This window comes from Neophocaena asiaeorientalis, unplaced genomic scaffold (assembly GCF_003031525.2).
Source record: "Neophocaena asiaeorientalis asiaeorientalis breed wild unplaced genomic scaffold, Neophocaena_asiaeorientalis_V1.1 scaffold92, whole genome shotgun sequence".
Lineage (NCBI taxonomy): Eukaryota > Metazoa > Chordata > Mammalia > Artiodactyla > Phocoenidae > Neophocaena > Neophocaena asiaeorientalis.
Genome location: NW_020174057.1, coordinates 5485147 through 5557235, shown reverse-complemented (window position 1 = coordinate 5557235; position 72089 = coordinate 5485147). Strand labels below are relative to the sequence as shown.

The window sequence follows — 72089 nt, the reverse complement described above, 5'->3', positions numbered from 1 at the left end:
CTCTGGGGTTTTAAAATATAAGTTGTAGTTGACTTATTCATAAACCACAAAGTTTTTTAGGATAATTACTTCAATATTGAAAACTCTAGTGTACTTCTAAGCTTCCCATCTGCAGAATATATATTTTTAGACACTCATCCAAATCTATTATATTCCAACCGATGCCCAATTTCTTCCTTTGCACAACAATGAAATTACCATGTTAATAAAAGTCTTTCTAAAGTTTCCAAGAAGAAAATGGGGCAGATCCATTACAGTAATCTTGGCAATGATTTGTTGATTTAAATATTTCTGTATTAAAAAAAATCATGTTTTTTGCCTTCTCTAGTTAGATTTGTCCATAACTCAAATTTTGAAATAAATTAATGATTTCCAAAGTTGGTTGTTGATTGAAATCATTCAAGGAACTTTAAAAAAAAATACAGATTCCCAAGAAATGTCTCTTGGAGATCCTAATTGAATGTGTGTACTATGACATTTACATTTTTAACAAACATCGAAAGTAATTACGATAATCAGATGAAAGTAAGTTATGTTCTATTCATTCCTCTATTTTTGCTTCTCTATATAGTAGGCTATCCAAGGTTTGGATTCCCCTCATTTCTCTATGTTTGCTTCTCTGTATAGTGGAAGATACCATCACCCTAAGTTTGGAGGCCTTAGGCTAATATCAGGCATTTGTACTATTTTGTGCTATTGTACAATAAGTGTAAGACAGTTATAAATATTCTGATTGTATTATTTGTACTTTGTACCATTGAAATGATCTTCTCCTCAGGACCTTAGATTCCAAAAGCCTGATTTCTTATAGTCCCCTGTGCTAATTAAACAGCCCCTTCGAAATTCCTGTGCCTTATCAGTTGTCTTAGGGAGAGAATGTCTCTGCCTTTTTTTTTTTTTTAAGTGAAAAACGTGTGACTCCAATGGAGGAAGTTCAGGATTAGTTAATCAGAAAGACCCATAGAGGAAGCGAAGACTTCATCATAGCTTTCTTCATGACTATCTATTCAGTCTATTAATAATGCAAATTTGAGGAGAGAAGATGTTAAAAGACTCAGGGTCTTCAGGAATATTCCTATTGGTCCAGACATAGGCCCTGGCAAATCTAGAAGCTAGTTAGTCATGGAATATTTATTCATTTTGTGTTGATTGAAAATTGATGCATGGAATTCAGATGGACAAAGAAAATTACAGTACTTATTTTTTAAATTTTTTGTTTAATCTCCCTTCCACCAACACTAGATGGTAGGACATCTGAGCTTAGTAGTTGACATTTTGTTAGTCTCTATCTATTTAAATAGTCTCTTTCAATTTAGATTGTCTCTTTAGCTTTCCAGAGTTTAACTCCCTCAACATTATCTTCTACAGGATGGAATCTGGGTGTGGAACTTAATATATCTTCCTGGTTACAGGGGCTGATGAAGGGAAGGAGCAGCTACTAGGATTGGTATGGTGGTTCTTTTGTTCCTTGGTATCTTCACTGATGAACTCCTGCACTGGAGATTGTGGCTCCTGAGTTTGTGGCCTCTTATCTCTGGGGTGGATTGTGTGCCCATCAATCCTCTATGATGCTCATCTCTTACCATCTCTGGCTGGCTTTGAGTAACTTCCTGATGTTTGGCTATGACTCCCAAACAAATCCCTGCTTGGGTGGTTGTCTCTGCAATCACTGCAGTAATAGAACCAAGGCCAGAGAAGAGTGAGGGCGGTCAAGAAGGGACTTAGATGAGTTTCAGAATCCGTTTTCCTGTTGCTGCTGTAATAAATGATCACACACTCTGTGCCTTAAAACAGCACAAATATATTATCTTTCAGTTCTGAAGCTCAGAAATCCAAAATGAGTTTCACTGGGTTAAAATCAAGGTGTCAGCAAGACTACATTTTGGGGGGGCTCTAAGAGAGAATTCATTTCCTTGCCTTTTCCAGCTTCTGGAGACATCACTTTTTTTGGTCTCTTAAGTCCACCATCTTCAAAGCCGGCAGTGGTCAGTTTTGTCTTTCTCACATCACATCACAGTCACATCATGTTACATCACTCTGACATTAACTTTTCTGACTCCTTCTTCCACTTTTAAGGACCCTGTGATTCCATGAGGCCCACCCAGATAAACAAGGGCAATCTTCTATTTTAAGGTCAACTGAGTAGTGTTCTTAATTCTGTCAACTACCTTAAATCCTCATTGCCATTCCATGGAAAGGAATATGTTCACAGTTTCTGGGAATGAGGATGTCTACATCCTTGAGAAACCACTATTTTGCCTACAACAGCTTCTAAAACATTTTGGGGAACTATGGGTTCATTTAAATTAAATCTCCAAGGATGTTTGATTAGAAGAAATTTGTGCTCTTTAGATCCATGACTTCTAATATGTTTGATCATAATTTTTAAAAAATCAATTATAGCCACATCACATAGTATCTCCTAATTTATACTCTAACATTAGACAATTAGACTTTTTATTTTTTAGCTTTTATTATCCAGCTAGGAAGGTGAGTTGAGATATGACTTTTAGTAGCATGATTCAGCTGTTATACATTGCCAAATTGTGTATTTAATACTCCCTTGGAATCAGGGAAAATAAAATTATAATAAATTTATTCCTGGTCTGCTTAATGTCCTTTCTGGGAATAGACTTGGGAGTAACTTAAAAAGTACACTGAGACATTTCCTTGTGGGCATGTGGGTTGTTCTTCCCAGAAGTGTTGTTGTATACTAGTCTGGGCGACCAGTCTCAGAAAGGAGGGTGTGAGGACTCACAAGTCTGCATTTATTTCTGTGATCACCACAGTCATGACTCAGAGTAGAGTCCCTAAATGAGTCATATCTCACTTTGCCACTTTGGAAAAAAAAAGATGAATATCTAAGAGAAAAACAGTTATGTGGTTGTGCTGGATCATGGATCACAACCGCTGAAAATACTAATCCCAATATGAGTACCAAATTTCTAATATCATTTTGTCCATGAATTTTATCAGAATCCTTCCTAACACCGACTCCTTCCTTCCCCATTTTCCTGCCTACTTCCCAGTTATATTTCCCTTTACTTCTCCTATGATTACTTTGTGATAAACGCAACACCTGCTGTTGTTTTATATATAACGTAAATATATACATAATGTGAATATATATTAATATATATTTACATATTTTATAATTATGTTATTTTACATATATAAATATAAATAATGTAAAGTAAATGTGTATATGTATATATGTAATGTATGTATATATAAAAACATGTTCAGTAATTCCCCTACATACGGACCTTCAAGTTGTGAACTTTCAAAGATGTCCCTGTATGCCCCTGTATGCCAGCTGTTGTGCTGTACTACTGTACTTTTCAAGGTACTGTACTGTAAGATTAAAAATGTTTTCTTTATTTTTTGTTTGTTTTTTATGTATTATTTGTGTGAAAAATATTATAATATTACAGTATAGTACTGTATAGCCAATTGTGTTAGTTGGGTATCTAGGCTAACTTTGTTGGACTTACAAATAAATTGGACTTACAAACGAGTTCTCAGAATGGAACTCATTGGCATGTAGGGGACTTACTGTATATACATTTAATTAATATGGTTTCCACACAGAAGAAGACTAAATAGAACAAGAAAGTAAACAAAGGAAGGGAGTGTACCATTACTTTTAGATTCACTACTTCAATTTTATTAGCTTTTATATATGATACTTCTTAAGGAATACCATTATAGTATATATTTGGAGAACATTCCTTAGAAAAAGAAAAGAAAGGCAAAGTAAGCATTTTTCAAATAGGGCTAACATGTGGTTGAATTTGAGCCCTCTGCTTCCCTTCCTCAATTCCAAATGTTACTTTCTTCCTAAATGAAATTCCAAGGTCTCCCTCTTCCACTAATATAGGAATCTTTACAACTGAAGTGGTGAAATATGTCTAAGACATTATTATGTGTTTGAAGACAGTCACTCTAAAACACCAGATCTAATCAGGTCTCTCTAAATACATCTCGTTGTATATGCAGAGCTCCATAAGCAGTTTGTTTTAATTCCTTATTTCTTAAAAGAGTCTTTCATGGTAGTGGTATCTAGAGAAATTCACCATTTACCATTCTTGACAAAGGTAATAAAGATCATTAACGTTTTAGTTATTTACAATATAGAGAGCCCTTTCATGTATATTATTTGAACTGATCCTTGTTAAAACTCAGTGAAATACAAATTATTAAGTCTGTGTTAAAGATGAAGAAAATCAGGCCTCAGAAACAGGACATCTGCCTCTAAATTCCTTGACTTTTCAGCTCCACCATCCCTGAAAGAGGAGATACTGTCTCATGTTTTCCATTTCCCTTTGGATACTCATTCTCTCACCACCCCTCACGACCACCCCCAACTCAATTTGGATTCTTCCACTGTACATGGTACATGTAAGCCCTAGGGCTTTTCTCTCAGCAGGCTGTCTGTCTCAGTTACTCTTTTGTTTCTGTCATAATGTTATTGAAAGTGGGATTTGGCTGCTCATTGTTCTAAAGCCAATACAGCGGCAAAGTTGGTCAAAAGGAAAGTTTGCTTTACTTTGGAGGCCAGCAACCAGGAGGGAGGGCAGACTCCTGTCCAAAGGCCAACTCCCCCAATGACAATCAGTGGGCAAGAGGTTTTGTAGGCAGAGGCAGTGTCTACATGCAGAAACGGCACAGTCAGCTCTGACAGTCCTCTTGATGTTGGTCATGCAGTGTTCAGATCAGTGTCATCTTGATTGTTTTAAGTACAGTTAATCTTCAGTTCCAGGATCTATTTGTTCCCATTTCTTTGAGGCCAGCTCTCGGAATTGTGGCAGCTTATGTCATGGCTATAGTCTGGTCATCATGTAGTTAACTTCCTCCTCGTGGGGGTTTTAGTATCTATAAGACAGCTCACAGGACATGGCTCAGAATATTATCTATAGCCCTTGAGGAGGAACTAAAAGTCTTTGACTATGCTTAATGACTAAACTATTAATATTTGGTCTTCTTTGACTGCTTTCCTTTGCTTCTGTTCTGCATTTTCTCATTTTTCTGATTAAACTTATTAAAGTTTTTCTGCAGACAAAGACCATAGTGTCCTGCTCTGCTTCAATAGCACCTATTACAATTTGCCTTTTATTTATTTTTCTGCTTACTCTGTGTGTGTGTGTGAGTGTGTGTGTGTGTGTGTGTGTGTGTGTGTGTGTGTGTGTATTCCTCAATGGAGTGAGATCATACTTGCTTTTTATGTTGTTTTTTTCACCGTAAAATCTCCAGCATCTATCACAAAGTTCTGCACAGAGTAGGAGTTTAAATATTTGTTGAATGAATGAACAAATACATGAAGATCATGGTTTAATCTACTCACAGCTAAAATATTATATATGCCAAAGGATTCTGAATTCGATTTGGAGTCTGATGAATATCGTTTAAGAATTAAACCATAATGGAGGTAGTTCCGGGATTATGTGAGGTCTTCCAAAAGTCTGGGAGATATCCGAATCTCCCCACACTTCTTAGGCTGTGTCATGAAAGCATTTAAGTTTGTTCCTTTTGCCTCACAGTAGAGTCTTTAAACTTTCACTTCTCAATCAATTTGTGCTTCAGAAATATTCATACTATGAGTCTCACAGATTTAACAGTCTCTCACTGCCAATTTAAAACATGCCATCAACACTAAGTTGGCGTGCAAATGATAAAGAATACAGAACTTGTGGACAGGTGGTGGGATTAGTTCTTTCACTGATTTGCTGTTTTTTTTTCTCCCTGGGGCAGTTTTTTAACTTCTTTGGACTTTACAATCTTTATCATTATAATGAAGTCAGTAAAGTATAACTAGGTAAAAAAACAACAACAAAAGTAATAGTAAGCAGAGAAAATCAGTTACCATTTTAGACCTATGAAATAACATTAAGAAAATTTTTTTCATTGGCAAATGTAATGAAATGTTCAAAGCCATTGATCCAGTAATCCCCATATCTAGATATCAAAATATTAAGTGATTTATAATCAGAACAATAAGTTTTTCAACCCTACATAATTTTTTCAATGTTATGTATTATTTTAGAGTCATAGAAAGTTGGACAAAATTCTAAATTAGAGGAGCAAAAAGCATGTGTAAGTGATTATATGGTAAACTCATGTAATGAAATATAATACATTACTAAAATTATACCAATATTATGTAATAAAGAGGAAACACTTTTATTCAGATAAATCAGTAAAAGTGCAATATGTAATTTCCTAATCTCTCTTTGAAGTGATACAGAGCTGTATGGCCTTGCATCAGCATACATACCTAACAATGAAATATTAAAGTGAAATCACTGACACAATTATCTCCTTGAACAAAGATATCTTTATCTCTAGTCTCATAATTTTACACAACTTAGTATCAAAATAATCATCTTACTAAGAAGCAATTCCTAATAATGAATAATTCCTAAATGCAGATGCAGAATTCATTATTTTATGGGTATTTTTTGTAATTATGATCTTATTTATGTATTCTTATCCCAACCAGAAATAAAGTGAAGAGTTTGACTGTCAAACATATGTGGGCATTTTGGATAAAAGCTTGAAAACTTTTCGTTTAATTTTTATACTTTGACAATTATAATAGCTTTTTGAAATGAAATTTGTATTTCAAATTTGAGAAAAGATAAAATAAAAATTTAAATTATATATGTTATGAATTTATTCACATTTTTATTATAAATAATGTGAAAAATATTATGATACATTTTGTCAAGAACATCTTCCCTCATTTTATGCCCGTATTTGGTTTTTTTTTTTTTTTTTGGCGGTACGCGGGCCTCTCACTGTTGTGGCCTCTCCCACCGTGGAGCACAGGCTCCGGACGCGCAGGCCCAGAGGCCATGGCTCACGGGCCCAGCCGCTCCGCGGCATGCGGGATCCTCCCGGACCGGGGCACGAACCCATGTCCCCTGCATCGGCAGGCGGACTCTCAACCACTGCACCACCAGGGAAGCCCCCCGTATTTGTTTTGAAGAAAGTACTCTGGGTACTCAGAAAGCATTGCCTCACCTCAAAAATATAGTTTTAAATAAATGTACCGTCTGATGACCAAAGGAGGCTTTTCAGACATTATGCTTCATGTAAACACAAGCCAACCTCAAAAAAACCCTGGCTCAGTTTGCAAAAAGGAATCTTTTAGGTGACTGTTCTTAAACTTCATTAACTCTAATTTTCTGTTTCATCAGTAACGATCAGAATTCCTGAGGCCTGTCCCCTAAGGTATAGGTCTAACTCACCAACATCTATAGAACCCAGTACAACAGATGTGATTTTCCCTCATTTTGCTTGCTGAAAATAATGTGGTGTTTTACCACAACTGCAGTTTTCTGGTTTCAGAACCCAACCCATAGAATTTCATTTGGTTTTCTAATTTGATCCAGCTGTTGAAATAGAACTTTTCTTTTCTCTTTTCTCCTTCTCTTCTCTTCTCACCTCCCTTCTTTCCTTCCTTCCTTCCTTTCCTTTCTTCTTCTACTTCTCCTCTCCTCTTTCTTCCTCTCTCTCTCTCTCTCCAGTCAATTATTCTTTGGAAACTTATGGCTAAATGGAAGTAACATTGTTAAAAAGAAGTGAATTTTCAGCATCACAAATGCTACCAGCACACACCTGTTTCATAAGGCAGATACGAGAAGTAATGAAGACTTTACTAAATGTGCTCATCTTGTGTCACCTTGAACCTATCCCCTGCCTCCGCCTTCTAGAATCCAAGTTACTCCTTCAGGTTCTTCTGGCAGAACCCCTGTTATAAAATATCTCTATACCCTGAACACTAAAAATTAAGAAAAAGAAGGTAAATAAAAGAAGCTAGTTTGCATTTTTGAATAATACTTTCAAACCTTCTGAGTAGCTGGCTGTGAGTATGAGTATAGAGTCTAACCAAATGGTCTCCTTTGCTCTGACATTCGTTCATTCATTTAGTCCTTCATTCATTCACTCAAGATATATGGAATGTCCAACTGTGTGTTTAGAATTAGCCTTTGTTCTTGACAGATAGCAGTGGATAAGATGGACAAGGCCCCTGCTCTCAAGGAGTTTTTTTGGGGGAAAGATAATAAACAAGACACTGTCCAAAAATAGTTTAAGTACTATGAAAAATAAAATAAGGTAAAGGGATGGAAAGTGATGGGAATATATGCTGTTTTATAAATGGTGGTCATGGAAATGGAATTTGAGCATAGATCAAAGTGTCCCAGACAGAGGAAAGAGCAAATGTAAATGTCCTGAGGTAGGACCAAATTAGCATGTTACAGGTGAGAGTTAAGTGCAGAGGTATGGACAAGGAAGTGTTTGTGTAAAGCCTTATAGATTGTGATGTGGGGTTGTGTAGGAGTGGGGTAAAGAGAGAGGGTGAGTGGAAGCAGGAAAATCACTCAGAATATGTCACATCCCAGGTGAGAGATGATGGTGTTGAATTGGTTGATAGCAGAGTTGATGAAAAGGGAACTTATTGAGGATATACTTTGGATGTTATGTTAGTAGTATTTAACTGATGGGTTATCAAAAAACTTCCCAGATTTTGGGTGAACTAATCAATGACTGTAGCATACTGACAAGAAACAACGTTTGATTATTTCAATAACATGAATGGAATGAAAATCATATTACATTCTTTTGGACAACAAAAAGCTAAGAATATTAATAACGATTAGTTGAAAAACAGGTGCACTAATTACTACCTAATAAGTAAAACTCATATTTCTTGTTTAAAATTCAGTGGGTTTACAGTACACTAGTGATTTGAAAAGGCTTTCTCTACTATTCCTTCTTTCTTTTTTGGCTTTCTAAAGCTTATAGATTTTTTTTTAACATCTTTATTGCAGTATAATTGCTTTACAATGGTGGGTTAGTTTCTGCTTTATAAAAAAGTGAATCAGTTATACATATACATATATCCCCATATCTCTTCCCTCTTGCATCTCCCTCCCTCCCACCCTCCCTATCCCACCTCTCTAGGTGGTCACAAAGCACCAAGCTGATCTCCTTGTGCTATGCGGCTGCTTCCCACTAGCTATCTATTTTACATTTGGTAGTGTATATATGTCCATGCCACTCTCTCTCTTTGTCCCAGCTTCCCCTTCCCCCTCCCTGTATCCTCAAGTCCTTATCTGGTAGGTCTGCATCTTTATTTCCACCTTGCCCCTAGGTTCTTCATGACCATTTTTTTTTTTTTTTAGATTCCATATATATGTGTTAGCATGCAGTATTTGTTTTTCTCTTTCTGACTTACTTCACTCTGTTTGACAGACTATAGGTCCACCCACCTCACTACAAATAACTCAATTTCATTTCTTTTTATGGCTCAATAATACTCCATTGTATATATGTGCCACACCTTCTTTATCCATTCATCTGTTGATGGACACTTAGGTTGCTTCCATGTCCTGGCTATGGTAAATAGAGCTGCAATGAACATTGGGGTGCATGTGTCTTTTTGAATTATGGTTTTCTCAGGGTATATGCCCAGTAGTAGGATTGCTGGGTTGTATGGTAGTTCTATTTTTAGTGTTTTAAGGAACCTCCATAATGTTCTCCATAGTGGCTGTGTCAATTTACATTCCCACCAACAGTGCAAGAGGGTACCCTTTTCTCCATACCCTCTCCAGCATTTATTGTTTGTAGATTTTTTGATGATGGCCATTCTGACCGGTGTAAAATGATATCTCATTGTAGTTTTGATTTGAGTTTCTCTAATGGTTAATGATGTTGAGCATTCTTTCATGTGTTTGTTGGCAATCTGTATATCTTCTTCGGAGAAATGTCTATTTAGGTCTTCTACCCATTTTTGGATTGGGTTGTTTGTTTTTCTGATATTGCCTCTTAATTCAATTAACAAATATTTATTAATTGCTTACTATAAGCCAGGTCTTAGGGAAATAACACAAAAGAGTGCATGGACATAGTCACAAAACTTTCTGTCAAAATACTGAAAAGTTTGCTCCATGTTCTTCTGGAGTTTAGTGCTGTAGAGAAGTCCAAGGCAGGTGTAATTATTTTCCTCCTGTGGATAGACTCTTTTATTTATTATTGTTTGTCCCACATTATACCTGTGTGATGTTTTTGTGGTTGGTGTTATGTTCATTTTTGATATCCAAGTACATTACCAGGTTTCATTAAGACTGTTTTCTTTCCATTAATACTTCATGAGCCCCCTTGTAAGCTGCAGATTCCAGTCTTCAACTCAGAATGTTTCTCCAATTTTGCCTTTGATTATTTGTTTTGCACAATTTGAATTAGTTTCTTTTTAAAGAACACCAATTACCCATGGGATGGTTTTCTCCTTCTGTTTTTATTTGTCATCACATTGAAGTATTCACACCTTTGTCTTTTTCCTTTGCCTTCTCTCTGCAGTGTTGATTTACCTCTTTACTGTTTCTGAAACGACCTTATTTTTCTCATAATGTATTTTCATTTCTTTAAACTCTGCCTATCACCCAGATCTCTCTTTCCCTCTATCTCAGTATCTCTTGTGTCATAAATGCTACTTTTTCAATATGTATTTAGAACTTTTCAAAATTTCTGTTTTCTAGATAAATGATTTTCAAAGCAGTGATTTCGCGCCCCCCCCAATGCCAGTTCAGTTCTCCTTTTTATTGTATGTTGCAGAATATTTTCCTAAAGTTCTAGCTGTTTTAACAACGTTTTCTCATCCTTGAGCGAGCTCTACTCAGGCTGGCATTTTGCCCATCAACAAACACTTCAGATTCTTCTTGTCTTTTTCTCTCTTTCGATTTTTAAAAAATAATCCTTTTATATATTAAGCAAGGAAACTAAGTGGTGTGCAGCATTCTGGTCTTCCACAATGATTTTTAGACTGTGAATTTGCTGAGCTAAGGAGGAAATTCCTGGTTCTATCACCTGGTCATCTTATCTTTCCAGATACAATGAAAAGAGGAAAGTTTCAAAAATAGCATAGAAAAGCAAAAGTGCATCATTTCTGTGGCTCTGCCAAGAAACATAAAAACAAAAAGCCTGTATAAGATGTTATAAAAATGAATTGCCTATTTCCAAACTTACGCTGTTGCACATGGAATACCATTTTATTTTTTTTGGAATACCATTTGTGTCCATTTTGCATGTAACTTATTGAAACTCCAATCCCAAAATTAGTGCAAAAAATATTAATTAAGGCATAAGATTAAAGAATATAAAAGCTCTTGTTCTTTCAGAAATTGACTCTAGATAAATAGTAGTGTTGGCTCTTTGACAATGGTCTCAGCAATATTTTTTTTAGATCTGTCTCCTCAGGCAAAGGAAACAAGAGCAAAAATAAAGAAATGAGATCTGATCACACTTAAAAGCTTTTGCACAGTGAAGGAAACTGTCAACAAAATTAAAAGGTTACCTACGGAATGGGAAGAAATATTTGCAGATGATATGTCTGATAAGGGGTTAATATCCAAGATATATAAATAACTCATACCACTCATATAAAAAAAAAACACAGCCCAATTAAAAAATGAGCAAAGGATCTGAAAAGACATTTTTCCAGAGACATAGAGATGGCCATCAGACACCTGAAAAGATGCTCAACATCACTAATCATCAGGCAAATACAAATCAAAACCACGATAAGATATCACTTCACACCTATCAGAATGGCTATCATCAAAACGATAACAAATAAGAAGCGTTGGCAAGGATGTGAAGAAATGGGAAACTTGTACACTGTTGGTGGGAAGTAAATTGGTATAGCAACTATGGAAAACAGTATGGAGGGTCCTCATAAAATTAAAAATAAAACTACCATATGATCTAGCAATTCTACTCCTGCATATATATTCAAAGAAAATGAAAACACTAATTTGAAAAGATATATGCACCTCAGTGTTCATAGTGCCATTATTTACAATAGCTAAGATATGGAAGAAATCTAAGTGTCTATCAACAAATGAATAAATAAAGAAGACGTGTGTGTGTGCATGTGTGTGTGTGTGTGTGTGTGTGTGTGTGTGTGTGTGTGTGATGGAATATTAGCCATAAAAAAGAATTAAAAATTGCCACTTGCAACAACCTGGATGGACCTGGAGGATATTATGCTTAGTGAAATAAGGCCAACAGAGAAAGACAAATACCGTACGTTAACACTTATATGTGGAAACTAAAAGATAAGACAAATGAATGAATATTAAAAAAAAAAAAGAAACAGATTCACAGATACAGTGAACAAACTAGTGGTTACCAGTAGTAAGAGGAATGGGGGAAGGGCAAGATAGGTGAAGGGGATTAAGAGGTATAAACTACTAGGTATAAAATAAAAAAGACACAAGGATGTAATATACAGCACAGGGAATATAACCAATATTTTATAGTAACTTTATGTGGAGTATAATCTGTAAAAGTATCAAATTGCTATGTTGTAACCTGATACCTACATGTACTGTAAGTCAACTATACTTCAGTTAAAGAACTACCAAACCAATACATTGTACACCTTAAACTTAAACAATGTTATATATCAATTATGTCTTAATAAGAACAACCCGCCCCCCCAAAAATAGTAGTGTTGGTTTCCTTACTCTGACCAACAAAGAACCAGTATTTTTTGGTAGGATAATTATACCTTGCCACCAACCAAATATGACCATTCCATATTTGAAGAGTTTGTATTAGAAGTCTTTTTACTTTTAGCCATTGTCATAGGTATAGGGTAGCATCTTATTGTGTTTTGTTTGTTTTGTTTTGTTTGTTTGTTTTGTTTTGCTTTCTGTTCTTTAAATAAAAATTATATATATATATATATATATTAAAAGTGTACAACATGATGATTAGATAGACATGTAAATAGTCAAATGATTACTACAGTCAAGCTAACTAATGTATCTTCTCACAGAGTCACCATTTTCTTTCCTTTGTGGTAAAAGCATCTGAAATCTACTCTCTTAGCAAATTTCCAGTATTCAAAACAGTATTATTAACAATAGTCATCATGAGCTTTTAAACAGCATTTCCATGAGGACTACGTGATCTGTACATGTTGTACATCGTTGATCTTACCATACATTTTTTGGGTTATTTACATATTTTCTTTCATGAAATGTCTGTTCAAAAGTTTGTCCATTTTTTGAAGGTTGTTTGGTCTTACTGAAGTTAAGTTTATGTGTGTATACACACACAAACACACACACACACTCTAGATAGAAGTTCTTTGTTAAATATATGTATTGGAAATGTTATCTCTCAGTCTGTAGCATTCTTTATTTTTCTTAAAATGTCTTTTGAAGAGTAAAAATTTTAATTTTATTAAAGTCCAACTTATAAACTTTTTTATTACGGTTCATGTTTTATGTATCATATCTAGGAAATTTTTGCTTACCTCAAGTTCACAAAGACTTTCTCCTATGTTTTCTTCTAGAAATTTTATAGTTTTAATTTTTACATTATATTTATGATCCCTTTTGAATTAATTTAATTTTTATGTAGAGTATAAGGTAATGGTCAATTTGAATTGTTTTTCATACCAATATCTAGTTGTTCCAGGACCATTTGTTAAAGTGCCTTTCTGTCCCGTTTCAATTGCCTTGTCACTGTCATTGAAAATCACTTGACTGTATATGTATGGGCTCATTTCTGGGCTCATCTCTCTTTTGTTCAATTGATTTTTATATCTATCCCTTGACTAATGCCACACTATCTTCACAGAACTTTTTTAAAAGTGTAAATGATCAATTTTTTTCTTGGAAAAAGAGCTTTGTATCTACTCAGTTGTTTGCATTTTCATGTAAAATTTAGAATCAGCTTGTCAATTTCTATATAAAGTCTTATTAGAAATATGATTGAAATTGTGATGAATCTATAGGTCAATTATCTTACAATAATGAATTGTCAAATGATGAGCACTGTATATGTCTCCACTGTTAAGGTCTCCTTTGACTTCTTTTTTTTTTAATATCTTTATTGGAGTATAATTGCTTTACAATGGTGTGTTAGTTTCTGCTTTATAACAAAGTGAATCAGCTATACATATACATATATCCCCATATCTCCTCCCTTTTGCATCTCCCTCCCACCCTCCCTATCCCACCCCTCTAGGTGGTCACAAAGCACCGAGCTGATCTCCCTGTGCTATGTGGCTGCTTCCCACTAGCTATCCTTTGATTTCTATAAGGGATATTTTATAGTTTTTTATGTATATGTCTTACATGTCTCCTGTTAAATTTATTCATAAGTTTTCAAACATGCATTTTATAATTCTAAGATAAACGGAATAAAAATAAATTCAGGTTTTTGCTACTGGTAAGCAAAAACAAACCTGATTCTTGTATATTAACCTTGCATTCTGTGGTCTTGCTAAACTGACTTATTAATTTTAGTAGGTATCTTTTATTGTTATCTTGGTATTTTTATGACTATATCCATGTCATTTTCAAATGAAGATGGTTTTACATCTTCTAATCTTCATTCTTTTCATTTATGTTTCCTGTCTACTGCATTATCTAGCACTTTCTGTACAATGTTTAATAGAAGTGGTAAGATTAGTCATTTTTGTTTTTTCCTGATCTTAGGGAAAAATGCCCCACTTTCTAATACCGTCATATTGAGGGATAGGGTTTCAACAGATGAATTTTGGAATGTCACAGACATCCAGGCCATAACAGAAAGGGAATGGATAAATGAGAGAATGAGGAAGTAAGCCAGGGAAGAGGTGGAGGAGATACCAATAAGAATATTGAAGGAAAAAAGATATTTTTCTTCCCCAGTCTGTTAGCAATGTAACTCCTTGTCCCCTAGCTAATGGATTAGGCCTATGTTTAATTTCATTTCTCTATCAAAGCCTTTTAAAATTACTTATACCTTGTCTCTTTCAGAATATAAACAATTCCACTGTTGGTCCTAAAACAGCAATGAGATTATATCAGTGAATACACTTGTCAACCAAAAGCTGTCATATCAATGCAAAGTACTGCTATTGTTACTATTACTACTGAAAGAAAACCCAGTGAAAGGATATAAACTGAGGGATGTTAACTAAACTTATTGTGGTGATCGTTTCACCACTATATATATAGTATGTGTGTAAACACCAAATTATTATGTTGTATAGTCGTCCCTCGGTATCCATTGCAGATTGGTTCCAGGACTTCCCACAGATACCAAAATCCATGGATGCTCAAGTCTCAGTCAGTCCTCTGTATCTGTGGATCTGCACCCATGGATTCCATTAACTGCGTATCACTACATGTGTTCATTGAAAAACATGCGTGTATAAGTGGACCTGCACAGTTCAGACTGGTGTTGTTCAAGGGTTAATTGTACACCTTAAAGATAATGTTATTATTTATAGTATTTGTAATAATATTTGTAATTATATCTCAGTAAAACTGGGAAAAAATACGTGCTTGCCCATGTGAAAAAATAAGCCAAAACAACTTCAAATCAATTTGCTGTTTTCAGAGTCAAAAAGGACCAAGGTCAAGGAGTCCTAGCAACCTATGAAAAGACTCTGTTTACATTATTACCTGATTTCCTGTTTTTGCCCACTAGGGCCAAAGGCATTCTTTCTCAGAAAGGAGTTTAAAGTGGACCCTAGATATCTGAGAAAATGTAGGCTTTGTGAATGTGACAGCAACTTTTATATCCCAGCTGTGTTCTACAGCCCACTCATGAGTAGCTGAGTTTTCTGCACTAACTTTCCCTTTCAGAAACTACGAACTCTATCATCACTCATCTTAGGTAAATAGATTTCTAGTATATTTATCAATGAGAGTTGCTGAAGCTAGGAAGCTATACCAGAGGAAAAAATCCATCTATCAGTCCAGATGTTATGAAAAGGGTCTTAATCAAAATAACAGCATTCATGAACAGCTGGTCTCATAAGCTTTATTTATCATTTCCTAGACCTCAGAAAAAGCTTTGTGAGTTGTAGGTGGCCTGGTATTTCTCACAGTGTTCCAGATGTTTTTCCTGAAGTCAAAGACAGCCACAGGAAATTTGTTTAGCATTATAATTTTTAATCAGGAACAGGGACACAATACTTTTGACTTTCATTTCCTCTCAGAATCTTCTCAGGTATTACCATTTCATTCATTTTTAAAGTTGATTGAAATAATATCTCACTTTCACATCCCACTGTTATTAACTACAGGAAATCAAATATACATTTTTTTGTTTTTATTTTCTCCAGACCTAGCATAGCTCCTGTCATATTCTATGTCTTCAATCAATGTGTGAATTAAATAAATACGTGAATGAATGATCAAATTAATTAGAATTTTACTTTTTCTCTTATGAGCATGTTAAGATTACAAGAAGATACCCCCTCCATACACAACCCCCACATACATGGTTTTGTGAGAAGATAAGAAAAAGTAAATTATTTCAAGAGAAATGTTTTATATTTTTTTACATATCGATGCCAGATCAGGTGGCCTCATGGATTCTTCATAAACTGGTGATCAATAGAAGTTATAACAGAATTGGCTATGCTGGAATTCCATGAAATAATGATCAGCTATGGAATTTATACGTGTTTCCGTGGTTTTCTAGTTAAATGTGTTGGTACAGTGTCTGAGGCCCACCGAGACCTCCTGCAGTTTGAGGAATATGCTTTCTTTATGGTACAGGACTGTTTATTCATAACTGTCAAACCACCAGCAAGTTATCAATCCACATTCAAGGCAGACACCAAGCTGTATTTTTGTTAATGTGAACTCTTGAGAGAAACAGAAACTAGACTGTGTTTTTATATAATTTTTAACTCATAAGAGAAAACACAGGGATTTTTTCAAAAACCATAAAATGCTTTCTCCTCAAGAGGTTTCTTTTCCTGGTATTGTTCAAGCAAGGACTGTTTTGGAAATGCTGACAGGATCTTAGCAAAGGCATCCAGAGGGAAACATATGTTTATTTATCTAAGAAACCACAAGAACATTGCAAAAGGCCAGAATTGGCCCTGTAAAATGTGTTGCTAGCATTACGGTATGACTGCTTAGTTTTGATAAAGTCAAGCCATTTCTGTGCTGATAAAGAAGGGCAATCTATACTCTGACATCTCCCAAACTTATGTCTACAGCCCAACCCTCTCCCTGAGCTCCAGACTCCTAGATCGAGAGCCTCTTGTATACCTCTTTATAGAAACTGAATAAGCATCTTATTTTATTTATTTATTTATTTATTTATTTATTTATTTTGCGGTACGCGGGCCTCTCACTGCTGTGGCCTCTCCCATTGCGGAGCACAGACTCCGGACGTGCAGGCTCAGTGGCCATGGCTCACGGGCCCAGCCGCTCTGCGGCATGTGGGATCTTCCCGGACCGGGGCACGAACCCGTGTTCCCTGCATCGGCAGGCGGACTCTCAACCACTGCACCACCAGGGAAGCCCTGAATAGGCATCTTAAAAGGAACAAATCCAAAACCAGACTTTTGATTTCAGCGCTCTCCACCACAGCCTCCTCAGCGCTTCCCAACTCAGTCAAGGGTGACTTCATCCTCCCAGTGGCTCAGACTAAAATTTGTCGAGTTGTCTCTGTCCCTCTTCTTTCTCTCTCACACCCCATTTGATCTCTCAGCCATCCTTGCCCTCTGTATTTTCAAAACACTTCCATACTGTGACCCATTCTCACCATCTTCTCTGTCACTAACCAGGTCAAAAAAAATCATCATCTATTGTTTATTACAATCGCAACCTAAATACCCCTCCTGGGTCCATTTCTGTTTCTGGGTCCATGCAACCTGAGGTACCCTTTCATAGACAGTTTAATCAAGTCATTCCTCTGCTGAAAACCCTTCAATAGCTTCCTGTCTTGCTCAGGGGAAAAGATAGTCTTTAAAATTGCCTAAAAAAGTCCTACAGGATTTAGGTTCCCATTACCTCTCTGACCTCATGCCATATCTTCCCTCTTCTTTATTCATTTTACCTGTTCACATTTGATCTCTTTCTTATGAGAGCCTGCCATGCATCTTCCTGACATTGGGCTCCTTTTTTGGCTTGCTTCCTTCCATCCTTCATATCTCTGCTCAAATGTCACTTTATCTGAAGGTCTTTTTCTGACCATCCTATATAAAATAGCAAGTCCCATCCTCTCATTTTCCTTATTCCCTTATCCCTTTCTTTCCTCTGTTTTATCATGCCCCAGAAGGTCTCCTCCCACTGTGATGTCTGCTGCACGAGGGTGAGACACTTCATTGCTCTATCTCCGCCACCAGGGCAATGTCCGACACACAGTAGGTCTTTAATAAATATGTGTTGAATGAACAAAGTGATATGTGCTAGTAGATATGTCAGGCCTAGATAGGAGGGTTAGATTATTTTGATGTTTGAGTAGATTTAAAACTTGATTTGTGTTCCTACGTTTGTCTGTGAAGGCCTGGGAGCATGAATTTAGCTCTCCATAATCCTTACTGGAATAAGGAGCCTGGAGGGCAAGTCTCCTAACCATCGATGGCTAATCAATGGTTGGGAGTCATGTACTCAGGGGGGCATTTCATCTAGTCCTTCTCTGGCTATTGTGCACTGGGGGGAAATATGGACTTTCTCTTACTTCAAATTTAACTCCATTTGAAGGTTGTTTTACATTCCTGGACGTTTATGTTTGATTTTAATAAGTTTAGTGTTTTCCCTCTCTTGATTTTCCTTTGTTTTCCACCGTTACAGTTTGTAGTGTGAAATTGACAGTCTGTCACAGACCTGTGACTTGAAGTAACTGTGACAGATGGTGCACTAGAATATATAAACAGATCTCTTAAAAGAAATTACTTAGCAATAAGTGTGGGAATTAAAAAATGAGCAGCAAAATCAGAAATGAAATAACTCAGCCACCTGTAACACTTGTTCTGCAGGAGATGAGAGTCTGAAGGGCGATGAAGTCTTGTAAAGAGTTAACAGTGTGGGCTTCCCTGGTGGTGCCATGGTTAAAAATCCACCTGCGGATGCAGGGGACATGGGTTCGTGCCCCGGTCCGGGAAAATCCCATATGCCGCAGAGCGGCTGGGCCTGTGAGCCATGGCCGCTGAGCCTGCGCGTCTGGAGCCTGTGCTCCGCAACGGGAGAGGCCACAGCAGTGAGAGGCCCGTGTACCGCAAAAAAAAATAATAATAAATTTAAAAAAAAGAGTTAATAGTGTGCATTGAGGGGCAGTCTTAGAACAGGCCTCGCTGGAACTCTGGATGAATGAGAAAGTGTTCTGTATATGTTTTCAGTTTTTAGTTTACTTAAGGATCAGGCATCTCTTTGTTTGCCTGGAAGATAAGGGAATGAGATCCTGCATCAGCAGCTGCAATAAACCGTGGAATGAGGAATTGTATTATGGAGAAGGAGGAAGGAAAAAAGAAAAGGAAGGTATGGAGATGATTCAGTAAAATGAGTGAACCAGGAGAAAAAGCGTACACCCAGGTTACGCCTGATTTATGTGATGAGAATGACATAGTAACTTTCATTGCCAGGTCAAGGTCATTGAAGAGGAATGCATGAAAAGAACATAAATACTGTGTTCTGGAAAATTTGGGTCACTTGAATATGGTAAGATGATAGCTCTTAAGACCAAAATGTGTACAGCCTAGGCTAGCTTGAATGTATGAAAGGGTCTTACCCAGCCACAAAGGGTCAGGGCCAAATTCATACTTTCCAACCCGTTATGTAAACCACATACAGTCAAACAAAAGTGTTAATAAAAAGGAAAACAAAAAATAAATAAGCATTCTAATAAAGATAGAAAGAAGTGAGTGTTAATGGTTGAATTATGTCCCCTCAAAAGATAGGTTCAAGATCTAACCCCTAGTACCTGTGAGTGTGACCTTGGCCGATGTAATCAAGTTAAGACGAGGTCATACTGAATTGGAGTAGGGCTTAATCCAATATAACTGCTGTCCTTATAAAAGAGGAGAAAAGATAGACACACAAGAGAAGGAGGCCATCTGGAGACGGAGGCAGAGATTAGAGTTATGCTGACTCAAACCAAAAACATCTGGAGCTACCTGGGACCTAGAAGCAGCATGGAGGTGTCTCCCTTGGAGCCTTCGGAGGGAGCATGGCCCTGCCAACACCTTGATCTTGGACTTCTAGCCTCCAGAACTGTGAGAGAATAAGTTTCTGTTATTTTAAGCCAGCCAGTTTGTGGTACTTTGTTACAGCAGCACTAGGACACTAATACAGTGTGTGGCAAGGGGGCAGGGGGGGTTGTTCACAGGAGCCAAGCAGTGGGAGACAAGAGACAGACATGGTCCAATAGGAAATGAGAGGACCCTATTGCTTTGTCCCTCAAAGTACAGACCGAGGAACAGCAACATTCCTGGGAGCTTTTTTGAAATGAACAATCTCAGACCCCACCCTAGACTTGAGACATAATTTCCCTTGAGATGATTGCAGCCCAAACTATGCAGCCTGGGGAAAAACAGCAACAGCAATCGACATATTTAAACCCATTTCATGTATTAGGCTCTGATCTGAGAGTTACACTCTAAGTTAACCCACTTAATTCACACACCAATCTATAAGGTATGCACTATTATTATTCCCATTTCACAGACAGGGAAATGCGTCACAGAAAGGTAAAGTAACTCTCCTAAGTATGTGAATATCGATGTTGAAGTCAAGGAAATGAGCCGCATTTATCTTTATTTCAAAAGAAAATATACAAGAAAAAGTTGTGCTGATACCTAAGAGTGGGATGCTGAAGGGTTAGTCCTCTCTCTCCTATGGATCTGAACAAAATTAGAAACCGTTTTACTGCTGGAAAAGGTGTGCTGGCATATCTACCTTGCAGAGGAAACTCCAAAATCTTCCCCATCATTCTATCTCTATCCATTCCTCACCCAGCTGTAGATTAAGCAGCAGGGTAGCTGCACTTTTTCCCCTACAAGAGGAAGCTACAGCATGAAGGAGGCAAGACTAGAGGGGAGAATGCAGCATTCAAGGTCCAGCTCTGAAAAGATTGTCTAGAGATGACGTAGACCTTGAACACCAAATGCCTTCCCATAGAGGTTACCATTTCACTGTAGTCATGAGAGTGGGATCTCTTGAGAGGTGTGAGAGAGAAGAAGATACACGTTTCCTCCTTCCTATTGAACATTCTGGGAAATTGATATTTTGTGGGCCAGCAAGACTGTGGAAAGAGAAAAAAGGCCACTTCTGCTAATGTTATCCTCAGCTCCGTGTATATCAAATGTACATATAAACCACTGCTTCTGCTTCAGAAGAAAGTAAAGGAGCAAATCCTCCTTTATGCCAGTGGATCAGAGATGACGTGCTATGTACACTTCTTTTTTCTTTCTTTCTTTCTTTTTTTTTTGCGGTACGTGGGCCTCTCACTGCTGTGGCCTCTCCCGTTGTGGAGCACAGGCTCCAGATGCGCAGGCTCAGCGGCCGTGGCTCACGGGCCCAGCCGCTCCTTAGCATGTGGGATCTTTCCGGACTGAGGCACGAACCTGTGTCCCCTGCATCGGCAGGTGGACCCCCAACCACTGCGCCACCAGGGAAGCCCTTATGTACACTTCTGAGTGGTCGAACTTAGTCCCCACCAAATCTCCCTGTTGAACCTTCACACATTCATCAAAATCCACTTCAACACTTATCTGCTCAGTGAAGTCTTCCATGTTCCTCTGTGCTTATTCTCCTACCCTTGGAAGATCCTCTGAATTACTGCTGTAACTTGTATATACTCCTATGATAAAATTTATCCCTCTGTATTTCTATTGTTGGGTTAAATGATTGTGTCCTTTGTTAAACTCTGATCACCTTAAAGTCAAAGTTGGCATCTTATTCATTCTTATATCCCCAGTGCCTGGCACAGACCTAGTAAATACTTTTCCATGAATAAAAATCCACTCTGTACCATGAAAATCATATTTAAAGTCATTGGGAGTATTTAGAATATGATACCCACCAGTTACATACGGCTATTAACTTAAAATTCATTAAAATTAAATAAAATTTAAAAGTTCTTCAATTCTATCACATTTGTAGTACTCCATAGCCATATTTGGCTAGTGGATACAGTACTGAACAGTATCGATATAGAACATTTTCAAAGTTGAACAGTTTTTGTACAATATTTTCCATTTTTATGAGCAAATTTATCTTTTTTGAAATGTGAAAACACTAATTTGGACTGGTGGGATGCCCATTATTTTATAGCCCTGCACACTATTGCAAAGAAGATGGAAGATGCTATGGATGCTCAGTGATTCTTCATTGTTGGACACATTCTTTTCTAAAGCAGCAGAAAGCAACGCATTGAAGTGACAGAAAGTTTGCCTTTCTTACTTACAGGCTGTGTATCCATGGGAAAATTACTTGACCTCTCTGCAGCTCCATCTGCTCATCTGTAAAAGGGATATTAAATAACCACACAGGGACTTCCCTGGTGGCTCAGTGGATGAGACTCTGCGTTCCCAGTGCAAGGGGCCTGGGTTCGATCCCTGGCCAAGGAACTAGATCCCACATGCATGCCGCAACTGAGAGTTAGCATGCCACAACTAAGGAGCCGGCGAGCTGCAACTAAGGAGCCTGCCTGCCGCAACTAAGACCTGGTGCAACCAAATAATAAATAAATGAATAAATAAATATTAAAAAAAAAAAGAAATAACCACACAGAGCCCACAGGGCTGTTGTAAACATTAAATAAGATACTTTATATACAGTTAAGACATAGTATTCAATAAATAATAGTGATTATCTTTATGGCACCTGCACCTCAACACTCTAACCTATTAACACTATGTGGAGGAACTGCTGAGAACCATGGATAGACTCCCTTCATAATTTTTAAGACTATCACCTTTGGTCTTGACATGCCATGAATTGCATAAACTGTTGCATAAGCAAGGGCTGACCCTAACTGGATCAGGGCTATGATTCTGAGTCTGCATTTCCTATATCTCAATTTCATCATCTGTGAAATGGAAATAGGACATTCTTATGGAATTTTTGTGATAAGTAGACATGGTCCAAAAAGAGCCAAACACAGAAGCTGGTAATTTGTTGTATGCATTGAATAAACTCTAGAAATAAATATCTATTGTTGCTACTGTTGCTGTTGTTGTTTTTATCTTTCTACCAGGAATTATCTCATGTCTGCAATATATTCAGTGCTAGTTTATTGAATGAATGAACAAATGAATGGAGTATGCTAAAGCAATAAATAGCATTTTCCATTTATTGGCTGATAATAGACTATGAATAAATATCACTAACATGATCACTTGATAATTAAATAGCTCGTACAGAGCTTTGTACATTCCAGGCAGTAACTGGTATGAGGAGAATATGACTTTAACTGCAACAGTTTAGAGCCCTGTGCTCTGACTCTCATGATTCTTGTTTTTTAAATTTATTTTTTAATTAATTTATTTTATTTTTGGCTGTATTGTGTCTTCATTGCGGTGCGCGCGGTTCTCACTGCCGTGGCTTCTCTTGTTGCAGAGCTCGGGTTCTAGGCATGCACGCGGGCTCAGTAGTTGTGGCGCAAGGGCTTAGGTGCTCCGCGGCACGTGGGATCTTCCCGGACCAGGGCTTGAACCCGTGTCCCTTGCATTGGCAGGCGGATTCTTAACCACTGCACTACCAGGGAAGCCCCCTCATGATTCTTATAATTATCCAAATATTATCTTGGTTTTCTGCCAAATTTATGTACAAAACATAATTGACTGCCCGTTAATATTGACAGTGTGCATCTTCTGTTTACTCTTCGATTTTTAATACTAACCGTATTTCTTTCAATAAGTGAACTCTGTTTTAGTCAGAGCCATTATAAAAACAGTCTGCTGTTTCATAATGGAAAACCAGATTTAGCTAATCATTTGACAAAGTTTCATCAACTATTTTTGTATTTATTAGCACCTCTGATCAATGCAGAAAAGTGTAAAATAATTGGGGTCATAAAAAGTGCCTGGAATGACAAACAATGTAAATGTAATGCTTAGCTGAGGCTGGTGGAATTTGTTCAATCATCCTACAGATACTGTTATAGTGTTTGGGCTAGTTACTCTTTGAGTGTCCTGACCAGATCCATTCCCCTCCCTTCTCTGCTCTGCCCCAGGAAGAGGCTTAATCTTCCTGGTTTCCTTGATGGTTATCTTCCCTTTAGGTTTGATCAGTGAAAGGATGTTAAGTAGAAGGAAAGAAAGGTTGATACCCTGCTTCAGTACTTCACCTCTGGTAGATGTTGCAATCCTTCCAGGGACATGGCTGCCTGGGCATGGAAACCTTCCATGGCTGTCCTCTCACTTAGTCCCAAAAACTCCATTTCTTCTGCTGTCCATTTAGCCACATGGGTGAGAATGCCTTTCCTCCATTGCCCATTCCTAGGTGCCTCACCATCCCTAATTTCATGCCATAAACTCTGCACACACTCTAAAATAGTCCCTTCATTAAATTATCCTCATTTAAATTCTCTGGGGTAAATTCTGTTTTCTACCAGACCCTGACTTGTACAAAAGTTAAAAGAGAAAGCTCTATTGCCAGGTATTTACCAGGTATTTAACTATAAGAAAGTTATTAAACTTCTCCTAACTTCAGTTTACTTTTCTACAAAATGGGAATAACAATAGTATCTACTCATTTACTCTATAGGGTTATGAAATTTGTATGTAATGATGAGAGAGAATCTCATGACTTTTCCTGAAATTTTGTGTTAATATGCTTTTGTATGTGGGTAAATGATGGAGGAGATTCATATTTTCCAACCATACGGGAAGCCAGCCTGAAAATGTAATGAAGGAAGGCAAAGCTGAAAGAATTGCAGAGAAACTCCACTAGAGGCTCATCTAATAGCAGGACTGTTTTGTATTTCCCTTTATCGTTACCAGTTTGGATCTGGGTCTCAGTATTTACAATCAGAAAACACCCAAGGTTATAAAAGAAATAAACTGTTTTCTCATGTTTACTTATTAGATGGTGATAGCATAAATGTATTTTTTGATAAATATTTACTCTTGGTAAATCAGCCATTCCCCAGGCTTATTGAATGGTCTTCTTTGATAGCTATTTCTAAATCCTGCAGAAAAAAAATTTTAAATTGAAGGTTTAACTAAATGCAGGAAATATTTCTAATACATCTAGTAAGTACAGAAATGCTCAGCCTGATTACACACATAATAGTTTTAAAATTGGTTTAGTATTTAGTAACTAAAAATATTGGTTTTTTAGACCAATAAGAGAAAGTCAGTTTTGTGCCTTATCAGCTTAATACTGAATACAGGTAAAGTAAGTTATAATGCACAAATGTCAAAGGACAGAGGTAGAATACATACCTAAGAACTTGAAAAGATGTGCTGTCTTTATCAAGAAAGCGATGTTTACTCTCTTCAGAAAATTGAGGTTAGGGAAGATTTACAATTACGCTTTTATACAATAGTAATTTAAAATGTACTTGTGAATTTATTTTTTTTCAAAATAATGACATTAGCAAAAATTTTACATAGCCTGTATTGAATTTACACACTCAAATGAGGCTTAATCAGTAATAATGGGGATGAATACATTATTGCTAGACTATGTCAAAGGCGCTAACCCCCCCTATGAGTTACAGAAGATTGATACCATTTTTATTGATTTCTTCTGGAAATTAAAAGCTCTACTAAATTGTTTACTCCAAATTTTACATTTAGTGAAATAAGAATATCTGCAATAGCTCAGTTAACATCAGTAATAAACTTCAAAACAGGATTCTGAAAATGGCAGGCAAAATATTTTTTTTTTATTGTAGGCAATTATTTAAACTGCATATTTGGCTTTACGCATAGTAAGTCATGTGGGGAAAACATCCACATTGCAGTTAGGTTTCCAGTATCTAGCTTGTATTTTTTTTTTTTTTTTTTTTTTTTTTTTTTTTTTTTTTTTTTGAGTAGTGACGTTAACGGGATTTTGCCAGGTTATAAAAACGAGGGTTTTCTTCGGAACTACTTGTAGTTTCCGAGCTGAATGGCAGAGCGCACATAGACACATCGGAAGGTGGATGGCTGGATCTCCCAGTACTGGACTGGGTTGCTGAAAAGGCTCACCCCGGAATAAGAAGCCTTTTTGGTGTTGTATCCAGGTGGGCAGAAGTCGTTAGGGCCGATTGCAGAGATGTTGTTGTTATGAAGGTAGACAACCTACAACCCAAAATAATGGCACATGGTTATTTTCCTCTAAATATATTGAGACCATACACGTATATACTTTATTCTTTTTTAGTACACTCATCCTTCAGTTTAAATACCTTAATACTTCTCAAACCAAACTTTTGATTTCTCTCCCTCTTTTTTTTTTTTTTTGTGGTACACGGGCCTCTCACTGTTGTGGCCTCTCCCGTTGCGGAGCACAGGCTCCAGACGTGCAGGCTCAGCGGCCATGGCTCACGGGCCCAGCCACTCTGCGGCATGTGGGATCTTCCCGGACTGGGGCACGAACCCGTGTTCCCTGCATCGGCAGGTGACTCTCAACCACTGCGCCACCAGGGAAGCCCTCTCTCTCTCTTTAATCTTGCTTTTCCCTCCCTTAGTCTTCCTCATCTCAGTATATGACATTTCAGTCTTTCCAGATGACTCAGGCTAAAAACATTGACTCTCCCTGTCTCTTATACTCTCTGCCCAACCATCAACAAATCCCGCTAGTGCAACCTTCAAAATGCACATATAATCTAGTTCTGCCCCATATCTACTCCTACAGCCTTATCCAAAGCCACCATTATTTCCTTCTGGATTATTGAAGTTGCCCTGATTGTTCTTCCTGCTTCCTCTTTTGCCTTCTGGAAATCTGTTCTTTCTTTCTTTCTCTTTTTCTCCCTTCCTTCCTTCCCTCCTGCCTGCCTCCCTCCCTTCCTTCCTTCCTTTCACCAATTATTTAAAAATGTAAGCAAGTTATATCATCTTTGCCTCAATACCCCGGCAGCTTCCCATCTTATGCAGAGTAAAATCCAAAGTTCTCACAGTGGCTGACAAATCCTACATGATCTGGCATCCTTCTACTCTGAGCTCATCTCTCTTCACTGTTCAATCCAACCACCCTAACCTACTTGTTTCTCTTCTCTAGAGGATGGTCCCTCCTCAGGTTGACACACACTGTTTCCTCCTTCTGGCATAAACTTCTCCAAGATGTCTCCAAGTCTTACTGACTCATGTAATTCATTTATCCTTACCAAAGAAGTCTTTCTTGACTATCCCATTCTGCCATTTTCTGTTCCAATTATATTTATTTATTTTTATCCAGCGTAATGATCACTATATAACACATATTTGCTTTTTGTCTGTTTTCCTCCTCTAGAATAAAAGCTCTATGAGGTAGGAAACCTGTTCAGTTTTGTTCGTGACTGTATCTCCAGTGTCTACTAGAACAGAGTAGGTGTTCAACAAATATATGTTGAATGAATAAATGAATGAATTCATGGTTATTTCATAAATTGTGTCTACATGGAATGTTATGTTTTCAGGGCAAAGATAAAATGGTAGACCTTTTAATGAATTATATAAAATAAGGAAGTAATATATAGTGAAGTAAGAGAGGGTATAGAGTATTAGAATCAAAATTAAAAATCACAAACTCTAAGAAAAGCTTGAATGTCACTGCATTTGGAATATATAGACCAAGAAATTTTTAACAAAAATGTATTCTATGTTACAAACTCAGCTCAATGAATATAATGTTATAGTTCATCAGAAATTTTTTCTGAAATATATTTTATGGTTATGTTTAAGATAATGGTAATTTGTTCATAGATTTTCTTAGGGAAATTAATATCAGACTTAAAAAGAATTATAGAAATGAGTTTTTACTCCCATTATTTATATGTGAATTCTGAAGAATAAGAAGTGAATTGATCATAAAACCAAGGCTAAAATATAATGCTAAGGCAATAATTTCTAAAGCAAGCTATAAAACCTATGAGGTACTCCCTTAAAATAATTGATTTGACGGCTTCCCTGGTGGTGCAGTGGTTGAGAGTCCGCCTGCCGATGCAGGGGACACGGGTTCGTGCCCCGGTCCGGGAAGATCCCACATGCTGCGGAGCAGCTGGGCCCGTGAGCCATGGCCACTGAGCCTGTGCGTCCGAAGCCTGTGCTCTGCAACAGGAGAGGCCACAACAGTGAAAGGTCCACGTACCGCAAAAAATAATAATAATAATAATTGACTTGAAATATTGTTCCACCTACCAGAACACTTGCACTCATATGCTGGTGAAAAGGGTCTTGATTAAGAAAGGGTTTAGAAGGAGAACAATAGATGTATTACAAAAATAGAAACAAGGAATATTAAAATCAAAACAGTATCTTTGAGGTTCGTGTGTGTGTGTGTGATTCTCAAACTTTGAAAATTTCTTCTTGTCATTGACCATTCTCCATTTCTCAGAAGTGATTAACAAGAAAGGAGAGAGGTGTTTGGTGAGAGTTTATGGCTAATAGTGAAAACGAGAGAAGGAAATATCAAGACATAAAGAAAGTATTAGTCTGTGTAAAAAGGAAAGTAAATTTCCAACCTGTTCTATGAGGTCAATATTTTCTTAAAGCCAAACAAAAATCATCACAAAAAAGAAAACTACAATTAAATATCTCCTATATAGACAAAAAAAATTAACAAAATATTAGGAAACTGTCTGTATCTCACAACATTATAAAAGGACTATTCACCATGGCCAAGACCAAGCATGATTTATCTCAAGGGTGTAAAAACTTATTTAACTGGAAATCAATTAATTTAATATAGCATATTAAAGGAATAAAGGACAAAATCACATGATCATCTCAATAGAAAAGAGAAAGCATTTGAAAAAACGCTTTCATGATAAAAAACTTCAGTAAACTAGAAAGCAAAGGGAATGTTTTTAACTTGATAAAGAGCATCTACAAAAGACCTATAGCTAGCATCATGCTGAATGGCAAAAGGTTGGTTGCCCTTTTAAACTAGGGGCCAGGCAAAGATGTCTAATTTTATCACTTCTATTCAACATTGTACTGGAGATTCTAGCCAATGCAATGAAGTAAGGAAAAGAAATTAAAGGAATTCAGATAAAAAAGAATACTTAAAATTCTCTTTATTTACAAATTACATGATCCTGAATGTAGAATATCCAAAGGAATTCACAAAAAATTACTGCAACTAAAAACAATTTCAGCACAGCACTAGGGTAGAAGAAAGATACACAGAAATCAACTGAATTTCTATAAACTAACAACAAAAAATTCAAAAATAAAATTATGGTAAACAATTCATTCACAACAGCATCAAAAATAATACAAAATTTAGGAACAAACTTAATAAAAAATTGTAAAACTTGCACACTAAAAATGCCAAAATATTGCCGTGAGAAAATAAAGACAAAATAGAGAGATATCTCATGCTTGTGCATTGGAAGACTCAATGTTATTACAAGGAAAATTCTCCCCTAATTGATCTACAGATTCAACACAACTCCTATCAAAGCCCTAGCAATCTATCTGAGAAGAAATGAACAAGCTGGTTCTAAAAGCTGAATGGAATGCAAAGAAACAAGAATAGCCAAAATTTTGAAAAATAAGAACAACGTTAGAGGGCCTTCATTTCTAATTTCTAAACATAATCAAAACCTACAGTTATCAAAAGGTGTAGTACTAGCAAACAAAATGTGGTATATCCATACAATGAAATGCGATTCATCAATAAAAATGAATGAATTACTGACACACGCTATGATATGGGTGACCTAAAATTACTATGATAAGTGAAAGAAGCCAGCTACAAAAGCCATACATTGTATGATTACATTTATATGAAATGTCTAGAAAAGGCAAATCCATAGAGACAGAAAGTAGATTAATGGTTCCCTGGCTGGGGATGAGATTAAGAACAAGTAGAAATATATAAAAGGGATATTTTGGAGGTAATCAAAATGTTCTAAAACTGGATTGTGGTGATGGTTGAATAATTACATGATTTTGCTAAAAATAATTGGACTATATAGATATAGAAAAGAAAGTAGAGTAGGTGAAACCCCTGGGACCCTCTAGAAATGCAGGTAAAATAGGTACATGGATGCCAATTAGAGATGGAAAACCAAGAGTGAGGTCCTTCTGAATGTGGGGCTCTGTGTGAATGCCCATGAGATTTGCTGATATTCAACAAAGATTTCAAAATGGCATGTTTTAGAATTTTTTCTCTGTGACCCACAGTAAGACACACCCTATATATTGAGCTTTAGTATATATGGATCTATGCATATGAAACAAAAATTTTATAAAATACTTGCAATTACAGTGACATTTTCTATTCTATTCAACTTATTCCATCCCATCCCATGGGATGTTCCAAATGAAACTATTAAACTGATTTTATGAACTCAGTAATATGTCCAGACTAAAATTTGAAAAACAGTAATCAAGAAGATGAAAATTATTATTGTGAAATCTAAAAACAAAACCCAAACCAACCAAACAAGAAAGCCCACCACCAACAAAAACCTTAATAATGACAACATTAGTTATTTTTATTAGGTCTTCCAAGCATCTTGGTTTTACTTGTGGCTCCAAGCTATGCATACTCACCACTCTACCACCACCACCAGAGACCCACTGAAAATGAATCAGCATGAAATAAAACGTCTTTAATTTCATCTTCATATGTAGAATTCTTACACTTTACTGAAAGCTAGCAAATGTAAATTTTGATCTGTAAACTTACTTTGGAGTTTTTGGCACAACTCAATAAAATAAAAGAGATCAGAAGTTTATTGACACTGTTGACAGCAGAGTAAAGGAAAAACCCATTTTGAATCCCAAACAAAGAAGTTGAGATACTAGATTACCAAAAGGTCAACTTTATAAAATGGTTTTATCTGTAAAAGAGTGTCAGTTTAAGACACAGTTTCTGAATCACCATAATTTCACTAAGTACCTACTGAAATTTCTGAAAGAAACAATTTAAATACAATCTTTAAAAAAACTGAAAAATTAGAAGAAATATACAAATATGTAAAATCTGTCGATGACCACATTATTGATCTTTTAAAAATATATAATTTAAATAATGAGTTTGTTTAATTTTCTTAAGGTAACAATGGAAATCTTATATTGTTATATATGAAATTACTATGATTATTTAAGGTAATAAGCACGCTTTACATTTATAGATTTATGGACTGTAAAGCTATATTACCATAGTAGGCCACTGAACCATATCTTCTTATCTTTAAGAATACACTATAACTTGATAATTTATATAAAGTTAATTCAGTCAGTCACACTACTATCAATAGATAAACACTGTCTTTTGACCTATATGACATCTGCTGAAGCTAAAGGTTACAATTACTATTTTATTCCATATCTACGCACTAGAGATGATATCATCTTTTCCAACAAGTATGTATTTGTTACACTGATCTGTGACTTGAAACTACCCTGCTTTATAAAAAAAAAAATATTACATTCTGGAAGCAAGCATTATAGTACGTTCAAGGCAGTAGTCCTAATTTTAAAAAAGTAATACTAATTTAAACCTATAGATTTCACAAAACCAGAATGAATATGTAGAAACATAAAAAATATCTCTGCAAAAGAATTTCTAAGCAGAGCTTCCTGCCTCCTAGCATCCCAGTAGGGAGGATTTGCTCCCTAGATATTCCTCACAATAGTTAGTGGCATTGCATTACCTGGATGTACTTATGATCCGCCAGCCCACCAGGCACTTTGATAAGCTTGTTGTTGTTCAAATGAAGTTCCCTCAAATGAGGAGTGTTGGCCAGAGAGTCATTGTCGACAGCAGAGATGCTGTTGAAACCCAGTCCCAACCTGCAACAGAAAACAGAAACGAATGGATACACTACACGTGGATGCCTTCTTACAGGCATTGTGTGATTAATCAAGTCAATAGGAAAAGAATTTTGTTTTGCTTTTGTACTTACTGTTACCTCTGCCTAATGTGATTTTTCCAAACTTTCTGAGTTGGATAGAGCCCATTGGTTCTTAAGGTTTCAGCTCAGAGTTACCCTCTTTAAAACTCCTCTGACAGTACCAGACTGGATACGGTGTACCCCTAGTGAATGCTCATGTAGCATCCTGTTATCACCCTCTTGTAAAACTCTAAGGATTGTGTACTAGTGCGTCTTGCCTTGAGAAAAGTGACTGTCTTGTGGTATATCCAGTACTAACACAGAGCTTGATATGATCGATGAATAGCTGCTGAATTGACTGCATAATGAATACAGTGAATTCATTTGAGAGAAAAATGAAAGGAACATTATCATTTCTGGCACTTTCTAAACCAAGCAATTGTATATTTATTACGCAAATTTATTTGTTGTAAATAAAAAGTGAAAGGTTCTAATGAGTCAATAAACCTACCTGCCACAGGTAGGTAGGTTAACAGAATTAGCATTTTACATTTGTTTGAGTTTATCAGTGACCATCTGTTAACTGTCAGAATATGCCTGGTGCCAACATTCTTGGCCTCTAGAGCCCTGATCTCTGACCCTGATCTTGGCCCCTCTGACATTTCTTATACAATGCCACTCAAGGTTTTGGGTTGTATTTTTTTTAAATTAGATGTTTAACAAGTGAGAGTCTGCAGCTGTGATGTCCCCTCACAGTAAATGGGATTCAAAAGTCAGGAGAAGTTGACTTGAAGACAAAACTTGTGTACCAAACATTCTAGGAATAAATCTCCGTCAGAACCGGGTTCTGTCAATCCAAAAGGGCAGAGAGAGATGAGGCAACAAGGCTGTGGAAGAGAACCAGAAAGTTCCAAGGAAGAGAAAGGGGAAGAAACTATTGGATTCCTTCAAATTTAGTGGAAAAGACTTGGGTCCTTTTTGTAGGATGATTCCTGCTTGCTTTCAGCTAGTTGAGATCTTTGAGCCCTTTTGGGATTTAGATGTTGGTTTAGGTAACCAAAGTCTTCCAATTTTAATCATGACTTGGTATTTGAAATAACTGAGATTAAAGTGTACTGATTTTAGGCTATTAATAGCACAGTTGGTTTGTCTTACCTATTGATTATCAACCTGGCATCTTGACTCATAATCTTTTGTTTTTTCCCAGTCTTAAACTTCCATCTCTTGTTTCTGGCCTTTCCTTTTCTATTTCAGAATCATGTCTCTATTTCTTATAGCACTCTAAATCCCACATCCAATTTGGGCTAACACATTTCTTAGAATATAATAATCTTAATTATCTATTGAAGTAAACTACATTTTCAATGATTAATTTATATTCACTCATCAAATGTTTTGAGAACCTATTTTGTTAAAGACTTTTATCTTAGGCTTGTGAGGGCAGAGGAGACATGGCTCAAAAACCACCATGATTCTTTCTATCGAAGAATATTCCACCTATTAGGGGAGATGATGATATATATGCTTAATAAGAAAAGGGAAGTTTGCCTGATTAAAACACTTTATTTTTTTGCAGAGGGACATACAGTATTTTCTCTTCACTTGTTCTTAGTAACTAATCAGAATATTTGCACTGCAACAATATTCTGAGATCAGTGGCTGCTTTTTTCTCCTTTCCTCAGTTTTGATTTTCATCACCAAAATACCCTTCATGTTCCAAAATCAGTGAGGAGCAAAAAACATAAGGATTTGATGGTTTAATAGATGGATTTTTCTGGACTTGATTCCAAAGAGAAATGTATTTAGTCAATTCAAGAGTTGGGAAAGTTTGTTGGCCAATGAGGTATTTTCCTCTGATTTAATGAATGGAATTCAAAATCCATTTAAACAGAAATCTTCATTTCTACTGACCTTTTCAAAGTTTATTAGCTCTTTATACTTCTACGCTTCTATTTGATACAAAGCATATGATTGTATATTAAAGAGAGGAAACTCAAAATCTCCATACCACTTTCAGTACAAAATAAACTTACTTTTCTAAAATGGCACAAATATTACGACTGATTTACCATATTTAGAATTTTATACTATGGTCAATCCCAACTTCTACTCTTCCTCTTCCTCCTCCTAATAATAATAATAATCCAATAATAATAGCTGTCCAAAAGACAGCTCTACACAATGCAGAATAAACAATGCAATTGTTCTACACAATAAACAATGCAACTTATCTTCCTACAGTTTTCTCCAGCTAGAGAGACCTAATCAACATAGAAAGGTAGGTAATGCATAACAGTATTTTGAAAAATATCTTCTTCATTAGAGAGTGTAATTAAAATAGCTTTAGATAAAGGATTTCTTATCATTTGAGACACCAGGGTTATATATTGCAGCTACAGTCACATGCATATGACACCTTCAGGCCTCACGCTCCACTGGGTCACTGGGGGATACCCACAGAAATGGGAAAAACTGCATTATATATCCATCTGCTCTTAGGTATTCCTCAGAGACAAATGATATGCTTTATATTTATTTATCCACTATGAAATGTATATGCAAAAAAAGGAGTGAGCCAATTTGGTACAACCCTGTGCTTCTCTGTAAGGACATTCAGCAATACGTGTGGATGAAGAGCAGAGTGTTCCTTGAAGACAGCTGAAAGGGTCTGCCAGCACTCGTTTTTTACTGCTTCACCACATTGCAAATACAGAAAGACTGAAGTTAGGTTAGAAAGCAGGATGGGCACTAGTGATCATCTATAAGGGAAAAAAAAGTTAAGAAGGCTCAGAAAAAAAGTTTTTTTAGAGTACATTAAATGTCCAGAGACATTTTAAACTCTTTAGAGAACAGGAATTAGAGAATCTCATGATAACTATTCTGTACTGTAGTGTGAGATGCCCAATATTCCCATGTCTGGTAGCTTTCATTTTAATACATTTTCAAATTCTGAATACTATGCTATAATTTACTTAGCCTTCTGTTTCATACAGTCAAGTTAGAACGGATTGAATGAATATACTGATTTAATCAAATATCTTGTACATATATCTAAATTAATCTAAAAACAATATGGTATTCATAAAAAATAAGGGTGATTTTGGCGGGGTTATGATAAGAACACTATTTCATTAGTTTTTTTTAATATTAATAATTGGGCAAGCTGAAGTTTGAGGTTTGTAGAAACAACAATAAAAAATGTGGTTTAGGCAAAAGAATCAATCATCACGTTTCTAATTCTGAGCATATAGGCACAATATACCTAGCCATTTTACTGATAGAATGTTATGAAAGAATATTATTACTTAGCCAAATTATTCAGTCCTTTCAGGCTAGCTGCATCAACTTTGGTGATTTTGTTGCCATCAAGATGTAATTCAGTAAGGGAAGGAGGAAGACCTGCAATATGGAAATATAAGAAGTTAAATTAGCAGATAAATGTAATTAGAGAATGTACGAAGACTTAATGAGAACATGTGCCATCAATTTTCCAAAAGACATACAGTTTCAAAGGATTTTCTTTGCATCTGATTCATCAGTTTTGCTTTTCATCTTTTTCCTTCATCCCTTTTATACAATACTATATCTTTTAGGAAGTAGTACAAGCCCTTTCTGCTTTTCTCCTAGATTTATTATGACAAAAACATGGACTGGGTTTATCATGTAGTAGATTTTTGTCTTAGCCACTGCCAGGATACAGTTGTAGAACTGAAGAAAAACCCTGAATCTCATTAGTTTCTTACAGCTTTGTTAATGGGCTAGCACTGCCATTGACAAAGGATAATAACTGTAAATTGAGGAGATGGGCATTTGCACTACAATAAAGCGATTATGTATAAGTTCAACCTATAAACAAACTTAACCAGGTATTTTATTAATGAGCATAATTAATAACTAACACTTATATACTGTGCTGCCTTTAGTTTTAATCAAATTTTCCATGAAAACATCAAATGCCTCTGTAATACAGTGTGTAGCAAGAGCTAACACTGACTTGTTTCTTTAAAATCAAAACTGTTTCTTTATACAAGACGAGTACAGAGACCTATAATCAAGTGATCTGCCATATGTGGGGCACCTGGGGAAAATATTTTAAATCCAAAGTATCCACTAAACCTCTGGATAGTACTTCGTGAATGGCTACGACTTCTAAAAATTTAGTAATGTAAATTTAAAAGTTTAAATCTTTTATTTTCATTTCATCCTGCCATCTGTGGCTCTATTAGGTTTTTATACAGCTTTTTAAATGGCATATTGTTCCATTTACAAGAACAGCAATAACTACAAAGAAAATAGCAAATGGGTCACATGTAGAACTAACATCTGCTTAGCAGATATCGGGTTGGCCAAAAAGTTCGTTCGGGTTCTTCCATAAGATGTTTCAGGAAAATCCGAAAGAACTTTTTGGCCAACCCAATAGTATTGGTTGGTTGTCCATAAAGAATAAAACTGGAAAATCACAGGTTATGTTTGGTCTGAAATTTTCATTGCAACCCACTGAATTCTGTCAAGATCGTCTATTTAATGTAAAAATTTATTCCCTATTTGATTTGAAAATGACTATTAGTTTCTCAATAGCAGTATGATTTGTGTGGGAGATACTAAGGAAAGGAACTTCTACTTACTAAATGTCTGTTATGTGCTGAACACTGAGATTAGCATTTTCGTAACTTAGCTCATGTAATTTTTTTCAATGTATAAATTATTTTTCATTAACCTCGTTTCATTGATGAGGAAACAGAGATTCACAATTACCCATTTTGTAGGCTATCTAGCTACTAAGTGGGGAAAGTAATATGCTCCCAGATGGCCAAAGAGAGTTAAAATAACGTGTTCTTAAATGGAGGAAATGGAATAACAATGGCATTATTCTTATGAGTAAATGTCAGGAAATCAGTCACTCTCGGAATAAGGGATTTCAACCACTTGAGTCTCCTTAGAATAAATAAACGTGGATTTTTAAAATACTTCTATAAAGAAAGCAAGTGAATATATAACAAAGCAATGAGTGTATGTCCTTTTTTCCCTATCACTATGAAAAGACATTAAAAAAAATGTAGTTTCTCTGGAACACCAATTATCATCTCATCCATCATTCTTACCTTGTTTCTAAGTGTCTTCCCTTGTGGGACATCAGTTTCCAAAAAAAAAGTTATGGGAAGTTTGACTGTGGAAGGAAATTTTGCAATGGGATGGAGAGAGGCAAATTTATAAAGAATATCATTAGCCTTTGCCACTATAGCATTTAGCCAAATTACTTTTTTTTTTCTTTTCCTTTTCCATGTTTAAGATAAAATATATTGAGAGCTTACTTTGGGCCAAGTACTCTATATATATTACAAGTCTTATTTATTGACACATCTATTAATCCTCACAAATATCCTAGAAGATAGGAGTCACTAATACCTTCATTTTATAGGTAACAAAACTGAGGTTTTAGAGATGTGGAATAACTAGCCTGAAGTCACAAAACAGCTAAATGATTGAGTCAAGCCTCTCACCCAGGTTGGTCTAACTCCAGAGTGTGAATTTATAATCTCTCTACTCCTCCATGGTCTTTTCATGTCCCTCAGTGATGGGACATAATATATGGAAATTAAGACTCCTGGAAAGTGGTGGCATCCAGGCATAAGGGTCCCAGCCTAGGAAACGTAGACTCATACATGACACAGGCATAAATATTCACAGGAAGAAGGACTTAAGATGGCAGCAGAGTGAAATGGTCAAACACATGAGCTCTGATGTCAGCCCAGCACAACCCAGCTGTGCCACTTCCTAGCTCTAAGGCCTTGGTCACAATTTACTATCTCTTTAAGACTTATTTTCCTCATTTATAAGACAGGTGTGATAATATTACTATAAAGGATTGTTTTGAGATTCATATAACAGAAGCTATGAAAAGCATTGGGCACAAGTGATTAATAAAACTTACTATGATTTTAATATTATTAAGAGTTTAGTAAATAAAAGCAAGCTAGAGAAGATGAGAAAAGAGCACCTAGCATAGGGATAGACACATATAAGAAATCAAGGAAAACTGATCACTAAGTGATGAAATGTGTTACTGAGGTATATTTAGGAGATGTAATTAGAAGGACAGTAAAATCAAAGATTGTACTTAATGCAAGTCATCTGGCAGCATCAAGTAGGGAAAAATACCTGGACTTTAACTTCTAGCTACTTTACTTCACCTCCTACAGCTCTAAGGCTTTAGGCAAGATAATATAGAAAATTATATGTATATGTATATATATATAATAAAATATACTATTGTGAATATAAATTAAAAATATATTTACAAATATAAAATCCTTGTACTTGGGATTAAAAAATTACTTGTTACATGTAACAAGTCAGAGACTCAATATGAAAGTACTTTGTGAACTATAAATCAATCTCCATCTATCTATCTATCATCTGCACCAGTACTTGCTATTAATGGGCATCAAAAACATACTTTGTAGCAAAAAGACTGTGGAGAGGGCAAGGGGTAGTAAGGAAGCATTCTATGGACTCCGTACTCTCTAGACTTGAAGTTTCTGTGGAAGCACAGTAAAGGGAAATTGTTTTCTGTGGGCAAGTACCTATATTTTCTACCCAATTCAAGAACAAGACATCCAAGTTGAGGAAGGGCCAGACTAAGGGGAAAATTTGAGAATACAGAGGCAGTTTTGTGAGACTGAAAAACCTGGGATCAGAAAAATGTAAAACTTAGAGAAACTTATTTTTGGTGATTTGATGCCTTTTCTGTCACAAGGATTGGCTTATGCGCCTCTCCTGGCTAAGCCTTAGCATGATGAGCTTACCCCTGTGACTGTATGATGATTGCTGTTTATTTGCCTGTCTTTGTTCTATGCAATAAGATCCTTGAAGGCAGGTCTACATCCTATTCACTGCCCTGTCTCCAGTGTTTGTACTTTGCCTAGGCAAAAGGAGTGTTTAAAACACTTTTAATGAATAATAGAAGGTAATATTAATCCACTACTTATCTACAGGCCAGATATTTCTCTATTTATTTAGTTTTAAAACAACCCAATGAAGTGGATGTTAATATTATTACCACTTTACAGATTTAAAAAATGTGTCATACATGTTGAATAACTGGTCCAAGATCGTAGAGCCAATTAGTGACAGTCTGAACTCATGCAAATGACACCCAAAATCCACACTCTTTACAGCACACACCACCACTCTTAAATAAGAATGTGACCACTGTGAGTCCTGTTATTCAGATAGTAATGACTGGAATGTCCTAAGATGGAAAGGAATTCACTAAGGGATTAGAGACTCAAAGTAAAAATTGGCTCAATATCAGAGGTACTTCCACATATCATTTTTTTTTAACAAAGTACCACTAAAGCACTCTATTTTTTAAATAACTGTACTTTTTCCCTGTGATATCACAATTCCATAATATAAAATCATTGTGTGTTAACCTACATTTTATGTTAGATTTAAGAGACTTTATAGGTGAAAGAGTAGGCATTTCTACTGTGAGCCTAGAGGGCCCAGTGGTCAGCTAGGTTCAGTAGAAACACTTCGAGGGATAGAGAATGGCTGCTTGAGTCACCATTCAAATTTCCAAAACCATTTTTCAGTGTCAAAGCCTTTGGATTTAGATATTCAAATTGCTTTGGAGAATTTTCGTCACCTTGAGGGATGGTGGTTATATTGGTGTCAGCAATGCGGATGTAGGAGAGCTTCTTCATTCCCTGGAAGGCTCCATTTTCAATGCCTGAGCTCTTCAGAGGGTTGGTGCCAAGTTCTACAAATGCAATAAGTGCAAAGCCTTTAGAGGACAATTTGAGGATATTGCAAGTCAGAGTACTGTCTGTTCAACAAGAAGAAATTTGGGTTAATAACAACTTGCCTGAAAAACAAAAGAGAAATTAAAGGACATGCTTCTCAAAGGAATGGCAAATAGGGTAAAAATTTCCCTTATTAAAACAATCAGAAAACGAACAACAACAAAAAACCCCAAAGATGTATGAGAAAGCAATAGTAGCAAAAATGATAACAACAAAATTATTTAAGGTCCATACACAGGTCTGCCTAGAAATCAATAAAAGTAAGTGTTTACAAATCACACTTATTACGGGGCAATTACTTTACTAAGATATATTAAAATGTTGTTAAAATAATTTGAATCTAGGATTTTTAAGCCAATTATAAAATTACAAATATTTTACCACACATAGAGAAAAGCTTTAGAACACATTTTTTTAAAGCAAATGATTTATAGATGTTCAGACTAGAACAAATTCCCACAACAGAAAGGTATCCTCCAAATATCTCTAATAAGCACTACTTAATTCCATCCTGTACCTTGGGCATGCAGCAGCTAGTGTAGCATCTGCCCTAGAGCTTTCTTCCACATTCTCAGATCCTCAAGGACAAGAATAAAAACGTCTTAAGGCACAGATTCAAAATCCCATTTCTCCTGGCCCGGCTACTGTTATTTTTATAGTATTAAGACATGTAAGTTCTAGCTAATTTACTTTCCTGTAGCTAAAGCTTACTTGTAATCTCTTAAGGTGAACCTTGAATCCTGCCTGGTCTTAGAGTTATAAGAATATCTGTACCTACGACAATCAACTGGTTCAATCCATTGAGCACAGACTTTCGCACTTTGGTGATCTCGTTCTCATGGACACGCAGCTCCTGAAGAGTTTTGGGCATTTTCTCTGGCAATTCCTTCAGTTGATTCTTGGACAGATAAAGTCGTTCCAATTTCACCAAAGGTGCAAATGCCCCAGGGCTGATTTTGCTAATTTTGTTGTTGATAAGAATCAACGTCTGTAGGCAGTGAACAAAAGCAACATCTTAATTCCAAAACCTTCCACACATAAATATGTATGTAAAGCAAGTGTGTGGTTTATTCATTCCATTCATGGGACTAGCAGAGAAATCTGCAAAATTGGAAGAAATCAGAAAAAAATTAAACTGATCTGCTTCCTTTACTTGAAAACATATGTGGACCTGAACATCAGGAGTAAAGGGGAGAGAAATTTGATAAAATACAGATTATAGATAGATAGAGATACTTAATTTTTAAACAATAAATACTCCAAAATATTGAAATTACTAGAGTGACCTGTAAAGAATCGTGTGCCACAGGCATCCATTCTCCAGTCAGCTTTTCAACCTAAAAGTCCATCTTCATTGGTTGTTGTCATGGATTCCACTACAAAGGGGTGGCACTAATTTATAACATCACAAACAATGCAAGAGAGTAACATTTTCTTGCAGCCTCACAGAGTTAGATATAATCGTCTTCTAAAAGTTTGCCAAATTAGCACATTATGTTGCAGCTCATTGCTTTACTTTGCATTTCCTTGTCACTTGAGAGGTTAAACAAATTTCCTTTTTTATTTTGCTACCATTTATTGTTTGGAGGAGAAGGATTGCTTGCTCACAAAACTTCACATTTTTCTTAAGTTTTTTTTTTTTTTTTTTTTTTTTGCCGTACGCGGGCCTCTCACCATTGTGGCCTCTCCCGTTGTGGAGCACAGACTCTGGATGCACAGGCCCAGCGGCCATGGCCCACGGCCCCAGCCGCTCCGCGGCATGTGGGACCCTCCCAGACCAGGGCACGAACCCGCGTCCCCTGCATCGGCAGGCGGACTCCCAACCACTGCGCCACCAGGGAAGCCCATTTTCTTAAGTTTTAATTTATTTTAATAACTGGTTTACAGAATAAAGGTATAGATAATAGGATATGCAGAGACAATATATTTTTCTTCTGTTTTTGCCCTTTTTACATATAAGGGCTTTATGTAGTCAAATATGTTATTTTTTGGGTAATTTAAAAATGTTTCTGAGTTCCATTCATATAGGAAGTTACTTGTATCCATTATTGTTATACTATAGATATTGCTACACCTACTTTTGGACTACCTCATTCTCTTCCAATGATCTATATGTATACAGAACAACACTGATATTATTTTAAGTCAATTTATCAACTAATCCTAAGGAATTTAGGATAATTTTATCAAGGTTTAAGAAACTTGTATTTTCAATTGTAGTACATTTTTAGGAGCATATGAAAATGGAGAGAGGCAAAATAGGAACTAGAGTAATAGAACAGTGAGAACTTTCTGTCTCAGAAATGCAGGACTACTTTCTGAAGGTAACAGCTGGTTTAATGACCCATGTACATCCTCATATAGTTCACATTATTTGACTAATTAAAACTTATTACAAGTAACATAATCTTTTAACTAATCCTAACAGGTACATTGGTTGATTAAAACAAAATCCTAGGAAATTTCAAAGACTATTACAGAAAGTTCAAAAACCCATGAGGGTTAAAGTCATAGGAAATTGATATTAACAAGCAAAATGTCCAGAAAATCAGTAAAAGCCAGAGCTAGAGGAGAGAAGAGAGAACTTGCATCATTAAAAGGCAGCCAAAATGGTGGATGTTTAATTATAAAGGCAAAGAAATCCTTTCTACTTTAATCCTTGGTAAATTTTTATTTCTCTCCCTTCTCATTCAAGGGTGGCCTTCCTGGCTGAAATTATGATGTTTACTTGCATAATAATAGGGATAGAAATGGTCATGAATGAAAGAGTAAGAGAAAAATAGCTGTTTAACATCCTCTAAATGGTTAGAAGCTCTAATGAACTCTGTCTTCCTCCAGTGTATACTTTAAAGCAGAAAGAAAGAGATTGCCAAGATGATAAGTTGCCTAAAAACATACTTGGCAGGAGACAGGGAAAAGAAAGAACACATTGTTACAAACACCAGATTTAGTGAGAATGTCACAGAAACTAGGTATCTCTTATTTAAGGTATGAGGAGTTTAAAAAAATTATTGAGATTATACTTAAACATACAGGAAGTTGGGTATAAGAGAACTTTCCTTCCTTAAAAAAGTAGCTTTAGGCTAAAGTTATGCCAAAAAATGAAGCTTTTTCATATTTCAGTTTATTGAAACTAATATATTCATTTTTTATTATCACCTCTTTTAACTTATTCCAATGATAGTTTAAATACTCACTGACAAACTTTGTTGGTACCTCCAGCATTTCACTCCCAGTGAAATCATAACATGAAAGCAGAGAGAAGGTGAGTAGGGGCCCATGTCCAGTAGCCTATCAGTGGAGAAGGATCTCATTGGTCCAGGGCTCGAGATCTCCAGCACAAGCCTTACCTTCCACTACTTTGGAGCCTGTATCTTTCACTTTAGCCATCTTCTCTTTTTGTCTGCTGCTCATTTTCTTCTGCCTTTCCTTTACTCTTGCACAGAAAACTCTCTTCCCTTCCTTTCAAAATTCTGCTAATCCTCTATGTCGCCTTTGTTCCATATTCTCCAATAACATTAACTGGGTAACCTGATATGAGAGCATGTCTTTTTCTTCTCTTACTTAGTGCCTGAAATATTCACTACTTATATCGTAAATGTGCTTATATTGTTGGATACTTCAGTAATTTGATGATGCCATTTTATTACTTGCTATTATTTTTGTTAATTGTTCCATGGGCAATCTTAAAATCTCAAGTCAAAATTCTTTGCTTCCTTTTAAAAATCTGGTAAATTGGGCTTCCCTGGTGGCGCAGTGGTTGAGAGTCCGCCTGCCGATGCAGGGGACACGGGTTCGTGGCCCGGTCCGGGAGGATCCCACATGCCGCGGAGCGGCTGGGCCAGTGAGCTATGGCTGCTGAGCCTGCGTATCCGGAGACTGTGCTCCGCAACGGGAAAAAATCTGGTAAATTTTCTCCCAATGGATAAATGTTTATTGCTTTTCTCATCTTGGCTGTCAGAAAGTTGATAACTAAATCTTGCCTTGATCATGCCATCTCTTTTCTGCTGGAATCCTGACTGGTAGACTGGATGTGTTACATTACAATAGAGTAGAAGTAAGTGAAAAAGCAGAATAAAAACACAGATACAGATAAGGATGCAGCATGCATAATCTTAAATACAAAGCAAAATATATAGCTATATAGACATTTATTTTTTTTCTCTTGGTGCCAGTCTTTGAGCCTTTACAAAGCCATTTGCATGTCCTAGAAAATGAATGAAAGAAAACAAAAGAAACAATGAAATAAAATAATACTAAGATCAGTCCATTTTGTGTTTTGTTCCACTATTGAAGTACATTCTGATTGGGAAGATAAAGATTTTTATTGATAAAATGTGTGAGAAGATATAACATATCTTTTAGAAAGCCAATACTAAAGTTATATGAGGTATATGTAAGAAAATTGGATGTTTTCTTAGGGGTTAATGAATATAGTGCTTTGCTCCTTTATCACCCCCTAAAAAGAGAATTTAATAAACACTTACGTGCTTATTTATTACCGTATGGTAATCTTGGCCTTACCTAAGTTTTGTTTTCAAAAATACGTTGAGTAAGATCTTGTTATAACTCAAATAAATAATAATTCTTACGTGAAGGTTCTTCAGGTTCTTAAAGTCTCCATCTTTGATTTCAGTTATTTTGTTGTTTTGCAGGTCCAGCAGTGCAGTGTCAGGGGGAAGATCTTTTGGCACTTTTTCCAGACCTAGCATGAGAGTAAAAGCAATGTGCACTCAGTGAAAAGGGACACATGACTACAGAATCACAAAGGATGGTTTACAGAGAAATCAATGTTTCAATGATAGTTTTACTGCTACCATATTTTTCTTCTTCTAGGAATTATATCAACTGTAGTTTAAAATATCTGTTCTATCTTTTCCAACGAAGTCAAATGATTTTTTAAAAAATCATAAACAGGTACATTATTTACCCCATGTAATTACTCTTCTGCATAATAGGAAAATTAATATTTTGTAAGGTGTGGTTCAGATGTCTCAGTACACAGTGTGTTTTACCTCATTGTTCTTGTTTTAGAAAATCATTCCTTTGATAAGTGTTAAGTGGGAGTGATTTGTAAACCTGTATTTTTCTACATAGATATCCTTTCAGTAGAGAAGAGCTTTAGCCAAATCATCAAAGATCCTTTTGATAAACCTAACGCTGTCACAGATCTACATATAAAATTAAAATTATGTGAATATGCAACCACGCTGATGTGTCAAAAACTTGAAAATTTATCCAAACTTTTAGGAGAATGGTTCTTTCAGTTTTAATTGGAACGTTAAAACAATATCAATTTTATGACCAATAGATATGTAGCTAATCAGAATAAAATGAACAAAATTTGTTAACATAACTTCTCTAAAATTTATTATATGAGGGCTTCCCTGGTGGCGCAGTGGTTGAGAGTTCGCCTGCCGATGCAGGGGACAAGAGTTCGTGACCCGGTCTGGGAAGATGCCACATGACACGGAGCGGCTGGGCCCGTGAGCCATGGCCGCTGAGCCTCTGCGTCTGGAGCCTGTGCTCCGCAGCGGGAGAGGCCACAACAGTGAGACGCCCGCGTACCGCAAAAAAAAGAAAAAAAAAAAAATTATTATATGAAGCATTACTTTTGGACTTTAAATTTAGATCTAAATAACTGAGTTATTGTTTTTAGTTTATAAATGTAAACACATTGAAAAACCAAATGCTCTATGGCATTAAAAAAAGACATTTCAATAGTCATTCAACTAGATGTATAAGGATCAACTGCTTTTATTCAAAAGGTATGGCATTTAAAATAAATTATCGGGCTTCCCTGGTGGCGCAGTGGTTGAGAGTCCGCCTGCTGGTGCAGGGGAGGCGGGTTCGTGCCCCGGTCCAGGAAGATTCCACATGCCGCAGAGCGGCTGGGCCAGTGAGCCATGGCCTCTGAGCCTGCGCATCCAAAGCCTGTGCTCCGCAACGGGAGAGGCCACAACAGTGAGAAGCCCGCGTATTGCAAAAAAAATAAAAAATTAAAAAATAAAAAGTAAATAAAATAAATTATCATTATGAATGTTAACGAAGAAAATATTAAATTATATAGCCTTTTTCCTTTCTTTCTTCCATTGGCTTTGTTCCATATTGATGTAAGCAAAAATTTGATATTTTATTAACTCAAATTCCTATGGTCATTTTCATATTTTAAGATTGCATAACGTAAATCAAAAACGCTTTTCAACCTCTCCATCATATCTTAGACTTAAAGTGCTGAAGATCATTCTTTCATTCATTCAATAACATCTACTGAATACCTTTTAGACACCATTAATTTATTAGGCTCTGGGGATATAGCAGGAACAAAACAGAAATTGCCCACATCCTCATGGAAAAAAGGGTTCAGTCTACAGTTTTCAATTAAAAGGAAAATTGAAACAGGGTATATAATAACTGCTGTGTTGGGAAGATATCTTTTCAATTTTCAATCTTATGTAAGCATACAGGTAAATTATCATGCTAACCATATTCCTATTTTCATATTGCCATGAAAATTACACAAAATGTATCTGAAATACCAACTTTTGATTTCTTTCCCCCCCAAATTTTTTTGTTCACATTATCATTGTTCTGTTGATAATGGCAAAAAGTCTAGTTCCCAATTCAGTGATCAGCTATGGTTATAAACTTGAATATCAAAGTGCAGGTAATTCTGTACATGCATAAATATATTCCAAGAACTCACTACAGAAATAGTTCACAGAGAAATAACAAAAATGAAGTGTTTTCAGCGATGAACAGCAAACCACCAGAACAGCTACCTTGTAGGAGGATATTTAACTGCGCTATATACTCATGATCACTGCCATTTTCAGAAATGTCAGTTTGCTAATTTCATGCAATTAAGAGTGGTAGACTTCTGCCAAATCTTTGGTAATTAGTGTTCTTCAACACAGAAAAGGCACATTTCCTTTCATTTGGAGAAAAGTTACTGCCTACATTTCATCATTACTTCGTGGGCTTCTTTGTCAAAGTCTTAATTCCCACTTATGCTTAGTTTTATACATTGTTGAACTTATATTATAGTGGCCCCTTAACAATTGTTCAGTGCCAAAGTGAAGATACATTTCAGATGTGAAGAGAAAATGATATATCTGGATGGCTGACAATTTTGATTATGTCATCCTAGAATTTTATGGTAATAGGAACTGCTTGGGGTGAATTATTTACATCTTTTCCCTGAAGATTTAGCATAAAAAAAACCAGGCTTGTGGTTCCTGCAGCTTAGTTCTTAGAGAGTTGTTATAATGATAAAAAAAAATCATAATCCTACAATCTTCTCTGAATTACTAGAAAATTCATATTCATTTGAGGGACATCACATATCAGCACTTTACTATTAAAACTTTATTTAGCTTTAAATTTATAAGAAAATTGAAAATATGTTATCTCATTTACCTCACAGCAATCCAATGAGACAGGTAAGGCAGTATGATAATATCATTTTTTCAGATGATTTTTAGAAAAAGTTCAGTGACATGAACAAGCTCATGTAGCTAGGAGCGACAAAATGCAGATGAAAAGCCTAATGTCCTGGCTTCCAACAGGATATATTTTTTCCTATCATACCTATTTGTATCCCCAACAAGAATTATTCTGACATCAGACCCAATAACATGCTGTACATTTAAGGGCTAGACAAGGTATTGAGGTATTAACTAGCTCACTCAAAAAGTATAGGCAGAATACAAAGGGGAAATTATCCTAGCTATGAGTTCTTAGAATGTCACAAAGGGAAGGACCATTGAGTATCAGCTAATCTATGGTTTCCAAATTCTGATCAGGTAGACTCTATGATGAGGTTCTTATCAGTCTATATCATAATCAGAAAACTATGAGGGCAATTTGGTTAGTTTTAATGTAAATTATTAGACACACATACACATGTACACACACATTTCTGAGACTAGCTCCTGCCTCCATTTTAAATATACCTTCTGTAAAAAAATGATTCTGATAGCAGATGCCAGGTTGTTGTTACTTTGTTGGATTTGGTTTTGACCTTCATAAGAAAGTAACTTGTTCAACATTCAAAAAATTTTACTTGTCCCAGAAATCAGGAACTTTCAAGCCAGTCTAATACTCTCTTTTCATAGGTAAAGAAACAGAAACCTAATGAAGTTAAGTGGCTTCTCCACAGTGCCTCATGGCTAAACTAAACCAAGAACAAGATGCATGAGTCCTCACTCTAGAACTACCTGATATGCCATGGATGCATGGAAACGATGTACATATTTTTAAAAGATGCTGATCTACACTGTCCCCTGAACATACTGTGCTTATTCCCAGCTACTAATTTTGTTCATATAATTTGTTTTATGGAATACTCCACCCACTCATTTTCTTCCACTTCCGTTCTAACAGTCCTTTAAAGTGCACCCACTATCCCAACCCCCCTCTATAATATTTGTCATAACCACTCCAGAAAACAAACTCCTCCAAAATTCTGATCTATCAACTTATTATGTATTAGACCACATTTTAGTTTTCTTTCTTTTCTGTAAGTTCTGGGTAAGTAAGGACAAATGACTATTTTTCATGAGAGCTTTGATCTTACTGCCCTATGTACAGAAATAAATTTTTGACTGATTAGTTTTAAAATCATAGTGTATTCTGCTGTCCCATTGTGAAAAGTTCATGGCCATGGCTTCAAGATCTTTTCTTCTATGTTTTGTTACAACCATCTCTTCACATCCTTCTTTCATAAAGGTACATATTCTCATAGTAAATCTCCCAAATTGTTAGGATGCAACTGGGTCAGAATTCAACAAGCTATTCTAGAAAATAATTTCCTACTATAGTGCATAGCAGGATCCCAACTCCTGGTACCTGTAATTATTATCAATAATGAGAAGAGAGGGTAAAACTCTAACTTGCTGATTATTAGTCTGTAAGTCTGTGACAAATGATTGTTTTTTTTTTTTTTTAGTGGTACGCGGGCCTATCACTGCTGTGGCCTCTACCGTTGTGGAGCACAGGCTCCAGACGCGCAGGCTTAGTGGCCATGGCTCACGGGCCCAGTCGCTCCACGGCACGTGGGATCTTCCCAGACCGGGGCACGAACCCGTGTCCCCTGCATCGGCAGGCGGACTCTCAACCACTGCGCCACCAGGGAAGCCCCAATGATTGTTTTTTTAATTTTCTGTACAATACAATTATAATGCATATTATCCTGAAAGCTGCAATCTATTTTTCAGTTGTTATCGCACACAGATTTTTCACCTAACGCACTTGATTCTGAGTTGGTTTTTCTTGTCATTTTGTGGGCTTGTTATAGTCATCATTTTTCCCATGAAGTTCAAGACCTTTGGACAACTCGTCTACCAAGCCCCCCACTTTTGGATGATAACCCCTCAGTTTAGTAGGCACATATTCCCAAAAAACAATTAGACCCCCCAAAAAGCTGTTCACGGTCAATTTAACCCTAGTTGAATTATGGCAAATCCTACAGGCTTGCAAATCTGTAAAGTATCAGTCTTTGTTTATATTAGGATATTCTTTCCTTTCTTTTCCTCCCTCCCTCCCTCCCTCCCTCCCTCCCTTTTTTCCTCCCTCCCTTCCTCCCTCTCATCCTTTCTGCCTTCCTTGGCATTAATTATATCTCCCATCTTACATGTTCTTATCCAATACACACTTGTACAACCCCATCAAAAGATGGAGTCAAATTCCTATCCCTTCAAATGTGGCATGGCCTTATGATGTCTCTCTGACCTAATGGAACGTGGTGAAGGTGACAGAGCATGACTTCCGGAGCTAGGTCAGAAAAGGTTGTTCAGCTGCTACCCAGTTCTTCTGGGATGCTTGCTCTGGGGGCATCGAGGGGTCATGTAAGAAGTCTTTCTACACTGAGACCACTATGCTGGAGAGGCCATGTGAGACACTCCAGATGACAGAAGAGCTGAGCTCCTAGGCAACAGCAGAACACACTGCCAGTCATGAGAGTGAGCTGTCTTAGGTCCAGTCTGGGCCATCCTCCCCATGGCTATGGCCTCAGCCAACACCTGACTACAAATGCATGAGAGACCCCAAGTGAGAGCAGCCCTTCTAAGCCCTGCTCAAATTCCCTGTAGCTTAAATCATGAGCAAAATAAAATGATTTTTTAAGTCACTAAGTTTTGAGGTAATATTTATTCAGCAATAGTAACAGGAAAAAAAGTGGTTTCCTAAATTTAATTATTTTTCAATGAGCATTCTTTAATATAATTCTAAATCTCCCATCAAAATGCAATTATTTTCAAGGCTAGACTGAATTATTTAGTTGCTCTTCCAAATTCAGTAAAGGAAACTTTATCTTCTTTAAAATAGGGTTATTAATTAAAGTAAATAAAACTCTATTTAAGACATTACCAAAAAGTCATTTCTGAAATAAAGGCTAATAAGAATTGTACTTTTTTTTTCTAGTTGTCTCAGTGATGAATGAATGGTACTGTTGTGCTAGCAAATTTCATCAATCTGGTAAACATCATGTTGGACAAAGGCCAGGTCGTCTTAAAACATCATGCCTTTTTTTGTTGTTTTCTGCCCTGTGGCAGGGGTCCAAACTCCAAGATTTATTCTTGTTGATTTCCAAAATGTTTTTATATTTCTGTCTTCAATTTAATAATTAGGTCAGTGGTGATACACTTTAGTTTTGGCATATGATCAAAATAATATGTAGGAGTCCCAGCTCCACCAAAAACCATTTCTTCCAAAGGCAGGAATGTTTCCCCCTTTTCCTCATAAAAAATAGCAATTCGACTCTGATGGCAGTTGGATTCAGAAATAATAGAACATCATTTTAATTCGACTCTCTTTCCAAATAACTTAAGGAAGGTTTAAGCTTCCTGGTTCTATAGTCATCCTCAAAAAGAATAAGAAAGGATATGCTACACTTCCATGACTCCTAATTTCCAGTCAGCCATGTTCCACCCTGTTTCCAGCTTGAGAGAATCAAGAATATTGTAGAACTATGCACTCATTCAAGCACTAAGCCATGCATATGTTCATTTATTCACTTATCAAGCATTTATTGATGTTTGAGAACCTACCAAGTATAAGGCATTTTTTGGAGTGGAAGATCAAAAGATAAATTATCACCATGCTCTTCTTCTGGTAGAGAAAGTAAATATTTAAATAAGTAATTAAAGATAATGAATAATTATTATCTATGTACATATAATTGATTATTGCAGAATCATCAAAGCAAATATAGATTACAGTGAAAGCACAGAAGTAGACAAGCTTCAGAATTTGCCTCAAAACCATCTTCAGACTGAGTCAAGGGTTAATTGAATCTTGAGTGTTACACTGTAGCTGCTACGGGGCTTCTTCCTTCTGTTAAGACTAGATTGCAAACTGGGTTAATTCTTCTTTATCCTTATTTTCAAGGAAATATATAATTTTCTTGCTACTCTTTTGAAGGAGAAAAGTTAAGATTAGAGGGTCTCCTGCATTTCCTCTTTCATCCAGGAAATTGATATTCTGACTAACCTATTCCCATCCTGTCCTCTGGAGCCAGAAATGATCTTCCAGAGGAGAATGCATCGCAGCTGCAGTCTAACCAAATGCCTTGATCCCACACAGCTGCCTCTTTCTCCCTCCTGGGACTAAGAAGGAAACCAGGGAAATGTCAGTTGTCAGTCAGGTCAAGGAGACAGATGCTTCCTTTGGCCTTCTCTGACCCCTCTCTTCCTCCTTCTCACCTTTAGCCCCTTGAGTCAGGGCTTTGGTTATCTGGATCACACCTGAGCATTCCTCTTGCTGCATCTGAGATCTGTCATACTCTATCCCTACCCAAAACTATTTTAGGCAACCCATGGGCATGCTCTGTGCACAGCCTCCTTCTTGCACCACATCTTAGAGATACCCTTTTGATGCATCTGAAACACTGAATGAGAGTCACCCCACATCCCTGCTGCTGTAAAGCTAGATATAAACAATGAAAGCAACTAAGCTTCCAGCATTCTCTGCCCCTCTACAAATAGTCCTAATTTATTCTTCTAGGATGATTTCATGGAAGAAGTCTAATGGTTCATTTACTTCATGCATGAGATTTGCTTCTGGAAAACCAGTTTCCCCAAACAAGAGACAAGCTCTGGCATCTGTGTCCCAAGTGGTGACCACTAACAAAATTTCCACCTATTGAGGCAAAATGATTAAAAAGAAGAAAACTAACTTTATGCAATTTAAAGGGTTGTACATTTTCCTGAGATTTTTAAAAAGTAAAACATCCTTTGCATTATGAGGTACATTTCAGGGACCATTAGTTATTTACAATGCTTTTGCTTGGCAAAATAAAATGTTTTATCTTCTGGCATCATGTCTAGAGGGCTAACTATGCAGGCTATGAATCATCTGTGATTATTAAATAGCCAAAAGCTTTATTGTTCTTTCTACTCAACCAAACCAATTTTGTTCAAAGGAATAGTATTTGGAGAATACTATTTTGATAATTATACAGTTTTCTAATTTTTATCTATTTTGTGATGTGGCCTTCTTTGGGGAGAGGGGAGAGAAGGTGCTATTTTGTATCCAGCTTGACAAGCCATATACTTAGTGTTTCTCAATTTCACATAAAAATAAAGAACATGATGAGAAATAACTTCGTGTTATTAGCTGACTTTGTCTGAAATGGTCAACTGAACATAACAGTTACTATGAAAAATGTTTTTATAAATATTTTCTATTCTTACCTAATAAGGTAAGAGATATTCCCATTTATCCAGTGAGGAAACAGGTTTTGAAAGTTTCAAAGTTACAGGTAATAAATGGTAACTCAGGACTTGAGTTCAGAGGTGTTGAACTGCATGACCCAAGATCTTTCCACTATTAAATATTTTTAAGAGTATTTCAATTCTTTTGAAAGTTGTTTATAAGAAATATATCAATAAATATTGCTTTAATTTGGAAGAACAGTTAAAAAACCATACTTATGCTTATTGCACCTGGCAGGGCTGATGCGCCTTTAATAAATGAGATGAAGGTCGGTACCAAATAATGCTTCTTGGTGACACTTGATCCACAGATGAATGGCTGAGCCAAAGAGTACATAAGTAAGGGAACTGTCTTCCTTTAAGATACTAAGTACATAAAACAAAGCATCCAATCACAGGATTAATATTAGGGCATTCAGACAAGAATGAGTAACATCGTGGGATTATTATTTTAAGGAAACCCATAGGGTTTTGAATTTGCTAATCCTACGTTGACTTTTATATTGTTATTTTTATAAATGCTATAATTATGAGTGGATTTTTTATGTCTTAAGAGGATAGATAAAGAAAGACAAGAAGATATGGGTCTCATAAAATTCTGGTTCAAATTACAAGTTAAATTACAAGTTCAGCCAAATAATTTGGCCAATATCAATGGAGAATTCATTACTTTCTTAGACAGGCTAAAATATGTGTTTACTTTTTCAATCCCCCATGCTCTAGAAAAACATATTATAATGTTATTCTGATAAGTTGGAACTAGGGACTAAAACAGTCAATGGATCTTCTTGAACACCTCAAGTTTCCCATGGACTGATTATTCAATTTTAATTTCACAGTTTTTATATCTTAGGTTTGAAAGAACTGTTTAAAATTTTGATGCTGTTTAACTTTGTCAGAAATACTTCTTACTGGCAAAAATAGTCAGACATTTGAATAAGACATGTTTGCTTATATTAAACATTATGTAGATAATAAGATGACAAAGCTCTATTGTCCTTCAACACTGAAGCTCCGCTCTGCTCATTAAAAGCTCTAGCAAGAATAATCCTTAAGAAAATATTAGTCCTTGGTATAAACAGGCATTCACATTTCTCACCCCAAAGTGCATTGCATTTTTTCTTTGCTATAATAATTCAAGCTTCATGTTCAGATTACTAGAGAACTTAAAACAAAAAATAAAATAAACTGCATTGCCTTTACTATGAGTGAGGTTGCCCGTTTCCCCTTCTCTGCTTTTTCCTATGCTTCTTTCATCTTTTACTCCACATAATCATCATATAGAAAAAATGTATGGAGGCTCTACTATGGGTCAGGTACCTTACACAGATAATCAAATCTCTAAGACTGACTGTGATTTCTCTACAGATGAAAATGTCAAGGCTCTGAACAGCTTGCTGGGATCATAAAGGGAGCAGAGGCTATGCAGTAGTTGAAAATGTGAATACAGTGTTTTCTTTAAAGGCAGTGGATTGCTTTTCCTTTTAAGAAATGTATTTTCTGTTTCAGAAATATCTGACTGATTTTTTGGACAATATATTTAAATATGCACATGTGAAAAAAAAAATAAAAGTAACTTGGTTGAGGCCATTGCTCATTGGAACTCAGTACCCCCCTTTAAACATGGTTCCCCAAAAGGAATCATTATTACAATCTTAGCTACTACTTCTGTATACAAGATCAGTAAGCCCAAAGGAATGATGTACACTCTGGGCTCTTAGAGAAAAAGATAACTTGGCAAACGTTCTCATCTGAAAACAGCATAAAATAAACAAAGCAAAACAATAGCAAGGACAACCGAAAAACTGTATCATGAGACATCCACATCAGTGAACTTGATGTTCCCTAAGGCTACATTTTTCTGTTTCGTTTTGAGCAATAGGCTTGGGAGTTTTTTTGTGATAGACAATTAGAAAACTGGCCCAATGCTTTAATCAGAGTCAAGCTTTATGAGTTATTTATCATGAAAGCAAAGTAAAACCATATTTTTGGAAGAATAAAACTTCAGTGAAGTGACTGGACAAGGCTTCCTGAAAAATATCAACTCTTTATTGTTGATAATATGTGTAGTGGGGCGTAGTTATGGATCCTTTTAAACTTGTTCTCAGGCAAAGTGAGATTCAATTTGCATCACATTTCTTAGGAACTCGGCCATTTTTGCAATATTTGAAAAACTTTACCACTAGTATATCCATCATAGGGTGATTCCCTTCTTCAGATATTTTTAACACCATTATTTTCCTGTCTAAACCAGTAATGGAGGTAATCTCTAGATGCCATAAAAGTTTCTGTAGAATTTGCTAGTAATATAATTCCCCTTGTCTCTAATACACAATTCAAAAAAGGAATAACCACCACCAGTAGAATATCAGACCCACAAGAACTAGGACCATATTTGTCTTCCTCATCCCTTTCTCCCCAGGGCCCAGAACAGATCTGACCCATTATGGGATCTCAATATATTTTCTGAGTTAATGAGTCAATTAATTAATCTAGTGGAAGTATCCTGGAGCCTTTTTAAAGCCTTTATTTACACGTCTTATTTGGGTTTAAATGGCTATACAGTACATGCCAGCATCAAAGAACCTATCTCAAAGTGTTTGTTTTTCAGTTGTCACTATTTAACATGTTTTACATTTTCCTGGGTTCCTGGAGGTAGTTTATTCCAATTCTAGGAGTTAGTAGCAAATATTCCTGCAAAATACTCCTAGAAAGCATATTCTGAATAAATATAGGATTTCAAAAGTAAGTGCTCTACAAAGCTATGGGGTTTATTCTATAAGGAAATGCACCATGGCAGAATCATTCTGTGTGGATTTTTTTTTTCTTTCCAGTAAGAAAAATGAACCAAAAAAAAAGAGGAATGTGAATCAGCTGCCATGTAAACTAAATTCATTCCCTTTTGGCCCATCTGCTGGGGCTTCGAACTTTCTGGAGATTTATCTTCTGAGTATATTGCTTTTGGAATTCCCAGGCCAAATTTTTCTTGAAAGCTAACAAATCAAACTGTATTTACAGTGTTAGGATAAAGATATATGCTTCACGATTATGTTGAATATTTATACCACAACTTAGTTATAAAGATTTCCTTTGAAACTTTCTAAAGAATATAAACAGCTAGATTACAAAACGCCAAAGGCAGAGGCAAAACTAAGACCCAGGGATTAAGGGAGTATTTTGGTACTTGAAAGATAAATTTCTGTTCTAAAAGTTTACTTGTTTTGCTCTTGATAACTCTGCATACTTTACAATTTAGTAATGTTCAAACTTTTATCTGGGCTAAGCCAAGAGTAGAGAGATCACCCAGGTTTTCTTAATATCTAAGATTTCATGAGAGCAAATCATCAAATCAAAATAAGCTATCACCCTGGAATCATAGAACATAAGATATTATTTTGTTCAAAATTTTATTTTACAGAATGGGAGCCATGAAGCTCAGAAAGATGATTTTTCTTTTTAAGTGACTCTTCCAAGATTGCAAAGTGATGGAGCCCTGACTTAGAAGAAAGTCCCCTAACTTCAAAGCTATTTTTCTCTCCTGCTCTGCTTCCCTTACTCCTCATTAGGTGGCACTGTCTCTCACATTTGGAATTGCAGAAATTAAAACTGAAAATGTTAAACTCCCACAGAAGCCATTCCCATGAATAAAGCAGACAAGGTAGGTGAAGAGAGCCTGCACCCCACTCACCCAAATCAGAACACTGGACAACTCGAAGATGGCATTGACAGCGGAAGGGGCACACTGGCACCTGAGGCTCTAATTCAGGAACTTCGTGAAAGCGGTCGTCCGGGCCTATCCCAGAAGCCTCATCTTCCAGCATAAAGTCAAATAAGCCTTTCTGCTGAAATGGTCCAGCCCAGGAAACTTGTGCAAGCAAGAGGAAGATGAAAGTTGCCTTCATGATTTATCTCATGTATTTTCACAACCAAGGAACCTAGGAAACAAATGAAAGGTTTAGAAGAGTAGCCTTGCCTAGTGTATGTGGTTACTCTTAAGTAACACCTGACAGTGGAATGAGCATAGAGAAAAGCATAAAAAGTAATATTTTATTTATTGTTAGGAGCAGAGCGTTAGAAATATATTTGGAAGGTAACAAGGTACATTAGAAATTAACTCGCACAGCTATTTACTTATGAAGAAAAATTTGAATAGTATTTGAATCTGCTTGGTTTAATTTGGGTCTGAATTAAGACCATGGGTTACATAGTCAAGCCACCTGCAAAACTGTTATGATGATAAACCACATTGGAATTTTCAATGCTCACTCAACACAAGCCATGCCACAGTTAAATAAAGTTTTGTCTGTACACATGAGAGGTCTCCAATTACTGCTTCAGAAATATCTCTGGCAGCCAATCTCATTTCTCCACCCCACTGTATTTATCTTGGTCCAGACCCTTCTCATCACTCCCTGAACAAGAGCTTCCAAATGGACTCAGCCTTGAATATTTCTTCTGCTCCAGGCCATCTTCCATTCTGCTGCCCAAGTCATCTTCTAAAAATTAAATTTCATTGTATTAATTTTCTACCGCAAACCCTTTGTTGACTTCTCACAGCTTGCCAATAAAGTCTACATCCCCTTTGTTGCATATAAGACCATACATAATTTGATACCAACTGATATTTCTAGCCATATTTCTCTCCATTTTCTCTCTACTCCCAGTCTCCACCTCAAACCTGACACTCAAAGCTAATCACCATTTAAAATACCTACCTTGTAAGAGTGTTGTAAAGACTAGATGAGATAATGGGATTCCCTTGCGTATTCCCTGGCTCATTCAGGCAGGATGCTGCTCTCTCTTCTATGCTCCCAAAGCATGTTGCTTACCTCTTTTAAAGATCTTATCACATTATATTGTAATTTGTTTCGCATGCTTGGCCTGCCCGCCCCCCCACTAGAAGATGTACTCCTTCAGGGCGTGTCTTAATCTTTGTTGTGTACCAGGGCCTTGCACAATATTTTGCACATAAATGACTCAATTGACTGTCAATTTATTAACAATACACGTTATTCAATTTGTTCTAGGCAACAAACTACCCTGATTTTTAAAAATATGATTATCTTTTTTCAATATCAAATTTCTAGCATAAGAAAGATATCAAATTGATAACCTCAACTTGGTATAAGCAAGATTCAGTTTTTTAAATAAATCTATTGGCTAGTTTCTCAAACTAATCATTTTTAATAAACTAATAAACATATATGGAAAATCCTATCTGATTTTTATATGACTTATATGTTATCTGATTTTACCAACAGGACTATTTTGTAAACAAATCGACAAACAGAAAGTATGATTTCGACAAATCCAGACAGTTTTAATCCATTCATTCAACAAGCCCTTATAGATATGTACATCCATGTTATTAAGTCGGTTGTTTAGTTGGCTGAAGTGAACTAAATGTATCTGAATAACAAAATCTTAATAAATCTGAATAACAAAAAGTAGTTGATCATGGGCGAACAGTCTATTTTTGAGTTCTTGTATTTTCAAACCCCACTGAAACTGCTCAAAATATTCCCAGAACACATTGTAGATATTATCTTTAGTCTCATCATCTTTAATTGTACATTTATAAGGGTTCACATTAAAGTTGTACATTCATAATTAGAATTAGAGAATTATTTTCAGTCATTATCCAATTATAGCATATACAGAAAAGAAAAAGTCTTTGTATGCTCTAACCTTAATGTATCTTCTGGAAATGTTTGCCTAGATCTACTAGAGGGGAAAAAAATGTTTTAAAATTTCTTACAATTTTATTCTTAGTTTGTATTTATTACTGACGCACATCTCAGGCAGCGCGTATGCAATACAGAATAGTGACTTTTCATTTAAATAATACCACGAAGATTATTATTCACACTGCCCCTTTAAATTCAGTATCAGGTTTCCTTTAGAAACCCATTCCCACTCAGTTACTGCATTGTCTTTTAAAGGAGACCCTATTGTTTTGGCAGTGTTCCCTTGGACTGGATCTAAGGGAGTGGTTTTCTGTCTGTTTCACATTAAAATGCAATGTTTATGGTTTGCCACAAGTTTGCTAGCCTTGCATATTTAATGTCTTACAATTTTTGAGAAAAATGAAGCAAACTAATTGCAGATTTAATAAATAGCAACGAGAATTAATGCAGATGTCACTTTCTGATCTTTCTCCAGAGCAGAAAATGCCTGGTTCACAAATCCAAAAAAAGGAAATGCTAAACATTAGCTCAGAGGAATATTATCATTTACACTTGTTTACTCTTGTTAAAATGGTACAAATTCTCTACACAATATTCTTTTTGGTTGAAGCTGAACTCAGACAGCATTTAAGCTTCCATTACCTATCATTTTGTGTGTGTGTGTGTGTGTGTGTGTGTGTGTGCACGCGTGTGCATGCATTTTAACCCTGAATGTCCTGGGGAAGAATAATATGTGTCCAGATACTTTATACAAAGTCCTCCATGAAATAACTTCTTTAAATTAGTGTCATAGTACTTAAAAACGCAGCATCTTAAAACAATTAATGTGGGCTGTTGATACTGATGATTTCTTTAATCATTTCCTTCCTTTCTTAATAAATCAGAAAAATAAACAAAAAAACCCCAGCAGTTGCCCATGTAGACAGCAAGGAGACTATTCTTGAGATGATATGCTATTAAAATTTCATTTCAACTGTTTTAAGTATTCTTAGAATGTATGCCTCTTTTTAAAATGCTGATTGCTAAGAATGTCACTACTTTACTAAAGCTCATTGCCATAATTTATGTGTTCTATCAAAAATAATGATTTCTGGTCTCTTAAACTACTTCATTTCATTATACCATTCAGATCAACATTTGTATGATGTCATTTAAGCCTTTGGTGTGATTTTCGAAGTCAAAATTTAACCCTCACGAGATAAGGGAAGCTGTAAATGCAGAGCAAATTAAATCCCCCAGCACTAGGTGAATTAAAACCTCAATAATAATAGAAATAAGTTAAAAATAAACAGTAAAAACGGTATCCATCCATAAATAAAGGCTACTATAGGAGGCATTTGGTTCTTTTTCTGGTCAAAATAGCAATTTGAAGAAAAAGCCACAGGTATTTACATCACTGGGAGTCCATTTAACCAGTGGTCATCATGTTACCCTGTTTTGAAATTAGAAAGAAAAATAACCCACACTTTCATTTTATAGTGAATGTATCTTATAGTAAAATTTTACTTGCAGTGAAAATTCTGGCAGGGTCTCTTCTTTACATTTAAGAAATTATGTAGCTAACTGTGAGATTATCTTAGTTCAGTCCTTAATAATCAGCATAAATATATTCAGCGTTTATTTTCACCTCTCTGGTGATAATTTCTATTATTTTCTAGTATACATTAGACTTCTATAAGTTATCACTAGAGTTCACTTCTCTGAGGTTTTAAAGTTCTTAAAATATACAAGAATTCAGGAGGAGAATAAATCCTTAAATATATAATCCAACTACGAATAATACGCCAGTCTAGAATACTTTTCTATAAACATTTCCCAAAGAGCTAAACATTTAATTAGCACAAATAAAAAATATATCAATAAAGATAGTCATGATGTTAGGTTATAGTTTCTTAAGAAACATCTTTGCAAGAACAGAGAGAAAGAACTAAAGCAATGCATTCAACCATTTTACCAAATATTTACTTTCTGTTTTCAAGCAATACTTGTTTAAAATGCTGCATAAAGGTTACTAAAAGTTTAGCACACATTGTTTGCTTTTTTCCTCTTACCAAATAATCCCTTTTTTCTCAACTTGATCAAAGTTTTATTAGTCTGTAGCAGAGTTCAGGACAATTATTGAAAACCATACCTTTTAATCCGGGGATCTGCCACAGGAGCCCTCAAAGCTGAGATGTAATTACACTAAATATTCAGCCCAGGCAAAAGAGTTTGCAGGTGTGGAAAGGAGGAGGGGGCAGGTGCTGCTCTGTGACTGTCACTAGGTTGAAAACCTCCTGCTTCTACTCCATAGCACAGTTAAAAAATAAGGTTTCCCTCAATGAACACAATCCGGCTGACACCCACATTAGATCATATGGTAATGATATGTCTCTTGTATTGTAGCCAGAAATTTTATCGGCCTTTTTTTCTCCCCATTTAAATGCTTTATTCCTTTTTCATCTGCTTAAGATTCTAAACTTCTTCTGTAGTATAGCAGTGGAGCAACTTGACTTGGAATTTGTTTTACCGTGTGGATTCATTTCCCTAAAATTGTAACTAAAGGGTTTATTTCCCCACCCCCAACCCTACTCCTTTATCCACCCTTTCTAGTCTTGTTTATAAGTCAAATTTATCATATTACCGAAATGACAGTTTTTCTTGCTTTCAGGATGTGTAAGTCCAGCAAATGGAATGAAATTATTTTAAGTGTGGTCTGTGAAAATAAATGAGTAGTCATTCGGATTCTTACTTGCCTTGGGCTGTTTGTGCAAGTTCAAGTACTACGCTGTGGAGGTTTTCTATGTATTTTGAACGTATTTCTAAAGTGTCCTGGAAGAAAGCCATGGTTTTATATGAAAAGCATGTCATTTATTACTTTCCTTACTCATAGTTTAAAACCTTTCTTGTTGTCTGCCAGCTGTGTGTGTGTTTTTCTTAAATGAAACACATAGATATTAGAAGTTGATCACAATTTAATTTAACCTGTATATGAAAAATTTTATTTTCATAGGCTACACTTTTATATAATTCAGAACTTTGAAAACGGCAATAAAGTCTATGGCTCTTTCCAAATTCAGTAAATAGAAAGTGCAAATTCAAGGAAAGATATTTATTCAGCCAGTGGAAGCTTTTTTGAGTTTTTGTAATTCCCTTGCTGGATGCTGTCAGTTCTCTGTGTGTCTCTATGTTTCGACTTGTATCTTTATGTCCTGGCCCCTAGGCTGTTACCAGGTAGAAACTTGAAATCAACATCTGTGAAACATGAGGATAACCTTCCCATCCTCCTCCACCCTCCCTCCCTCCCTCCTCTAGCTATCTAAGTGCACAATTCTACAGTAAATATGCTTTTGCCTTGATGAAATGTGAAGAAATTAAAATTTTGAGTGTGCATCTAAAGAAGGGCGGAAGGTACTATCACATGCTATTTTGTCTTATTTTCCAAGCCCAGTCTCCATAATTTTAACACCTTACCCCACTCCTTTTCCCCTTGGCATTTAATAAACCCATGCCCAGTTAGTCTGATGGTTTAGGAAAAGGTAAATATTTTCCCTGGACACTGGTGCAAAATCCATGCTCCCCTTACCTGGAATCAATTAACTTCTCCACTTGAACTCCTCTTGCATTTATCTCATTCTTATAACATGCAATCACTTCTTCATATTATGGTTTTTTATGTACATCTCTTACCCCAAGGAATAAAGCACATCCTCTTCATATTTGTAAGAGTCCCCACACTCAGCACAAAGTATATAGTAAATTCTCAAGAAACACTTGATGAATGACTATTACATGAAGATAGATCATTAGCTATGGATCATACCATGATTATTGTTTTGCTCAGGTCTGGTTTGCTCCTTATCAAAGCCCAATCTACTATAGTGCTATAGTGTATATGATGAATAACAGTAGTAATTGTTACCAGAGAGAGAAAGAGGGAAGGGGGATTGGAAGAAGAAGAAGAAGAAGAAGAAGAAGAAGAAGAAGAAGAAGGAGGATGAGGGGGAGGAGGAGAAGGGGAGGGGGAGGAGAAGGAGGAGGAGGAGAAGAAGAAGAAGAAGAAGAAGAAGAAGAAGATGTAGGACAGGAGGAGAAGAAGACACATTATCTTGATATGTAGATCATCTTACTTTTATAAAGCAGAACAATTTTGGCTAAGTTTCACATCCAGGTTCTTCCCTCTGATAGTAAGCTATATGAACTCAGCATTCTTACCCTCTCTGAGTCTCAGTTCCCATATCTGTAAAATACATGAAAAGCATTACCGAATACATAATGTTGAAATAAAGATGAAATGAGGCAAAAGGTATAATAAGGCATATAATTCAGAGCATGGCTGGGATAAATTAAGCTCCCTGTAAATGTTAGTCTTTATTGTTTTCTGATGTATATCATAGCAATCCTTTGAGTTGGGCAAGGGAAATCATCTTTACTGTTTCCAGTTTATAGATGAGAAAACTGAAGTCCAACGCTCTACCCAAGCTCACAGAGCTAGTAAGAAGCCCAACAGAAATGAATACCCAAACCTTCTCATACCTAATCTAGTTTACCATTACTATACTGCATTTTAAGAAAGATCAAACTCTTAAGTTATAGGAAATCAATAATAAAAATTCTTGGGTAACATGTCTTTGCAGACTAGTTTAAAAGCTGTGACCAAGTTTTACAATTCTTTTTAAACTTTATCTTTGTGCAGGAAAAAATATTTCTATCTTTTAAGTTTTAGTAAGAACCTCACCTCCAAAATCCCAAGGATTTTACTGAATATCATATTATTTAAAATTTGTACCTTTAATCAGATGTTATTACATATGTTGTCATATCTACTTTTAGATGGAAAAAATTAAGTCACAACAAAGTCATATACAGCAAGTCACAAAGAAGCCATAAGGACCATTGTCAGAATCCTAGGTCACTTGCAATCAAATGGGAAATGAAACAGTTTTGAGGCTAGAAGCCATGCTTGTGCAAAGGAGGCTGAAATTTATCCTGGCTTGGAATGTTTGGGGGTAGGGTTCAGTGAAATCTTGGCTGCTGTATAGATATTTGAAATATTCAAATACAGAGCAGATACCAAATCTGCTGTTAAAACCACTTAAACTGTGATTTCTACTGACAAGCCACTAGTTAACAGGGTGACTATATTCTGCATGTTATCAAAGTTCATTTCAAGGCTAGTCACTCTTTCTCACCGACATCAAATACAAGTGATGTAAATTGTACCTGCATACTAAGATGTAAAGAATGCCAGAGCTTAGGAAGGTCTCCTTCTGACACCCTTTTATTTTCAAAGAGGTCTGGAAGTAAGTGATTATCTTCACAAACCTGATGTGACTGTTTTATTCTCAGACTGACTCTTCAAAGTAAGGTCAGCAGCTGGAATGGGTTGTTTGGCTCTTTCTTTTGCCACCCTAGACAGATTTTCTTCTTTAGCCAAGAAAGAAGGCTAGGGTGGAATTCAGGGTGGCCTAGAATGCAAGTTTGAAACAAAATTGGTAGAAAACAATTACCTTGGCCGTCTTCTTTCTTCCCCATATGCCTCTACTCCCTCAACCTATCGCCACTGTGTTCAGTGTCCTTGTGCCTTGCATAAGTAACGTAACCTTCTGTTTTTCAGGCTTCTAATCTATAAAATGTGTCTAAACATAGTACTACCTACATTATAGTTTTGTGATAAGGTTTAGAAAAAGATTAATACATAAAGCATCTAGAACTGCACCTGACACATCTCAAACAATATATACGTGTTTGTCGTTGCTTCTGCTGCTGCCACTCTTGTGGGCGTGGTTGTTACAAACCTTTCCTTGGACACTCCAGTCCAGTAAGCAGACCGCACCCCTGTCCTAGCCTAAGGTGTTGTCTACCTAGCAACGCAAAATATCACCTAAACTTTGATATAGTTGGAAAAACAGGGACTTTGCAGTTAGATAAGCTTGTGTTTAAACCTCTACTTTGTACTTGTAAAATAACTGTCTGGCTTTCTTCATGCATGATGTTTTAGTGGGTTCCAAGCCCTGCTGAAATCCATTCATAGACTTTATAAGGATCCAGAGACTCCAGGTAAAGAATCTCTACTCTGAACAATGAAGGAGAAGTGGGAATAGAAACAAGGACAGGGTAAGTTATGAATTAAGATAAAGGTATGGAGATACGTGGCCCTCTTTCATGACAAGGAGGTATTCAGTTCCTTAATTCTCTGACTCTTGAATGTTCAGGAGCCTCTCTTTTGTCAGGTGCAGTCAAGAGATTTATTATTCTTTTCACAGAATTGATCAGTAGGTTGTACTGGGACACCAAGCCAAGATTTATTGAATATCTAGTAACCTATCAAGCAATCAATCAATCAGCAAATATTGACTGATGAAGCACTCTGGAAGAAAATGTTAATACTAGGCCCTGTGGAGGATACTAATAAACAGAAAATATAAAGTGAAGGGCACGACCTCAAAGGACTTACACTGCAGTAAGGAGATAGGGCATAAGCTATATATATATATCTATATAAAATAACATTTTAGAGTTGTAGTACCATAGAACTTACAATGTACTATACAATTATAACTCCTGGCCAAAGTAAAGTATGATGAAGTATGATGTAATTAAAAATAATTGTCTTAGCAAGTCAGAAGAGGAACAGGGAAGAGATCACCTTACATATGGGTGGTTAGCTAAGTGTTTTTGCAAAACAAGGTACAGTTTGAGCTGAATCCTGAAGGATAAAAAGAGTGTGAAAGAAGAGGGACAGCTTTTTTAGGCTGGCAGAACAGCACTATCAAAACCTTGGCAATGAGAAAGCAAGAGATAATAAATAAATAAATTTGGCATAAAAGGACACTTTTCAAAGAAGCTGTGAGCTCTTTTCTCATCCTTGAACATTCAACAACTACAGTGGTGTCTGACATGTGGATATCACACAATAAATAAATGTTCCATGTTTATGATAATAACTAGAGACAAGGAAAGAGGTGAGGGTAGAGTATGACTGTGGAAGGACTTGAAAGTCTCCCATGGGGCACTTATTTACTCATTCATTTGTTCAGCAAATATTCATTTAATGATTAATATGTGCCAGTTCCCGTGCTACCATCTGGATGTCATCAAAGGTACTTGAAGGAGGTAATAACATGATACAATTTTATTTTAACAAATCAAATCTAGCAAGTATATGCAGGGTGGTGGAACTGGAATCAAGGAAATTAGGAGGCTATTGCTTTAGTCTTGAAGTATGAATACCTTAGTAAAAAGAAGATGATCATGGCCAAAAATTGGGCCACTGCTCAGGAAGCTGATGTGATATATTAAAGATAAATGTTTAGCGCACCTATTCTGTGCTAGGCACTGTGGTGTGTTCTTGAAATTCATTATCTCAATTAAGACTCATGTTAACCATATCAGTTATGCACTATCATAATTAATGTTCGTAATCAATTTTAAAAGCCTGGAACTAAGGCTTGAAGAAGCTCTGTACCCCACCCACTGGTCTCTTTACCACTCCAACCAGCTGCGTTTGTCACGTAAGCAATGGCAGGAAAATAGTTAACTTCTTTGCTTGCATCTCTATCTCCAAGGAGAACATTGTTTAAATGGAAAAGAGCATCAAACAGAGATGATTAATTAAAGCTCTTGATGTCTGCAAGAGTCATAAGAAATTAATAGTTAACTTTTTTGCTTGCATCTCTATCTCCAAGGAGAACATTGTTTAAGTGGAAAAGAGCATCAAACAGAGATGATTAATTAAAGCTCTTGATGTCTGCAAAAGTCATAAGAAATTAATAGTTAACTTCTTTGCTTGCATCTCTATCTCCAAGGAGAACATTGTTTAAATGGAAAAGAGCATCAAACAGAGATGATTCATTAAAGCTCTTGATGTCTTCAAAAGTCATAAGAAATTAACTATTTTATGTGAGGTCAATTTTTAAGGCACTAAAATTTTTTTCTTTTTTTTTGCGGTACGCGGGCCTCTCACTGTCGTGGCCTCTCCCGTTGCGGAACACAGGCTCTGGACGCGCAAGCCCAGTGGCCATGGCTCACGGGCCCAGCCGCTCCGCGGCATGTGGGATCTTCCCGGACCGGGGAACGAACCCGCGTCCCCTGCATCGGCAGGCGGACTCTCGACCACTGCGCCCCCAGGGAAGCCAATCAGTCATCTTGATAGTGACTCTAGTGTGAGTAATTATGGAGAAATCATGCAATCTAAATTATGGAATAAAAAAAAGAAATTAAGGATTTACATAGAAGCTTTCTCTGTGAATTCTCACATGGGAAAAGCCCTTCGGTTGCATGAAGGCTTGCTTCCCACCTTGAGTGATGGAAGAAATGTTGACATTTTACAGACAAGACCACCTTTGTAGATGTGCCTATCGAAAGTGAGTGGAAGCTACAAAAGAAAGAGATAAAAGCCAGACGTTATCTGAAAGACCACCTCCTAGCCATGCTCCTGCCTGTTTACTTATTAGCTAACTAGTGCCGCGGGAAATGAAACCTGCTACCACAAACCCACCAAAGTTTGGCAATGCTATACTTCCTTCTCAAATGAAGAAAAACATTCTGTGTGAAGATGAAAGTTGAAGCCAAGCAGATGAGATAGACCACAATAACGTGCAATGCCTGCATTGTGAGTTGAGCACACACACCCTGAGGCCAGAACGCTCAGGTTTGATTCTTGGCTCTGCCGCTGATTATGTGTGTGACCTCAGGCAGTTTCCCCATTAACGATCACACCTTACTACACAGGAATAATAATCACACTTTACTACACAGAAGGATAAAATGAGTCTGTATTTGCAAAGGGTTTAGAACAGAACCTGTCCTGGAGGATAACCTATGTAAGTTTCTGTCAAGTAACGCAAGTTTCAGAACAAATTGAGAATTTTAAGCGATTATTTGCTTCTTCGTCTTGCCTTTTATTCATGCTCTCGCCTGAAAGTTATGTCCTGTTTAGTTTGGAGCATGCAAATGCAGGTCATGTCTGTGCAGTGTACCTACTGCAGGGCACCTATTTGGTCTGTAAATATTCGCCTTTCAGTTTACCCTGTGTCCTAGGAAAAAATAAACGCTCCACCACAGAATACAGTCCTCCCGAATTTAAGTAGGCAAATGAATGAAGAGTTCGATTCTAATGTCTGTACCGTAAAATAATGGCTTTGTTTAGGAAATTTTTCTGAGATAGTTATAGCCCCCTGAGAATTATTTGACTTGATTCAAGTTGTCCCTTCAATAGTAGTAATTCACGCCTTGTAGTTTTTTCTTGCTTAAGTTATTTCTTTAATAATTCATGAGATGAAAGTTTTGATGCAGATAGATATTAACATGACAACAAAGTGAACCACGTTTTCCCATTTAAATCACATGAGTGTTTTTATTTTTGGAAACAAGCCTCTATTTTGAATAAAACCATTTTAACTTCTTGAAGAAATATTACTGTTTAGAAATAATTTATGTGCCCATTTTTTTGTAGAATGATGTCTGAGCATATTATTTATAAAAGCATTAAATCACCAATGTGTGAGCTTACTTTATAATTATGAGTCTCTGGGGAAAAAACAGAAAATGGAGGCCTGATCACTATGGTGCTTCAGGTTTAAACTCTCTTTGGGGCTTTCTTCATCAAAAGGTTGGCTTCTCATGAAACATCTTCATTCCTTGAGGCCAGTTTCAATAATTTCTCTGGCATTCCTCATGGTCTGAGACAATACAAAATCCAACTAGAAATTAAGTATTTAATTCTTCCCATAGGCCAAGAATCATACAAGTTGGTGCTATCAAGACAGCTCTTAAAGATTTGTTGCCTTCTGAATGATAAGAACATTATGTGCTTGTCTGAGAAGAGTAAAAGCACGTAGTGAAAGCTGCTGAGAGATGACAGGAAATACGGGGAAGATTTTTTTTGTTTTTAATCCATGTAGTTGCAAACCCCAGTGGTTGCTAGCTGGCAATTAAAATGTAATGGCACCAATATTACATTAACAAGTACTTAATGATGCTGTTGCAAATCTGGTGGTGTCAAGGGCTTTTTTGGGTATGTTTTCACTGTAGTAAAAATATACATAACATATATTTTATCATTTTACATTTTGTGTTCAATTTAGTGTCATTAAGTACATTTACAGCGTTGTGCAACCATCACTACTATCCATTTCCAGAACTTTTTCATCATCTCAAACAGGAACTCTGTACCCATTTAACAACTCCACATTTCCTTCTCCTCTCAGTCCTCAGTGACCTCTACTTTGCTCTCTCCATGAATTTGCCTATTCTAGATACCTCACATAAAGTGGAATCATACAACAAAATTTTAATTTAGGGAAAAAAATAAGCTTTCCTTTCTTTTTTTTTTTTTTTTTTAGTTTTTTTTTAAAAAAAGAATGTATTTAAGTGGAGGGAGAATGGAATGCAAAGAAACTATCAGGGACAATGAAAGAGCTGGAACCATGTTGCTCTAAGGGAAGGGTTTCTTCCAGGAGGAAAACCCTGGCCTCAGTCATTAAACCTGATAGATGGGCCTGGGCGCTCACTCACTCTGTTTATGTCAAAGATGTAATTTGAAGGCACCTAACATTCCTTATTAAAATCAGCACCAAACAAAAATGTAACAATTAAGATATATTACTTTTCTGTAGAAAATAATTCACCAAGGAAACTTTCTTATCACCAAATGTTTGTTTATAAACATTGAGAATATAATTTTCAGGCCAGCTAATGCATTTGGAATGAGGGTATTGACACTCCTTACTGGTAGGCATTTATTTTCAGTTCTTTGCTCAGTGCTGGTAACTGAGCTATAGTAAGTATGTGTGTCTTGTCACAGCAGTTCTGTGAAATAAGGAACAAAAGGGTATGTTTTGTGACTATAAAATACACTTAAACTAACGTGGCATAGCCAAATAAAACCTTTAATCTTGGTCTTATGAGAAATACTTTCTGAACCAACTATTTTTATGAAAGTACTAAAGAAAATATTTTCCTGAAAGAATAGCATCTATTTCTATAAAGTGCTTTTAATATTTCTTTTAAAAATATTGAGTATGTTAAAATTAAAAACAAACTTCTTAAATGTTTAATTCCAAACAACAGAAATAATTTAAGCACCGTGCAAAGATTTTTAGAAAAAGATATCAGTACCAGACAAAAGCTACCCTGGGAGAAGTGAAGTTACTTTCATCCATAATTTAAAAATCAAAATTCAGTTCCCTCCAAATTTAATTTATACTAAGGCATCCTAGATGTGGGTGCCAGAATGAAAGTTCCATCAAAGCGGGGATATTTGCCTTTTGTTTCACTGCTATATTTCTTGTGCTTAAACAAGCATGGCACGTGGTTGGCCAATGTAAATAGTTGTGGAGCTCTAGCCCTCTAGGGTCTGAGGTTCCCCAAATTCAGGGCATACAACATTCAATTCTTCCATGTTACATCCCTTAAACACCTAGAAGAACCTATCTTCACTGTTAAGACCTCTTAGATTGGCACAGGATCAAGTCCAAGTTCCTCCTTCAGACTGGTAATTTTGAAGATAGTCCTTCCAGCTTTTCCTGCCACATTCCCAAGTTCAGACTGCACCATCCCTAATTGCTCTTCAAAGCACCACAAATGATCCCCAGGTACCCACACATAGAATTGCAAAACCTCATCTGTCTAAACTTCCTTATGTGCCTCTTTACTTCCATTTCCATATCCCAAGTTTTATTCACCCTGCATCCTTTCACTCACAGCTGTCATTTCCCCCATAACTCAGTGATCTTCAAAATTCGTTGATTACCAACATTTTATCTTCTCTGTCTTACCTAATGATTATTAGTTTTACTTCATAATTATTTACTTAATGACTATTATTCTAAATAAAGTCTGAAAAACCATATCTCTATATAGTAGTTATATTTCCTATTATATGTTTAAATAAATAATTATAATAATAAAACTATTTATCAATGAACCCCCTAAAATTTCATTGCCTACTATCAATGAGAGAGGTTTTACTTTTTGGAAAATATTTAATAATCCTTAACCCAATGCTCTTAAAACCAAATTCCAATATTTTATATTTGACAATGTTAGTAATGATTAATCCATAATAGATATCAGGCATGTAGATATTTGAGGGCTTCCTATCTGATGCCCCTTTATTTTGCTGGGGTCAGGTCAGAAACATATCCCTAGTTCTCCATGTCTGTGAGGTCATTCAAACCTCTTTCCCAAGTGTCACAGAGATTCCCAATAACAGCAATCTAAAGGCTACACTACTCTTATTTTCTTTGTGTTAAATCTACTCTGTATGGATCCTGGGCTGGTTACCCATAATGCTTTTGCTGGGTGAAGTTACCTGGAACAACAGTATCTAGACCAAATCTCACAGACCTTCTAACGCCCTATCAATCCAGTGTTAGATCTTCCCTAATAGATTCCCTTATTATTGCTTTATCCTATTTCCAGACTTGCCCCTCAATATTTTCTTTGACAGTTAAGACTCTTACATATACATATACTCAGAGATGCCTTAGGTCAGGTTCATCAGAAAGTAGATCCTGAGACAAAGTTTTCTTGCAGGAGGTTGATTGATAAAAGCTCTCAGAGACAACACTTGTAAGGGAGAGAGGGAAGCAGGGGTTAGACAGAAGGAGAAGTTGAACTGTGTTGAGGTCACAGCTACAACCTTGGTGAATCTGGTGGAAAGCTTTGAAGATGAGTGGACTTTAGACTTGATTCGAATTCAGCAAGACAGCTGAACTCCTATACCCCAACATCAGCCAGATACAGTGTGTGAGTCGCCTCTGAGAAGGGACTTAACCTTGTGCAATGTAGCTCCCTTCACCAAGGGACCATGATGTGAATTGTCAGATGACAAAAATTCTGGCAGTTAGAGAAATAATTGCCTTAATACTGAAGAGGAGATCTGAGCAATGACCCACATCCACCACAAGAACTTCCTATCCTATAGTATAGGAAAACACAAACCAAATTTTTATATGAATCAAGTTCACAGTATTTTCCATTATTTTGAAAATGCCTTTGTAATTGTTTATCTCACTGAACTATGAGTTGGTTGAAGGTCAGGGCCAAGACTTTTCCACTTTTAATTCCTGACATCTGGCACAATAGGTATATAGTTGCTCAAAGATTGTTAAAACATTGAAACTAAAAAACTGGACATTTGACACAAGTCCATAAGCAAGCAAATTACAACAGATTAATAATACAGTTGACCCTTGAAAAACGCTGGTGTTACTGGGCCCTCCACATACTTGGATCCTCTGTACACACAGTCCTTTTACATCTGTGGATTCAATGAACCACAGATAGTGTGGTTCTGTAATATGTATTTATTGAAAAAAAAATCCATGTATAAGCGGACCCTCCAAATTCAAACCTGTGTTGTTCAAGGGACAACTGTATATAAAAATCACAAATTTAGCTAACAGACTTATACATGACTTTATATATTATAGCATTTTGTTATAAAAGTATGATGAATTGTAATCTAATCCAGGGGTTTCAAACACACTAGCGCTTGAGGGTTGAGGAAAGAAATGGCTGATTCTTCCCCAAACCTCCTCTGCAACTAGAACAATGCTGACATTTTATGTCCACATCACCCCATCACTGAAAAGAAGTCCATAAAAAGCTAATAGTTCTCAACAGTTATTTCATACAATATCTATGAAGAAGACACAGTGTTTTAGTCTGTGGAGGCTGCTATAACGAAATATCAGAGATATAAATATCAGAGATATAAACCACAGATATTATATCAGAGATATAAACCACAGATATTTATTTTTCACTGTTCTGGTGGCTGGGATGTCCAGCATCAAGGTTCCAGAGATCCTGTATTTGGTGAGAGGGTGCTTCCTGGTTCATAGAGGGTTGTGTGTTTGCTATAACCTACATGGCAGAAGGGGCAAGAGATCTTCTCTGGGGCCTCTTTTATAAGAGCACTAATCCCAATCATGAGGGCTTCACCCTCATAACCTAATCACCTCTCAGAGGCCCCACCTCCTAACACCATCACATTGGGGATTAGATTTCAATATATGAATTTCGAGGGGCTGTAAACATTGAGTCTATAATATACTACTTTACTACAATTTCTCATATTTACAACCAGCTCTAAAGTAAAATAATTATAAGAATATACAAATTAGATATATGGTGTCATTTTTTTTTAATTTGGCTATTCATAA

At 36.2% G+C, this 72089-nt stretch overlaps 1 protein-coding gene across 2 annotated transcripts; it reads right to left on the bottom strand.

Annotated features, from left to right (window-relative positions):
* Positions 1-25301: 25301 nt before the first annotated feature.
* On the bottom strand, positions 25302-60435 carry DCN (decorin). 2 transcript variants are annotated; one of them, XM_024754417.1, is made up of 8 exons: positions 60068-60435; positions 55938-56184; positions 44129-44241; positions 40311-40524; positions 39380-39493; positions 35034-35127; positions 31549-31687; positions 25302-26041 (listed from the first exon to the last, which is right to left on the bottom strand). In XM_024754417.1, exons 2-8 carry the CDS (start codon positions 56149-56151, stop codon positions 25847-25849), a joined length of 1083 nt encoding a protein of 360 aa, XP_024610185.1. In that variant the 5' UTR covers positions 56152-56184; positions 60068-60435; the 3' UTR covers positions 25302-25846. The 2 variants fall into 2 exon arrangements, with proteins under 2 accessions (XP_024610185.1, XP_024610186.1); XM_024754418.1 differs by lacking the exon at positions 60068-60435 and adding an exon at positions 56965-57108 and having other exon boundaries at positions 25303-26041.
* Positions 60436-72089: the final 11654 nt, after the last annotated feature.

Excerpts from the sequence above, each read along its gene's own strand:
- DCN (XM_024754417.1), bottom strand. The coding sequence starts at position 56,151 with ATGAAGGCAACTTTCATCTTCCTCTTGCTTGCACAAGTTTCCTGGGCT. Across the intron at positions 40,525-44,128 it reads AGAACCTGAAGAACCTTCAC|ACGTTGATTCTTATCAACAA; the intron begins GTAAGAATTATT and ends CACTGCCTACAG. Across the intron at positions 26,042-31,548 it reads CGGATCATAAGTACATCCAG|GTTGTCTACCTTCATAACAA; the intron begins GTAATGCAATGC and ends TTTGGGTTGTAG.